We start from the raw sequence: 72,089 nt of genomic DNA on the forward strand, positions 1-72,089 counted from the left end.
TATAGTGTCATATAGTAGCAAACAGTAGGGACAGTTGTACTGTTTCTTGTGTTTTCAATGGAAAGGGAGAAGACTGTGATGTAGAGGGTACTTACATTCTATGTCATGAACAGTTGCCATGTTCTGACTGTGGATAAAAATATAGAAAAATTAAAACTCAGTGAAATAGGAGAAAAAGTTATGGGGAGCAGACACCTGAATGAGGCAAGGAAGACGTATAATGTGCACAACTACTGGTTCCCCCACTTCAAAGAGCACTCAATGCCCTTACCATTACTGCAGAGGTACACAAATATACACAAAGTCTATCATGAAACAGTTTTTCATATCTGTTGCCTGGTCCTGGCTTGATCAAGGTATATTTATATGTCCATTGCTGTCATGCAGATAGAGGCTACAGTTAAGCCGCAAATTATAGTCACTTTTTGCCTAAACAGCATCCTTAGTTAGTCTTCTGAAAAATCTCACTTTTTCTAACAAGGATGTATCTGTTTTTTGGAAGTCTATAACTATCATAATTTTATGAATGCCAACAGCTCATACTTATATATAGGGCATAATGGAAGACATAGATAATCTTATAGCCCTGCCAAGATTGAAACCCAACTTCAATAATTAGAAAGTCTCTAAACTTTGCTATACCACTTTTCTGTACTTTTAGATGGAAATATTTTTAATTACTTTGCATTTAAACAAAATGTCATGTTTACTATATAATAATCAGTTGTATAATATGCAAAGATTTTTATTGCATGATAGTTACTTTGTTAGATATTTCTAAGTTCTTAATTTTTCAGTGTCAATGAACCAATGCAGAATTAAAAAATATAATTAACAAAATAGTAATCTTGCTCATCAGTACATTATTATTATGGTATTAAATATTCACTCTTTCAGCAACACCATGCTTATTCATGGACTACAATTTTTTTTCAGGCTTCTCTTAGCATGAGCTTCTTACTGCTCTTAAGCCTATGACAAAGTAGTTGAAAGAACTGATAGTAAAATTTTCTTTTGACTCATATTTATGTAGGCTTTAGTTCTTGATGACTGAATTGGTGAAATTGTGAAGGACATCATGGTGGTTGAAGTATGACTGAGGGTTCCCCTGCATGCAGAGAGAAAGTGAGATAGAAGGAAGGACAGGGAAGAGAAAAGGATGGGAAAAGAATGAAAGACTGGAACAGAGGGAAGGAGAGGGTAAGAAAAGGGAAGGTGAGAGAGGAGAGCTAAAGAGAGAGAAGAGAGAAAACTTTAAACACTTAGTCACATGTACTTTCTTCAGTTTAGCTCTATTGTACAACATTGCAAGAAACCCTACAAGCAGTGCCATCTTCTGGGAGCAGCCATTCAAACCCAAAGACATGCAAAGGACTTTTCATATTCAGACCAGAAAATTGTGCTTCCCAAGAAAATGGAGGATACATTCTTAAAAAAATAAAAAACAGGGCATGCATAGTATGTTCTCATTAATAAGTGGCTATTACCCCACACCCCAAAAAAAGTTCAGAATACCCAAGATACACTCCACAGAACTCAAAAAGGTCAATAAGCTGAGGACATCTCAGTCCCACTGGGAGGGAGAAGAAAGCAACCACAAGGAAGGAACAGGGAGTGGAAAGGGGGTGGGGGTGGAGACAGAGTGGAACATGATCTGGTACTGGGTGAGGGAAAAGCACTGAAGTTCTAAGAGCCACAGAAAGAATGGAGACAGGCGACCTCAATAGGAAGGAGGTTGGGAGGTCTCTGTAGAATGTACCAAAGACCTGGGAAGTGAGAGACTCTTAGTACTAAAATGGAGGGTTGGGGGGTGGAATGCCCTACAATGGGGATAGGGAACTTGTAGAGCCCATCTCCAGCAAAAATCAGAGAATCAAGTGAAGGATAGGGTTGCTATCTCACAGTCAAAGCTCTGACCCATATTTCTTCCTGTCTGATAGAAATACAGAGAAGGAAATGGAGAAGAACCTGAGGAGAAGAAGGTCCAGTGACAGGCCTAAAGTGGGATCCAGCTCAAGGGGAGGCCCCAAGTCCTGACACCATTACTGAGGCTATGTAACATTTGCAAAAAGAGACCTATCATGACTGCCCTCCATAAGACCCAACAAACAGCTGAGTAAGATGAATATATTTGTACCTGACCAGTGAACTGAAGCTGCTGACCCCTGTGGTTGAATTAGGGAAAAGCTGGAGGAAGCCGAGGAGGAGAGCAACCCTGTAGGAGGACCAGCAGTTTCAATGCACCTGGACCCCCGAGATCTCTCAGACACCAGACCACCGACCAGATACCATAGACCAGCTGAGATGAGGCCTCCAACACATATACAGCAGAGGACTCCCGGGTTTGGATTCAGTCAGGGAAGATGTACCTAACCCTCAAGAGACTAGAGGCTCCAGGAAGTTTAGAAGTCTAGGGGGTTTAGGTGAAGTGAGGACATCCTTGTGGAGACACAGGGGTGGGGAGGACAGTACACAGAGGCCGTATGGGATTTGGAACTGTGGGGCTGGGGGTGGACTGGGAGGGGAATAAAATCTGGACTGTAAATAGAAAAATTAAAAAAAAAACAACAGGAGAACATACAACGAATATGACTACTGGGTACTTCTTTTTGCTCACAAAATGACAAGGTCATAATTTACCAGTATGTTATGATCACAATACAAAGAGTGCTGCAGTTACTTAGATTATCAGAGTTCTCTAGTCATTTGATCCTTCATTTATCAAAAGCAGCAGAGACCTTGTACTTCATATTGCCTAGAGTCTGTTCTACCTTGTTGATTAGATTTATTAATTTGTTTATAAAACGAGCTTTTTTATAACATGTTCCATCTCTTCTACACTCTAAATGGAGCAGAACAACTTTTGTTTCATGTTTGTGACTCATCATCTTTAGACAGAAATTTGTCCTTGGAGAGAGATGAATTTTATATAGTGTGGCTATATTTGGGCCAAGTAAAAACTCTTAGACAAATTAACCTGTCTCATTGGTATTAACCAGATGTCTTACAGATAGGGTCATTGTTTGTTTTTTTGTTAAATTTTTTGGAAATATTAATGTCAAAGTTATGACAGTAATTATGGAGACAGTATAATATGTTGCAAGACAACGGGTGATGAGTGATAACCTTGGGTCTTCTAAACATAAGTTAGTTAAGTTTTCTAAGCAGGCATTTTACTCATAAAAATCTCTCCATGAAGACAAGACTTTTCGAAGTTATATCCGTTTAAAAGTTATTTCTAATACATGGTATTATGATCATAATATGGTATATGCTTACTGTTATATGAAAATATCTGCCTTAAGATTTTGAATGAGAAGGTACAGACAAATTAGTCAAGGGATATTTAGGAAAAGAACATGTTACGATGTAGAAATTCATACTTACTAAGAAAAAGTTTTCTAATATAAAATTGTATCTCATGCAATATGTGTATTGACCTTTGCACTTGGGTGGACAGAAGCTCTCTACCCATGTTAATCTTGGCAGGGCATTCCAAATAGGAAGTGTCTTATTTGTCTCAATGCCTTGAAAATGATATATGTATTCATATGCCAATTAGACAGGAAGTATGAGTTAAGGTATGTTAATTGTGTTATGTCTTATCATTTTAATCTCCAAACATATAGTAGACTGACATCAAGCATATGGGCAATCATAAAGACTTATTAAGGATTATATGTTAACATTTAGGGAAATTTCCCAGATGAAAATGCTTTTCTACCAAGGATGATATATGTTACATATTTATTTATTTATTTATTTATTTATTTATTTTTTTGGCTCTTTTTTTTTTTCGGAGCTGGGGACCGAACCCAGGGCCTTGCGCTTCCTAGGTAAGCGCTCTAACCACTGAGCTAAATCCCCAGCCCCTCATATTTATTTTTTATTAAAATTATTCTTTCATACTTTCATGAATACAGTATATTTAGATCCTATGCACCGTTTGCACACTCCAACCAAATCCTCCCATCACTACATATTTGTCAACTTTTTGTATTATTCAATTGTTTTTCATAATCCAACTCTATATTATGTTATCTCTGTACTTAAAATCTGCACAAGATCAAGCAGTTAACATTCCAGTAGGGAGGAGAATGTTGCTAATAAGGATCACCATCCAGATGAAGAGTCATTTATCACTGACGGACACTGTATGAAAGGACTGTTTGTTTCTTCCCTGGTGTTTCTTACTTTTTTAAATTCTAACCCATGTAATTCTTCTCTTGGGATATTTTGTTTTGAATCACTTCTCTTTAACAAATGACATCATGTAAAACATCTCAATGAGTTCTGTGTATCGTTGTGGGTAATTACCAAACATGAGGCTGGTCATGGACCCATCAACTCCTAAATTCAGAAGTTACCAGTTGTGAAGGCAAATAGTATCTCACCTAAAATTGTAACAAGGAAAACCTTTAGATGAATGACAGTATATCATATCAGGCTAAAATGTTTAGAGTTTATCTTTGATCAGAAAATGTATCCTTGACATTGTTAAAGAGGAAACATAACTTAGATATGACTGTGTTAATGACAACCTTATAGAGTACTCAAGTAATTTTATAATAGGGAGATGGTTATTTCCTATGTCTAAAAGGTATGTCTATTAAATAGTATTTTGATGAAGCATAAGTAAAGTTATTAGAAAACAGCTAATGTTTTGAAAACTTGTTTAAAGGGAGTAAATATTACTAGCTCATATGAAAACAGGTGCAGCAAAAGTTTTAGTTATAGTAATCAAAACAGCATGAATATTTTATCCAGCACTAATTTATTTCACCACTTTCTTTTTTATTCCAATGTGACTTGTATACTTCAACAATGCTTTTGCTCTATATGAAAATTATGGCACCAGGGTATAGAGATAATGTATTACCTATGAGAGAAAAAAACTTAAGGAGGATCATTACAGAGGAAAAGTGTGGCCCTAAGATATATGTTGGGAGTGGTTTGCAGGCAGTCACTTCTGCTATGAGGATTCTTCTTGAAGGCAAAGGGTGATGGTTAAGAGGTAATAATAGTTTGAATTACATATAATGGGTTAAGGAGAAGAAAATTTTATCTCAGTGTATTTTCTGGGTTCAATATTAAATTATTCAGAATTGTAAGTTAAAATCTAACAAATCAAAATAACAGTATTAGTTCATGCCTTCCTGAAGAATGAACAGTAAAGTCTTTCTGCAAAATATATAGCCATGATATACTGTGTGAGTGGGAAGAAAACACTCAGCTTCAGAAAACATTAAAATCCAAATCTAACCACATAATTGTTGGGAAGAAAGAGATTCATATAGCTATGCATATTTTCCTCTCCTGGGATCTATATCTACATTGACACTGAAGTTGTCATTCTCTTCTGTTAGGTAGTAGGTATGATGTACTAATAATATACAACTATTATTTAAATTTACTTTTCAGTTTTCTGGTAGATCATACTACTAGACCAGAAATAGGAATATCATACCGTTTAGGAAAAAAGAAAGAGTACATATTTAGGTTCAGAGCAGTTATATCCTATCAGGCATAGAACTCATGCAGTTATCATTTTCAGTCATAAAATGCAAATACTAAAGTTGTGCATACAAATATAGGGCTCAAAATGGCAGGTTTTTCTTCTACCCTACTGTCAATATATCCTTTGTAAGATCTTTATTTTACAGAAAATAATTCAGAGTTTCATCTGACAGTCTTTTTCCATTGTGGTTTTGAATTAGGAGTTGTCATGACAAGACATGCACACACACATTTATTATTATTCAGTGACAGTTGAGTTGCATTAGCTTTCTAGCAAGCTTTCAGAATAAATAGCGTTTACAGACAGAGATAGATGCTGCAATCATCACATTGATTCTGAGAGCTGCACTGGTTTTCTTCTGAACTATTAAGAATCAAAATTTTCAGGATGTGATGGAGGTATTCACTGTAGGTGTAAATATCTCCAAATTCATTGCTATCACAAAGGCTATGGACTATTAATATGTGCTTTAAGCCCTTCATGTACACAACACATCTATTGAATTATATTTCCTGTGCTGCTGATCATACACAACTGAGAGTCTACCAAATTTTTGTGTGGAGAGCTTTAGCATGAATTAGATCACATAAAATTAGGAGCAGAATATTCTTAAAAATGCACATGAAAAAGAACTGAGAAAGATTTGTTAGTTGTTTGTTAACCAATTTATACAACCTTCCTAGGCAACGACACAACCAAAGCAAATGGTGTCTGCCCACATACAATATAAGGCAAAGTTCTGCAAAGCCTTAAAAAATACATTTATACCATTTTCTCTAAGGATTTTGCAGTATTAGAGAAACATTCAGAAGAGAGAAATGATAGATTGTAAGGGCCAGAATGGTAAAATATAGCCATTATAATCATCAGTTCACAGCAGCTGTGTTTTGAGCAGTACTACTGGCATTGCACAAGAATTAAGCCCACCAACATTAAAGGATAAACAATTTGCTGCTGATAGACTCATGGAGAAGTGTAGTTATTACCTTCAATTCTGTACTCATTAGCTATTCTACAAGGTGCTAAGGAATAGTTCCAATCCAGTGGTCAAACAGATGGCTCTAGTTACATTATGTGGGTCATAAAACAAAGCCAAAAGTTATGGTTATGAGAAAGAGGCTTATAGGTATTGTGTGTATGTGTGTGAGAAGGTATTGGTAGGAACAGGAACAGAATAAAAGAGGGTGTGACAAAGAAAATACTCACAATAAATTATATGACTATGAAATTGCCCAGTAGTAAAATTAGCTAGTATAACCTAAAAAAACATTATGGCATTAACTCCTGACTTGGAGACCAGCCATAATTGATGCAGCTGTTTGCAACATGATTCTTGCATGTAAGCCTTAAGGGATACTATGGAAGAGGAAAAAAAAGAGATGGCCAGAGACCAAAGAGAAGGAAGTCTGCTATGAGATCATGTCTTATATAAATGACAGAGAAGTTACGCCCACAATGCCTCAAAATCATGGATACCTAAATAAAGTTTGAAAAATGACAATAATAAATATACTAAGGTCAAAGAGAGAGATCTAACAGGGTCCCACCCCAGACCAACATAACACTAAATGGACTCAACAAGATGTATTTATGCATCTATGTGCATAAATATATACTTAATAATAACAGTAATAATAACTAGAGGCAACTGAGTGAGGAGAAGATGAAATGGGTTGAAGGAAGGGGAAGGTGAAAGAAGATAGGAAACAAGGAAAGTGATACAAATTTCAATTTAAATTTTTAAATGAAATAAAATTCCATGTTGAAAAATACATTTAATAAATAAAAATTGGTTACATTATTTAGTATAAAAATAAATAGCATAAATATAAATCAGTTTTAAGAGACTTTTGAAACAATTTTGCCATCCATGGAGAAATGAAGATAAATTTTCTAGAATAAATACAAGATAGAGAAATAGCATAGGGAAGGAGTCTGTAGAACAGGTATGAAAATAAGCTAAAAACTATGAAGTTTAGCAATATATTCTGATGCATGAATAGAACAACGTGACTTATGCAAACTAACAATACAAATTTTAGAAATATACATATATGTATATATATATAACTAAATAAATACGTAGATTTATAGGAAGGGATAAATACCTACAGCATATACTTTTCTATATTTTTGAATACATGGATTGATCTAGGTAATTGTACATGATCTGGTATATTACTTAAAATTCAGAAAGTTTACACAAAATAAAAATATGTATGTATGTTTTGTGAAAAATACATTTAGTTTTGAATCAATTATTATAATATTCTTTTCCTTAGAATCATACCTGCTCAAAATGATGAGAATAAGTGACATGTGTTTACAAACTATTCTCTAAGACCTAGAGAGTATGGCGATATAAGGGGTAGAGAGAATGTAAGAGTGGGTGGATGGGGTAGCATGCTCTTGACAGTTGCTACAAGGCATTGCATGACTCCTGCAGTCTTGATCTTACAGGACTGTGTCCATCAACTTTTCATCATGAAACAAAGAGGAGTTCATGAAACTTCTGACATCCCTGAAAATATTTAGGCAGTTAATTTGAATGGTAATTCAAGGTAGTAGGAGATAGAATTTTTCAGTGATGTTGCCACTTGTTTGTAACAATGCTTTCTATAAATGACAAAATCCTGTAGGTGTTCTTAATGAAAATCATTGACTCACACACTAAAAGGAAATTAAAGTGGAAGCAGAATTTCTATTTTTATTTATGTTGATGTGATGAACACCACTGATGGAACTTGGAGAGAAAAAGGTGTTAACTTGGTTTATATATCCTGAGCACATTTCACGATTGAGGAAAGCTGGGGGAAGAAATCAAGCAGGAACAGGGCCTGAAAGCACTGTGCTTCTCTCCACGACATTCTTAGTTTGCTTTCTTTTACACTGCAGGACCACCTTTCCAGAGGTGACATGACAGAATGAGCTTTACTGCATTAATCCTTGACCTAGTAAATGCTTAAAAGACTTGTCCACATGTCTGCCTGACAGGTGCAATTCTTCTACTGGTGTTCCCTCCTCATCATTTGACACAAATTTGGGTCAAAGTGACAAAACTAAGGAGCATGGGGGAACCAGCTAAATCTTAAGAGGAAGGAGATCAGTGGACATGGGAAGGAGGAGAAATGAGTCAAAAGGATGGAAAGCTATCAAAGTACACGCTGCAATAAATAAGGTACTATAAACATAGTGGAGCATATGACTTTATTGTATGTTGGAGCATCTTTTGGGCATATGCCCAGGAGAGGTATATCAGCAAACCACTGAACTGAAAAGAGGACCCCTGTTGGAGGAATTAGAGAAATGACTGAAAGTGCTGAAGGAGTTTTCAGTCCCATAAGAACAACAATGCCAACCAACTAGAGCTTCCAGGGACTAAATCACTACCCAAAGACTATGCATGGACTGACCCAAGCTCCAGCTGCATATGTAGCAGAGGATGGCCTTGTTGGGCACCAATGGAAGGAGAAGCCCTTGATCCTGCCAAAGTTGAATCCCTAGTGTAAGGCAGTGTCATAGGGGCAGGAAGGGGGTGGATGGTGAGGAGAACACCCTTATAGGAGAAGGGAAGGGGGATGGATTAGAGGGTTTATGTCCAGGAAAGCGGGAGAAGGAATAACATTTGAAATGTAAATAAAAATACCTAATAAAAGAAAATGATATACTGAAAGCAATATGTATGCAATTAATATAAGTTAATAAACATCTAATAATAAGGACAGATTATATATATTATACTACATAAGCATTATATCAGAATAATAAGATTATGGTCAGTTTACTATTTCTTCTTATGTACCTCTGAGTTTATATGGAAATTTTCTTCATATATGACAAATTATATCAAATTATATTAGTAAAGTGGTACAAACTTACTTTAATATTCATATTTGTATACAAATTTGTATAATTAGTCTTCATAATTTCCAGATGTACTATCACCCTTACTTTTGAACTGAAAATATTTAACACCTAAATATGACATTTTAATCACTCTAATTAACTAATTTTTATGTTACATTATTTTAAATCCAAAATTCATTTTAAGGCATAAATAGGTCATTTTCTTTTTGCTGTAAAGTTGTTTAGGAGGTATTTTAAATATTCGCCAATATACTTAAAGTGTTTGGTTCAAGCTCTGGCACGTAAAGATTTTAAAATGGTCAGTCCTGTTGTTCAGAGATTTTAAAAAAACACTTTGCATTCTATGAAATTGCTAGCTTGTATTTTATCCACTCAAATATTGAAGTTATAGAGAAAATTGCTACATTAAATCAAGATAGACAGATCAACTTCCGGAGCCATGGTTCAAATCAACTTACCCAAAGTAGAACCTTCTAAAGCAAAATTTTATGAGAATAATCTACTGGTAATTGATGTGCTGTTATTAGCCAAGTGTATTCTCTCTTCAAGGGAAGAAAACCCTAGGGGATGGAGTCTCTGGAGTGCCCTCACTCACTTATGGGTTATACTCATGGGAACTCTAATAGACTCCTACAATAAAGAATCAGAGCTAACCCCTAGGGAAAACACCATTTTTAAATATACCCAGAGATATTTTTTCTTATAATAGTCTGTTCAGAATAAAAGCTATCTCTACTAGAACCTTACTTAAACCCAGGGAAACAAAACCAATCAGCTCCAGTTCCTCTTAGATTTTCTCTGTAACCAAAGAAATAATTTTCAGTGATAAGAAACAATTAGAGACATATGACGAGACTCATAGGTATTCCAACCAAGAGTTGTCATAAAATTATTAAATATCTCCATATTCCATAGCTTGCCTTTATAGCAAGAGGGCTCACAAGCAGTGATAAATAAAAGGACAATAACTCACAGGTCCTATTTAAGGAGTTCTCTAGGGAATTTATATAATAACAAGGGAAACAAGCAAGATACTAGAGAAAATCAGTCTTTGCCAATGATAGTGCAATATTACTCTACTGCTAGATAGATTAACTCTAGGCTGTAGGGACACGTATGAGGTTGTGACTTGATTTATGATTGATGTGAGAAGGCCCAGGTCACTGAGGATGTTGCCATTCCTGGGCAGAAGTCCTGGGCTATATAAGAAAGCAGGCTGAGCAAGCCATGGAAAGCAAAGCCAGTAAGCAATATTCTTCCATGATCTCTATTTCAGTTCCTACCTCCAGGTTTCTGCCTTGAGTTCTTTCTCTCATTTTAATGGATGATGAACAAAAAGCTTCTAGGTGAAATCTAGCTCCTTCTTCAAGTTGCTTTTAGTCAGTTTGTTATCATAGTAATAAAAAACCAAAACTAAAACAGATAAATCATAGCATTTTATTTTTTAAAAATGGGGCAAAGCATAATAAAAGCAAAAACAGGAACCTGAAGAGTAAAAGAACAAGAAGCCCATTGAGCCATTGCACAGATCTAGAGAATGTGTGAAAATTAACTTAGTATGAATGTGATTGTTACATTAATGAATTCCCAAATTGTCACAGTGAAGTTTTGTTCATCCTTAAAAGAGCACTGAAATTAGGTCATTCGCAGGAAAGGAATATGAAATCATTTTATTAAGAAAAACAATTGAGGCTCAGAAATCTTACACTGTGGAATTACACACAAACACATATACACCCATGCATGTATGCATGCATTTGGATGCACACACACAGAAACAAACATCATTTAAAAAAGAACGGAACTATCTGGGAAATAATGGATGGGAGGGAGGACAAAGGCTGAAAACAGAAGCAAACACGTTCTAAATTCAAATCTACTTCAGCAACACAAAGATTATGAAGCTCAAGATATTGTTCAGTTTATAAAGTACTTGTTGCACAAACAAGATTATTTGAGTTCACATTCCTTGCACCTGTGTAAAAGTCAATGTGGAGCAGAGAGCTCCTATAATCTCAGTACTAGGGAGGAGAAAAAGAAGAACCCTCAGGTTTGCTGTCCAGTTAGCCTAATCAGTCTATTCCATATTCAATGAGAGAACTTGTTTGAAAAATAGGGTGACAATGTATTGTTCTTTGGAAAATGATGGCAGGATTCCATTACCAAGGTCTACAACCACACAGCTTAGTGGACATGAAGAAACCTAGTGGATGTCTGCATGAAGCCTTCACCTAATTCATATTGTAGTGTCTTTGGTGCATGAAAGTGCTTTGCAGGGAACAAAACAGAAATATAAACACCAAACCAACCACAAAATATTTGATGTCCAAACTGACCTGCATGCAAGATATGCTAGGGCGACGGAGGTACAGATGTTGAGGAAATAGCCAATAAATGTCTGATTAACTTAAATCCCACTCCACAATATGAGAGCCATACTTAACATTAATTATGTGACAAAGAACCAGAAGCTAGATAGCTCAGAGACCTATGGTATAATCTAACATTACTGTTCTTTAAAAAGTGTTAATCATATTTCTGAGTCCTCATGATATTCCGCTATGCTGATCCCTAAGTGCTATAAGAAGCCACCATCAGAGAACCTTCTTTCTGGAGCAGACAGAAACAAATGTATCACACACACACACACACACACACACACACACACATAGAGGGGGCAAAACAGGGGAGAGAGAGAGAGAGAGAGAGAGAGAGAGAGAGAGAGAGAGAGAGAGAGAGAGAATTTAATTGAATTGAAGACACACTTTTTAATGGGATGTGTCCATCAAATCCCAGCCATCAGAGCTCTGGAAACTCTGAGGAAGAGGAAGCAGAATTGTAAGAGTCAGAAGTGATGGAGAACAGCAGGAGAAAAAGGCCCTGTGAAGCAGCTAAGCAGTTATGGCTAATCATCAAAATATCCAATGAGAATCTACACCTGCTATTTACTATATATCATATATATCATAATTCCTAACAACAATGTGCAAACACTTAACACTTACCCTTATATCCACTGACAACTGTAGTTTTTGCACTATTCAAGTAATCTTTTCTTTTTACTAGATGGAGACCATTACAGAAAATTACAACCAAAGACATGCAAAGTTTTTGAGCTCATTCCCCATAGATAGGGCTAGAAAACATTCTTGTTCATGAGTTTCAGAAAACATTTTTACATTTGAAGGTAAAAAGAATGTAAGAGCTAGGGGACTGTAAACAAGCGCTCTGGAAATCAGTCTGGAGGTTCCTCAGGAAATTGGACATTCAACTCTCGGAGGACCCAGCTATACTTCTCTTGGGCATATACCAAATGATACATACAAAAAAGACATGTTCCACTATGTTCATAGCAGCCGTATTTATAATAGTCAGAAGCTGAAAATAAACCAAATGCCCATCAACAAAGGGATGAATACAAAAAATGTACATCTACACAATGGAGTACTACTCAGCTATCAAGAACAATGACTTCATGAAATTCATAGTCAAATGGAATGAACTAGAAAATATCATCCTGAGTAAGGTAACTCAATCACAGGAAAACATACTTGGTATGTACTCATTGATAAGTGGATATTAGCCGAAAAGCTCGAATTACCCAAGGTACTATCCACAGACCACAAGAAGCTCAAGAAGGATGACCAAAATGCGGATGTTCCCACTCCTTCTTAAAAGGGGAAAAATATCCATAGGAGGGGATATGGAAGCAAAGTTTAGAGTAGCGACTGAAGGAATGGCCATTCAGAGCCTGCCCCATATGTGGCATATATATATTCACCAAAACTGGATAAGATTGATGAAGCTAAAAAGTGCATGGTGAAAGGGACTGAATATAGATCCCCCCTGAGAGACACATCCAGAGCATGTCCAATACAGAGGTCAATGCTAGCAGCAAATCACTGAACTGAGAACAGGACCCGCTTGGGGGAAATTATAGGAAGGATTGAAACAGCTGAAGGAACTTTCAACCCCATAAGAACAACCATGTCAACCAACCAGAGCTTCCAGGGACTAAACTACTACTGAAAAACTATACTCGGACTGACCCAGGGCTCCAACTGCATATGTAGCAGACAATAGCCTTGCTGGGGCACCAGTGGGAGGGGAAGTACTTGGTCCTGCCAAGGTTGGACCCCCAGTGTAGGGGAATGTCGGGGGTGCCGTAAGGGTGTGTGGATGGGGGTAACACCCATATGGGTGAGAGGGAGGGATAGAGGACTTATGGAAAGGAAACCAGAAAAGAGAATAATATTTGAAATGTAAATAAAGTAATATATCCAATAAAAAAGGAAAAGAAAGCATTTGCCTCCGTATTTTTCAGGTTCTGGAGAGCCTCAGAGACAGCTATATCTTGACAGCCTGCTCTGCTCCACTTTCCCAGTAGTGGCTGAGATTTGTGAACAGGAAAGATAGATTCCCATGTGTGGCAGTCTTTAGATGGCTTTCCCTTCAGTCTCTGCTCCACACAAATATCTCTAAATACTCCTCCTGTGAATATTTTATCCCTCATCTAAGAAATACTGAAATATCTACACTTTTGTTTTTCTTCTTGAACTTCACTTGGTCTGTAATTATATCTTGGATATTCTGAGCTTTATGTCTAATAGCCAATTATCATTGAGTGCATACTATGTGTGTTCTTTCGTGATTAGGTTACAGCACTCAGGATGATATTTTCTAGTACCATCCATTTGCTTAAGAATTTTATGAAATCTTTGTTTTTAATAGCAAACTAGTACTCCACTGTGTAAATATTCCATAATTTCTCTATCTGTTCCTCTGTTGAAGGACATCATGGTTCTTTCCATCTTCTGGCTCTTATAAATATGGCTGCTAGGAACATACTGGAACATGTGTCCTTGGTATACACTGGAATAACTTTTGGGTATATGCCATGGAGTGGTGTAGCTCGGTGGTCAGGTAATACTATGTTCAATTCAATTTTGTGAGGAATCATCAGACTGATTTACAGAGTGGTTGTACCAGCTTGCAATTCCACCAACAATAGAAGAGTGTTACTCTTTCTCCATATCATATCTTCACCAGTCTTCTGTCAACAGAGTTTTTGATCTTAGCCATTCTGACTGCTATGAACTGGTATCTCAGGGTTGTTTGGATTTACATTTCCATGATGATAAAGGATGTTGAACCTTTCTTTAGGTCCTTCACAGTCACTCAGTAATCCCCAGTTGAGAATTCTTTATTTAGCTGTGCACCCACATTTTTAATAAGATTATGTGGTTCTCTGGAGTTTAACTTCTTGAGTTCTTTATACATATTAGGTATTAGCCCTCTACCAGATGTAGGATTGATAAAGATATTTTCACATTCGGTTGGTTGCCATTTTTTCTTATTCACAATTTCCTTTGCCTTTCAGAATCTTTGTAATTTTATGAGGGCCCATTTGACAATTATTCATCTAAAATCCATTGTTGTTTTGTCCCAGAAAATTTCCCCTATGCCTATGATTCAAGGTTTTCCCCAATTTCTCTACTATAATTTTCAGCATGTCTGGTTTTATGTGTTCTTGGAATATCTTGGACTTCAGCTTTATACAAGGCAATAAGAGTGGACTGATCTGCCTCTTTTGCCATGCTGACCTCAGTTGTACCAGCACCATTTGTTAAAAGTGCTACCATTTTTGGATGGCTTTAGTTCCTTAGTCAAAGATCAAGTGACTGTAGACTTGTGGGAACATTTCTGCATCTTCACTTTTATTCCAATGATCTATCTGACTCTCTCTGTACCAATAGCATGCAGTTATTATCAAGATTGCTCCGTAATAAAGCTTGAGGTCCGGGGTGGTGATTCCCCCCGAACTTCTTTATTGTTGAGAATAGTTTTAGCTATCCTGGGTTTTTGGTTATTCCAAATGAATTTGCAAATGGCTTTTACTAATTCTATGGACACTTGAGTTGGAATTTTTATGGGGATTGCATTGAATCTGTAGTTGGCTTTAAGCAAGATGCCCATTTTTACTGTATTAATCCTGCCAATCCATGAGCATGGGAGGTCTTTTCATTTTCTGAGATCTTCTTCCGTTTCTCTCTTCAGAGACTTGAAGTTCATGTCATACAGATCTTTCACTTGCTTGGTTAGAGTCACACCAAGGTATTTTATATTATTTGTGACTATTGTAAAGGGTGCTATTTCCCTAATTTTGTTCCCAGCCTGTTTGTCTATTGAGTAGAGGAAGTCTATTAATTTGAGTTAATTTTATATCCAGCCACATCACTGCATTATTTATCAGGTCTAGCTGTTGTCTGGTGGAATTTTTGAGGTCACTTATGTATAGCATCATATCATCTGCAAATAATGATATTTTGACTTCTTCCCTTCCAATTTGTATCCCTTTGACCTCCTTTTGTTGTGTGATTACTCTGGCTAGTCCTTGGAGTACTATATTAAATAAGTAGGGAGAGAGAGGGCAGCCTTGTCCTAGTCCTGATTTTAGTGGGATTGCTTCAAGTTTCTCTCCATTTAGTTTAATGTTAGCTACTGATTGTTTGTATATTGCTTTTACTATGTTTACGTATGGGCCTTGAATTTTTGATCTTTCAAAAGTGTTGAATTTTGTCAGATGCTTTCTCAGAATCTAATGAGATGATCAAGTTTTATTTTTCCTTTGAGTTTGTTTATATAGCTGATTACATTGATATATTTATATATATTGAACCATTCTTGCATCCCTGGGATGAAGCCTAGTTGACCATGGTGGATGATTGTTTTGATGTGTTCTTCGATTCAGTTTGTGAGAATTTTATTGAGTATTTTTGCATTGATATTCATGGGGGAAATTGGTAATAGTTCTCTTTCTTTGTTGGGTCTTCATGTGGTTTAGGTATAAGCCTAACTGTGTTTTTATAGAATGAATTGCATAGTATTCCCTCTGTTTCTATTTTCTGAAATAGTTTGAAGAATATTTTCATTCAGTCTTCTTTGAAGGTCTGATAGAATTCTGCATTAAACCCCTCTGGTCCTGGGCTTTTCATGGTTGGGAGATTTTAATGACTAGTTCTATTCATTTAAAGGTCATGGGCTTGTGTAGATGGTTTATCTGATCTGGATTTAACTTTTGTACCTGTTATCTGTCAAGAAAATTGTTCAGTTCATTCAGATTTTTTTGTTTGGTTGATTATAGTTTTTTGTAGTAGATCTGCTGGATTCTTTTGAAATTCCTCGGTTTCTGTTTTTATGTCTCTCTTCATTTCTGATTTTATTAATTTGAATACTGTCTCTCTGCTCTTTGGTTAGTCTGGCTAAGGGATACTCTATCTTGTTGATTTTCTCAAAGAACCAGCTCCTGGTTTTGTTGATTCTTTGTATTGTTCATTTTGTTTCTACTATGTCGATTTCAGACCTGAGTTTGATTATTTCCTGCCTTCTACTCCTCTTGAGTGTATTTGCTTCCTTTTGACCTAGAGGTTTCAAGCTGCTAGTGTTTGCTCCTTCTTGTTTCTTTAGGAGGCACTCAGAGTTATGAGCTTTGCTCTTTGTATTGCTTTCATTGTGTCCCATATTTTTCACATCAATTTTTCTAGCTCACCACACACACACTCAGTGCTGTTTCGGCTTTTTTTTCTGTCCTGGGTAGTATATCATTGTGGATGTACAATATCTGGGACAATACATTGAGATGACTCAGAAGAATGTGTGTAACACTTCTCCCAACATTCAAAATCATAATCATAAAAGACTTCTATACCAGTAACCAATAGCTTTACTATTAAAAGAATTCTTTTTACATTCAGTGAAGGGTAAAGCAACTATTTATCCTCTACAAACAAATATTGTAGGTCTTAAAAATTTTTTTTATTTTTTTTTAAATTTATTTAATACTTAATAATAATTCTTTGGTTTCCGGGCAAACATCCCCCTCCCCCCTCTCCTTCCTTATGGGTGTTCCCCTCCCAACCCTCCCCCGATTGCCGCCCTCCCCCCAACAGTCTAGTTCACTGGGGGTTCAGTCTTAGCAGGACCCAGGGCTTCCCCTTCCACTGGTGCTCTTACTAGGATATTCATTGCTATCTATGAGGTCAGAGTCCAGGGTCAGTCCATGTATAGTCTTTAGGTAGTGGCTTAGTCCCTGGAAGCTCTGGTTGCTTGGCATTGTTGTACATATGGGGTCTCGAGCCCCTTCAAGCTCTTCCAGTTTTTTCTCTGATTCCTTCAACGGGGGTCCTATTCTCAGTTCAGTGGTTTGCTGCTGGCATTCGCCTCTGTATTTGCTGTATTCTGGCTGTGTCTCTCAGGAGCGATCTACATCCAGCTCCTGTCGGTCTGCACTTCTTTGCTTCATCCATCTTGTCTAATTGGGTGGCTGTATATGTATGGGCCACATGTGGGGCAGGCTCTGAATGGGTGTTCCTTCAGTCTCTGTTTTAATCTTTGCCTCTCTCTTCCCTGCCAAGGGTATTCTTGTTCCCCTTTTAGAGAAGGAGTGAAGCATTCACATTTTGATCATCCATCTTGAGTTTCATTTGTTCTAGGCATCTAGGGTAATTCAAGCATTTGGGCTAAAAGCCACTTATCAATGAGTGCATACCATGTATGTCTTTCTGTGATTGGGTTAGCTCACTCAGGATGATATTTTCCAGTTCCAACCATTTGCCTACGAATTTCATAAAGCTGTTGTTTTTGATAGCTGAGTAATATTCCATTGAGTAGATGTACCACATTTTCTGTATCCATTCCTCTGTTGAAGGGCATCTGGGTTCTTTCCAGCTTCTGGCTATTATAAATAAGGCTGCAATGAACATAGTGGAGCACGTGTCTCTTTTATATGTTGGGGCATCTTTTGGGTATATGTCCAAGAGAGGTATAGCTGGATCCTCAGGCAGTTCAATGTCCAATTTTCTGAGGAACCTCCAGACTGATTTCCAGAATGGTTGTACCAGTCTGCAATCCCACCAACAATGGAGGAGTGTAATAATAATTTTAATAAATATAGTTCTGGGTGAGTTCTGCTACATGTTCTTGGTTATGCTGATTTGGTTTAAGTATATCTTTTCACTAAGACATGTGGTACAAACAAACAATAAGATATTGACAATTTTATAAATCAATGACAAATAAAAGGTGATGTATAAAGTGGTATGTTAGTAGTATTTTTCTACTTCTATTTTTAGTCATTTAATCACTAAAGTAATGGTGCAATCTTTATGTAATGGAGATGGTGTATATAGTGAATACAGTATTGAATAAGAGCTTTAAGGTTTACAAGGTTGTTTTGTGTAGTCGAAGAATCACAATAACTAAAACAGTATAGTTAATGTTTGCATTAAATATTTTAAAGATAACTTAATTACATTATATCTTAAATTACAATTGTTCATGATTAAAACTAGAAAATCATGAATTAGACACAAAACTCATATAATAAAATATCACATACAGAACATTTGCCTGGCCATTTTTACTATTTTTTAAAGATGTATTTATTTATTGTACTTATGTGAATATACTCTGTCTTCAATCATACTAGAAGTAGGCATCAGATCTCATTACAGATGGTTGTAAGCTGCCATGTGGTTGCTGGGAATTAAACTCAGAACCTTTAGAATAACAGTACTCTTAACCACTGAACCCTATGTTAATCCTACCAATCCATGAGCATGATATTTCCAGATTCTGGAAACATAAGTATGTTGTTACTTATGAATCTATGAATCTCTTTACAGGTGTAATAGTGTTTATGTGAAATATTTTAACATTAAAATAAACAGTTGTATTAGTCTTGTTAGGTTACAAATAATTTTTTGTCTTTTCTTTTTCCTGTTTTCTTCTGGATATCTTCTGAGCTGGACAGTGTAATGCTTTGAATGAAAGACTGCGAAGGGGTCTAGAGTGGTGGAGGAGCCTGCTCACAGTGAAATCAAGCGGGGACACAGTGAGGCTGTGTGTGTCAGGCTGAAATCTCACCTAATTTTAAATGAGTTTGTAAGGTGGGGGCCAAGTTTGGATTTAGTAATGAATAAAGTGAAAGCACAATTTAGAGGGATGTTTGTTAAAAGTCCTAAGTACTCTGTAGGCCCCTGGCCTTAATTTTCTTTTCATTTATCCGAAAACAAGTGGATCCATTCCGTGCATAACTGCCTGTAATGTTACTTTTAAAATTCTCTTTAAAGGAGAAAATGTATATTATAGTAATTACAGATCAACATTTCATGGCAAAAGTCCTTGCCCAGCAACTGAATACACTATTCCACATGTAATTTAACCCAATATGTCATTGGAGTCATTAGTGTATTATCAATTGACAATACTTAACTGTCTGTTTAAAAGATAATGTTTTCATTTTCCATGGCAAATGTAATATTTTCATGTATAAACAATAGCATAATCAGGACATCTTTCACTTCTGTTATTTTCCCAATGCAACATATTACACATGTTAATAATATATCCGTTCTTTACTCTCTTTTAAGTGAATACAAAACTCTAATATATGATTCATGAAAATGGCATTCTTAGACTTATATTAAACTCTGAAATGATTAAATTATGGAAATGGTATTACTCAGAATAAGACAAGAATCTTGTTACAGTAAAAATGCTGACTTACTAAAAAAAATGCTAATGTCCAATTGTTAAGAATCTCCTCTGAGAATAACATTCATGTAAAATTAAATGTTCTAACAAGATTTGACATAAATGAAATCTGCAAATTGATGAATAATTTATAGGTAGAGTTTTGAATAGCAGAAGATTCTTGGATAGACTTGGTTACTATAAAATGTTGAGCTATATTTCCTAAAGGAAAATTAACCTTCAAAGCCAATGCAGTCCTTTTAAAAGTCCCTTCTATTTAATATAGGAATTTAATATATTCTCTTTATAGTACCCTTTATAGGACCCAAATTTTTAGAAGGGTATAGGCCATGTTTTAAATTAATGATTTCTTTTCAGTAAGGTTAATAGAGTGGTTGACTACAATTGATTAAAAATGATTAAAAGTGATTTTAAATCGATTAAGAATGTATACTTTCTAAAAGAAAAGTAAATAACCAATGCTTTAAGGGTAACTTCATGATGAATTGCTTAGTGACTCCTTACATAACCTGCAGCTTTATATATTCTTTATGTGTGTTTCATGTATACTTCATGTATGCTTCTTGTATGCTTCATATGTGCTTCATGTATGCTCTGGCTTCTTCTTTTTTACACAAAGAAAGATAATGCCAAAAAGAAATTCTATTAAAAAACACCTTATGCTCAGTGTTTTAATGGAGATTTATTGATACATATTTCAAAACATAGAAAACATAAGTTGATATGTAGTGTTGTCATAAAGCCTTGAGCATAGCTAAGTGAGGAAAACAGAAGAGAGCAACCTGGGACCTATTTTAATATTGTCTTTATTTCTTTGATGGAAAGGAGGCATTCCTAAATGAGACAACTGTTAGTGCAAAGAGGATTTCTATAAACTGATTTGAAGATGGGCATTGATAAAAATTATATAAAATTTGAGTTTTTCATGTGAAAAATCTCTATTTATAGTTGAGGGAAGACTAAAGATCACTTCAGGGAGGCAATTATTAGCGCCTTTGGCCAAACATGGCAAGGAGACCTAGCCATTGGGAGAGAGATACATTCAAGTAACATTAGCAGTGTTCCTCACACTATACCCTAAATTCCAAACATTGTGAAATCCACATTTTTTAAAGTTCAGATGAAGTTAGATTTATTTTAAAAATGTGTTCTTGAAAGACGAAATATTTTACATATAAGATGGCCATCAAAAGGGCAATAGTTACTGCAAAACCACCAGAGACTGCACATTAGTTAAGAGCATTACATATTTATGAATCAATTACAATATTTACATAGGCTGAGCAGATCTCTGTTCATTTAATTATAACTTGATAATTTTGAATAAATAGCAGAAGCAGCAAAACCCAGTTGACTATATTTGCATTTTACAGATGAATTACAAGTTGAGGAATAAAGAATTATTTTTGTGACTGGGGTCATAATCAAATTCCCCTGTACCTGAAGACATATAAGTGGTATTTCTTACCAGCTGTCAAAAACATTGTAAAATTACTACTCTAAGCCATGGATATTATGCTGTCATACACCTAAGCAATTACAGTATTATTTACATGGATACATATTATCTAATTTTTAAAGACTATATTGTGTGTGTTTGTGTGTTTGTGTTTGTGTGTGTGTGTGTGTGTGTGTGTGTGTGTGTGTGTGTGTGTGTGTGTGTGTACTTTAGTAATGGTAGCCAGCGATTCAGATTCAGAAAGTAGCAGATTTCTTAAACATGTTGTTAATCCTGGTTTCTTATGCCTGGACCTAGGTTCTGAGAAAATAACTCAGGTTCTCTGCAACATCAGGAAATACTCTTACCCACAAAGACATCCCTATAGCCCCTTGAAACATTTTAGATATCTAGTAGATACAACGTATAAATTTGGGGTTCCTGTATCTAAATGTTTACATTATAATCTTCAAATATTAACATACTCTGAAATTTTTCAAAAAATGTTTAATCATTTAAAGTCAAGCATTTATGAAGAGAGCAAATATTGACTAGGTTTTTCTGTTTCATAATTTAGATATAATATCTTATAAATTCATAAATTTAAATAAAACATTGTATGTTCTTTTAAAAATGTGTAATTATACAGAATACAAGAATGATATATATATATATATATATATATATATATATATATACTATATGTCATTACTCTACACTGTGTTGAACATGATCTAATCCTGCAGATGCAGTGGTATCTACTGATTTTTAAGTTTTGATTGGGAGATGTGTATATATTCTTTTTTTAAATTTTTATTAGCTATATTTCTTTACTTACATTTCAAATGTTATTCTCCTTCCCAGTTTCCTGTTCATAAGCACCCAATTCCTCCCCTCTCCCTCCCCCATACGGGTACTCCCCCTATACATCCTCCTTACTGCCCCCCATTATTCCCCTCTACTTGGGGTCCAACCTTGGCAGGACCAAGGGCTTTCCCTTCCCTTGGTGCTCCAACAAGGCTATTCTCTGCTACATATGCTGTTGGAGCCCTGCGTCAGTCCATGTAGTCTTTCAGTAGTGGTTTAGTCCCTGGAAGCTCTGGTTGGTTTCATTGTCATTTTTATTGGGTTGCAAGCTCCTTCAATTTTTTTCAACACTTCTTCTAATTCTACCCAAAAGGGGTCCTATTCACAATTCGGTGGTTTGCTGCTAGCATTGACTTCTGTATTGGACATGCTCTGGATGTGTCTTTCAGGAGAGATCTATATGCTATCCCTTTCAGGATGCATTTTCTACCTTCATCAATCTTATCTAGTGTTAGTGGCTGTATATATATGGGCCACATGTGGGTCAGGCTCTGAATGGCCATTCCTTGAGTAGCTGCTCTAAACTTTGCTCTTATGGATAATTCCCCCCTTTTAAGAAGGAGTGGGAGCATCCACATTTTGGTCATCCTTCTTCTTGAGCTTCCTGTAGTCTGTGGATTGAATGTTGGGTAATTCAAGCTTTTTGACTAATATCCATTTATCAATGAGTGACACCAAGTGTGTTTTTCTATGATTGAGTAAACTCACTCTGGATGATATTTTCTAGTACACTCCACTTGCCTATGAATTTCATGAAGTCATTGTTTTTGATAGCTGAGTAGTACTTCACTGTGTAGATGTACCACATTTTTTGGATCTATTCCTCTTTTGAAGGGGATCTGGGTTCTTTCCAGCTTCTGACTATTATAAATAAGGCTCTATGAATATAGTGGAGCATGTGTCTTTGTTGTATGTTGGAGCATCTTTTGTGAATATGCCCAAGAGAGGTATAGCTGGGTCCTCAGGTAGTAGAATGTCTAATTTTCTGAGGAAACTTCAGACTGATTTCCAGAGTGGTTGTACCAGTTTACAATCCCACCAACAATAGAGGAGTGTTTCTCTTTCTCCACATCCTTGCCAGCATCTGTTGTCACCTGAGTTTTTATCTTAGACATTTGGATTCGTGTGAGGTGGAATCTCAGGGTTGTTTTGATTTGCATTTCCCTGATGACTAAGGATGTTGAACATTTCTTTAGGTACTCCTCAGCCATTCGATAGTGTTTTGTTTAGCTCAGTGCCCCCTTTTTTAATAGAGTTATTTGATTCTCTGAAGTCTAACTTCTTGAGTTCTTGGTGTATTTTAGATACCGCCCTCTACCAGATGTAGGATTGTCAAATATCTTTTTCCAAATCTGTTTGTTTGTGTTTTCTCCTTTTCCTTACAGAAGCTTGCAGTTCATAAATGTCATAAAGGTCCCATTTGTCGATTCTTGATCTTAGAACATGAGTCATTGGTGTTTTGTTCAGGCAAATTTCCCCAGTGCCCATATGTTTGAGACTCTTCCCCACTTTTTCTTCTACTAGTGTATCTGGTTTGATGTGGAAGTCCTTGACCCACTTGGACTTAAGCTTTGTACAGGATTATAAGAATGGATCGATTTGCACTCTCCTACATGTTGACTTCCAGTTGACCAGCACCATTTGTTGAAAATACTATCTTTCTTCCACTGGATGGTTTTAGCTCCTTGGTCAAAATTCAAGTGACCATACGTTTGTGGGTTCATTTCTGGGTCTTCAGTTCTATTCCACTGATCTATCTGCATGTCTCTGTACCAATACGCTACAGTTTTTATAACCATTGCTTTGTAATACTGCTTGAGGTCAGGGATGGTGATTCACCCAGAAGTTCTTTTATTGTTGAATATGATTTTTGCTATCCTGGGTTTTTTGTTATTCTTAATTAATTTGCAAATTTCTCTTTCTATCTCTATAAAGAATTAAATATTAATTTTGATGGGGATTGGATTGCATCTGAAGATTGCTTTTGGCAAAATGGCCATTTTTACTATATTAATCCTACCAATCCATGAGCAGGATTTCCATCTTCTGAGAACTTCTTTAATTTCGTTCTTCAGAGACTTGAAGTTCTTGCCATACAGATCTTTTGCTTGCTTGGTAAAAGTCACACCAAGATAGTTCATATTATTTGGGACTATTGTGATGGGAGTCATTTTGATAATTTCTTTCCCGGCCTGTTTATCCTTTGAGTAGAGGAAGGCTACTGATTTGTTTGAGTTATAACCAGACACTTTGCTGAAGTTGTTTATCAGTTTGTGTAGTTCTCTGGTGGAACTTTTGGTATCACTTAAGTATACTATCATATCATCTACAAATATTCGTATTTTGACATCTTCCCTTCCAATTTGTATCCCTTTCATCTCCCTTCATTTTCTGATTGCTCTGGCTAAGACTTCAAGTACTATATTGAATAAGTAGGGAGAGAGTTGGCAGCCTTGTCTAGTCCCTGATTTTAGTGGGATTGCTTCAAGTTTCTCTCCAGTTAGTTTGATGTTAGCTACTGGTTTGCCATATATTGCTTTTACTATGTTTAGGTATAGGCCTTGAATTCCTGATGTTTCCAAGACTTTTATCATGAAGGGGTGTTGAATTTTGTCAAATACTTTCTCAGCATCTAATGAAATGATCATATGGTTCTGTTCTTTCTGTTTGTTTATATGATGGATCACGTTGATGGTTTTCCGTATATTAAACCATCCCTGCATGCCTGGGATGAAGCCTACTTGATCATGGTGGATGATTGTTTTGATGTGTTCTTGGATTTGTGTCAATATTCATAAGGGAAATTTGTTTGAATTTATTTTTCTTTGTTGAGCCTTTGTGTGGTTTAATTATAAGAGAATTTGTGGCTTCATAGAAAGAATTTGGTAGTGCTCCGTCTCTTTCTATTTTCTGGAATATTTTGGAAAGTATTAGTATGAGGTCTTCTATGAAGGTCTGATAGAATTCTGCATTAAACCCATCTGGTCCTGGGTTCTTTTTGGTTGGGAGAATTTCAATAACTGATTCTATTTCTTTAAAAGTTATGGGGTTGTTTAGATGTTTTAATTTTTCCTTATTTAATTTTGTTATCTGGTATCTGTCTACAAAATTGTCCATTTCCTCCAAATTTTCCAGTTTTGTTGAATATAGGCTTTTGTAGTAGGATCTGATGAGTTTTTGAATTTCCTTAGATTCTGTTGTTAGGTCTCCCTTTTGATTTCTGATTTTGTTAATTTGGATACACTCTCTGTGACATCCGTTTAGTCTGGGTAAATGTTTATCTATCTTGTTGATTTTTTCAAAGAACCAGCTCCTGCTTTTGTTGATTCTTTGTATAGTCCTTTTTGTTTCTACTTGGTTGATTTCAGCCCTGAGTTTGATTATTTCCTGCCTTCTACTCCTCTTGTGTATATTTTTCTTTTTATTCTAGAGGTGTTAAGTGTGCTGTCAAGCTGCTGATGTATGCTCTTCTCCTGTTTCCTTTGCAGGCACTCAGAGCTATCAGTTTTCCTCTTAGCACTTCTTTCATTATGTTACATAAGTTTGTGTATATTGTATCTTCATTTTCATTAAATTCTAAGAAGTGTTTAATAGCTTTCTTTGTTTCTTCCTTTACCAAGTTGTTGTTGAATAGAGTGTTGTTCACCTTCCATGTATATGAGGGCTTTCTATCATTATTTTTGTTATTGAAGACCAGTCTTAGTTTGTGGTGATCTGATATGATGCATGGGTTATTTTTATTTTCCTGTATCTCTTGAGGCCTGCTTTATGACCGATTTACCATGACGTGCTGAGAAGAAGTGATATCCTTTTGTTTTAGGATGGTTCTATACATATCTTTTATATCCATTTGGTTCATAGCTTATGTTAGTGTTTCTATGTCTCTGTTTAATTTCTCTCAACCATTGAACTGAGAATCGTATTCCCAGTGGAGGAGTTAGAGAAAAGACTGAGGTAGCTGAGGGGGTTTGCAGCCCCCTAGGAAGAACAACAATATCAACCAACCAGACCCCACAATGCTCCCAGGGACTAAACTACCAACCAAAGTGTACACATGGGCAGACCCACGGCTCCAGCTGCATATGTAGCACAGGATGGACCTTGTATGCCATCAATGGGAAGAGAGGGCCTTGGTTCTGTGAAGGCTTGATGGCCTAGTGTAGAGGAATGCCAGTGTGGGAAGGTGGAAAAGAGTCAGTTGGAGGGTGGGTGTGGTCACCCTCATGAAGGCATGGGTGGGGAAATGGGATGTGGCTGTTCCAGAGGGGAAACTGGGGAGGGGGATAACATTTGAAACATAAATTAAAAAATCTAATAAAATAGGAGAAAAAGGAAAAAGTATAAGAAAACATAGTTTTGCTAATTTTGTTCAATTTAGCACTGAAAATCATACAAAAATTAGACAAAATAAAAATTCATCAAATTGGAAATGATGAAACAAAATAATTTCTGTATGAACATTATGATAATGAAAGTCTGTGTGACTTCATACATAACTCCTTTAATTAAAATGATTCAGAATATTAAATGTATGCTCAAAAATAAATATTTTCTCTTGTAAATAAACAACTCAAACAGGTAAATTTCTGGTCTGGGTTCATTCTGAGAAGATGCATCTAACCCTCAAGAGATTGGAGACCTGGGGAAGTTTAGAGGTCTGGTGTGGTGGTTGGGGTAGTGATAGCCTTATGGAAGGAGGTATGAGATGTAAAACAGTCAGAGGGTGGACCAGTCAGGGAATAAATTCTGGAGTGTAAAAATAGATAGATAGGTAGATAGATAGATAGATAGATAGATAGATAGATAGATAGATAATAAAAGGATGTATGGATAGATGATGGATATTATACATATATATATGTATATATATATAGATAGATAGAGAGAGAGAGGTAGAGAAAGAGAGAAAACCATAAAAATATTTGAATACATTTCCATAATTTGTTACTAAATTTGTAAAATTCCTGACAATATATTTCCCTAAATGATAATTTAAAATTAAAACTACTAAATACTCTTATTTAGTGTCATGCACAAGATACTGGCAAATCGTTCAACATAGATCATGGATATAACCTTGTTCTCATAATGTTATAATAAATCTGTAACCTTCTTCTATAGCATTTGAACACGCATTTTTTAATTTTAGATAATTTCATATACATAGATGGAATTTGATTAAAATCATTTATGTTCCTTGGTATACTGTACAGGCTTGTTGCCTAGGAACAATTAGCTGTAAATTTGAAATTCATAGTGACTACACATACCAGTTAAAGCTTTGGAAGTGTTCATAATGGCATTCACACAGTGACTGATTTTCTGATGTTGCATTGCTCAGAACATATCCCTTTTCTTAAGGGACATGAGACTTTAATATGAATTTCTAATTCCATCACAGTTTCCTTTACAATCTTGTCCTAAAATAAGTAGAGTAATCAAGTGTTGATTGCATGCAATGTGACTATAAATATTTAAAAATATTTCAGAATTTGCTGCCAAAAACATGACCTGATGGGTTCTTACTAGAATTAATTCTGGAATCATGCCTCCTCGATTTAAGTCTTTCCCTCCAAAGTCCTGCTGTTTTAAGCCATCTGCCACAAACAATGGAACACGACTTTTGATGTTGGTCTGCACAGTAGATTAAATATTTAATGTAAGTTCTTAGCATCTCAGACAATTTGGAAGTATGTAATATTTATTTATAACTTTTCAGTCTAGTCCCATGATTTATGTTTGAGTTATGTAAAATATTATGTTGCCCTTACAAATAATGTATGTTAACAGAAGTCAATGGAAATATTCTAGAAATACATTTGTATCTCAAAAACAAACAGAATGCCATTTGGATCTTCTTTTTCTTAATATTTGTTTTGTAGATTTTCTGTATTATCTTGAAAGGGGATCACATCACTTTTAATCTAAATATTTCTGTCACATAATCCACTGACTTCTAAAAAATTTTACTGCAAATTTTTTAGTAATATCTTTATTGGTATGACATATGACACTTGATAATAAGTACATATTTATTTCCTCTTTGAAAATTTTCAGTGTACTTCTAAAAGAAGCCTAAAGTAACATCTCAACACTATCAGGGGTTTAAAGTACTACATTACATCACAATTGAAAATCATATTATATCTATTCATTTGCTTAAGCTTTAGAGAAATGGTTTTCAAACTGTGTGTTGCAACCACTCTGGTAAACACTAACTTCCAAAAATATTTACACTATGAATCATAATAGTAGAAAATTTTAGCTATGAAATAACATCAAAAATAATTTTATAGTTCACATCACCACAATTTGAGGAACTGTAATAAGAGGATGCAGATTACAAAGACTAAGAAACACCACTCTAGCGAAAAATGAAATCGACATTAGATATCCATGGCAAATGTAAATAGCTGGAATACTGGATTTTTATCTAGACTCGTGACATTTTAGAATTTTCCCCTAACAGCCATGCTCTTCTCATAGACCCAGAGTAAAAAGCACCAAATAATTTCCTTCAATTATCTTCAATTATATTTTTCACTGTGGTGAAAACCTTTCATCTCAATGAGATTGGTAGAGATAAAACCAAAAATAGAAAGCTAGAAATACAAGACAAAGATGCCTTTCTGAATGCCTCTATAGGCAAATCAATAAAAAAAGGATAGTATTAGTTTTAAAATGGTATTGAATCTTATAGACTCATATTTTTTTTATTTTTCTTTATAAAAATAGATTATTTTTCAGGTAATACATTAGGATCATTTTTGCCTTCCCTTTTCTAGTTCTTCACCACCAACCTTCTCATCTGGATATATTCTCTTGAAAAAAATCAGCCTTTAGATGTTCATAATATAATATAAAATATAATATGAATTATAATAACTAAAATAATATAGAACAAGACAAACACACCAGCATAGGACCAAAGAAATAACCAGAAGGAAAAGAGGTCAAAAAGGTCATAAGAAACACATATAAATACAGAGAAACATTAATTGGTACATTAAGGAACCCTACAAAATTGGAGGAAATAATACATATACAAAGGACCTGTAAGGTTAATAAAAAAACTAAAACAATAAATGTTAAAAAATAAATTAGAAAATCAAAGAAAGGAAAAGTCTCTTACATGACAATGAACCTCCAAAGAAGCCTTGATGTAATTTTCAGTGAGTCATCTACTCCTGGTCATGCTGCCTAACTTAAGAATTTGAACAATGTGTCTGTATTTGTGCTATCCATGCTATTTTTACTACAATAGCTTTGTAGTATATATGATATGCAGAAGGTTTTACCTCTAGCACTTGTTATCATCTGGCTTTTTTTCTTGTTGTTTTTTGACTTTGGTTTTGGCAGTAGTTGTTGTTATTGTTGTTGTTGCTGATGCTTCTGCTGTTATTATTATTATTATTATTATTAATTTAATCTTCCAAATGAGGCCAAATGTTCCTTACAAGAAATGTGAAGAATTGTAATAGAATTGTGTTGGGGATTGCACTGAAACCATAGTCTGCTTTTGGTAGGAAGCCCATTTCTACACTATTAATCCTCCAATTCATGAATACTAAAGATCTTTGCATCTTCTGATATTGTATTCAAATTCTCTTTTTAATGTACTCAAGATTTTATCATATAAAATTTAATTCATTTATTTGAGGTTACCCAAGATAATTTATCATTTGAGGCTACTTGGAAAAGTGTTATTTCAGTTTTCTTTCAGTCTTTTTGTCATTGGTATATAAAAAGACTACTGATTTTTGTGTGTGGATTCTGAAGTATGACCTTTGTATAATTAATCTCACCAGGACTTTTATCATCAAGGGGTGTTGGATTGTATTATGAGCATTTTCTACATCCAGTTAGATAACCATGTGGTTTTTTGTCAGTCTGTTAATATAGTGGGTTACATTTGTCAATTTATATAAGTTGAATAATTCCTTAATCTCTGAGATAAAGCCTACTTGATCATGTGGATAATCATTTTTGTTGTGTTTTTGGATTCTGTCTCCAAGTCTTATTGAGAATTTTTGGATGTAAATTCATATGAGAAATTGCCTTGAAATCTCATTTTTATTAAATATTCATGTATCAGGTTTTAGGATACATGTGGCCTTATAAAACAAACTGGAAAATGTTCCTTCTCTTTCTTTTTCGTGAAATAATTTGAGGAGTATGGGAATTTATACTTCTTTGAATATCTTGGTTGAATCTGTATCAAAACCATCTGGTTCTATGCTCCTTTTGATTGGTAGACTTAATTACAACTGTCGTAATACTTTTTGTTGAATATGAGCTACATTTCAATAACAAATTAGAACAAAATAATGAACAAGTACAAATAAAAAGGCCATAAAATCACCTAGTACTTATTTATGGCTTTTTCCACAGAATTTACAGCACCATTTTTAGATGCTATATCAGGTATCATAAATTGTGATATTAAATAATAACATTTCCTTTTAATATAATAATATTGCTTTGATAATTAAAATAATAAGTTACAAGCTTGCTTTCTTTCAATATCAGTTATATTTCAAATGCATATATTAAAACACAAGTCACAAACCTTGAGCAAGGTGAAATTTATTTTGATTAACACTATGAGAGTGATGTCTATCATGTTCCTGTAGCATTCACAATAGCTAATGGTCACATTTTATCTGCAGTTACAGAAGCAGAGAAAGAACTGTTCAGTTTCTGATTCATAGATCTCTCCACTATACCTTAGGAGCAACATAGTTGCATGAATATGTTTGTTGCTTTCCGATTACATTAATGGGTTAATTTTATTTGTTATATCCACTGGAAAAATGTCATAGAATTTTAACACCATTGTAAAATTTATAGGTATTCCTATTTCTCAAGAATTTTTAATGCCAGTGTTCTACAATAAATATTAGAAAAAACAAAGTGGTATTGAATTAAAACAAATGTGTGTGTGTGTGTCTGTGTGTGTGTTTTATAAAACTTAGAAACAAGCAAATGGGACAGAACAAACAAAATTCCTATGCAAATGTTATTCAAATAATATATAGTTCATCTTTTTAGAGGTGGACAATAGAATATGCCATCTAGGTGTAACCTACAAATAACATTTTACACTACAGAGAGCAGATAAAACAAAACAAAACCAATGAGATTGTGATAAAAAATATCTGAGAACTACTTTGTTAGCCTAATGTTCAAGGTTAATTCCCATGAGGTGGCCTTTTAAATATATGTATATTATGACATTTACATCTTAAAGTGTACTCGTGAATATGTAGCCATACATATGATTGGGAATCTATAATAAACTTGACTATCATTTGTTGTTGCTTAAAATGTCACATGTTTTGTCCTTTCTTGTTACATATTTATTACATAATTAACATGAAAATGAGTCAGAATATGCTGCATCAAATGTAACATGAACATGCATGTTTACATGCTGATAATCTGGTTAAATTGCTGTAGTTTTAACAATGATACCTAAAAATAAATAGTAAACTAATATTTAACAATAATGCAAATGGAGAAAATATAAACTATTTATGAATTAAAAGAAACAAAAATAAGAAAAAAAGAAATGTAGAGACAAGTGAATACAAACATACCTTAAAAGAGTATTTTTGTCTAACCAATAGAAACAATAACTAAGACACTAGAACATAGTATAAATTGAACATAATAAATGTTCTTATAAAAATCTCAGTTCAAATCACAACATCAATACACCAAAAAATGACTCAATCAAAAAATAGAAACTACTATTTGGCACAATATAAAGATAATATGTGAGCATATTTATCAAAGAAACACTGTAATATAGGATTTGTGGGACAAAAGATGAAAGTTAATAAGCTAAGCATTCATCTTAGAAGACAGGTAAAGAACTATAAATGCAATGATATGGAAAGAAATCCAAATATCTATGTAATTGAGAATACAAGAAAAAAATTTTTGTTTTTGAAAAAAATCTATTAAATAAAGACTGATATAAATCAAGAAGTCATAAATGCAATGAATTATGTCATTAAATAATAGACCTTACCCCATATCAAAGAAGTATCTTCTTGCAGTAGATAGAGACCGTTTCATAAAGCTACAAATTGTTGAGGACCAGATAGTATTTGCTTACTTTCTCGGGCACAAAAAGTGTTGGAGATGTGGAGTTGGAGAAAGATACAGGTAAGCCATAAAAATCAAAGTATGCATATATTTTAAGTTAAAAATACCAGTCAAATAGATAATTGAGGAAGAAACAATTCAATAAAAGGGGTCAAAATCATTTTTTCAAGCTGTGCTTGCAATGCTTCCTTTAGTAGCTTGTTAATATATAAACATGTTGGACAACATAAAAATTGTTCATTCCTAAAGTGAGCCCAAAGTTTGTGTCTCTATCGAGCCTCCTCTCTAGGTCTCTATGTTGCCCGTGGCTTCTCTGTCTGAGGCAACAACTAGTCAAAATAGAGAGAACAACTGACTGTGGGCTGAATAGATGAAGTGCTTTATCTACTACATAACTTCCACATCTAAGTTTAAGGGAATCATGTAAAGAAAGGGCAGAAGTATTATAAGATCTAGAAGCAGAGAAATTCTGTGATGTGTCTTCCAGTTATGACAGTGATTACACACATGAATCTCACAGCATGGTTTTCTAAATAAGGCCTGAATAATTTCAACAACTGATGTGTAAACATGGATGGGGAAAATCTCATAGAGTTACATGTCGTAAATGAAGAGCTACAACCAGCTGACAACTGCTGTGAAAATAGCCTCTCCTCAGGGATGAGATGCTTGATTAGTTATTTTATACTGTGTGGTCAGGCACAGCAGTGGAAGAGGATAGATATGGAATATAGAAGGAAGAGATGAAAAGCAGAGATGATCTATTTACATTTTAATTAAATAAAAAGTGTCTTCTCTTTAAAAATAGCATATGAAGATTCACTGATCAACAGTAACATATAGATAAAAAATATTATATAACTACTCAGATACTAAATAATGCTAAATCTAAATTATTTAGATAATAAAACATTTAGAAGAGAAATAATAGCAGGTTTTAAACACTGATGTTATATCTGTCCATCCCTTCATGCCGGCTGGTTGTGATATCAATTGACAAGCTCACTGCTTCTGATCTTCATGCTCACATATGGTGTACCTTTTGCTCCCACTCACCTTGATTTCTTTTCTGATTTTACCCTTGACTACCATAAGAATTTCCTTGCAGGATTTGTCAGTGTTAAAATCAACATCTTCTCATCTCAACCCTACTTGTCCTTTCCTCTGGGACTTTCCTGTCAGCATATATCTGTCTCAGGCTCCCTCGGTCTGCACAAGATTGGATTCAGAAGTCTGAAGGCTTAAAACCTTAGGGAAAATGCTCAAGGATGAGAGGTTGGTGGTCTAAAGGAGTGGATTAGATGTTTTTGCTTCTGTTCCCTGTCATTTACACATAACATTGTGACAAACATGTGGATGGTTTTCCCAAGTTCAAAAGGAACCCACTACTGTCTCCCAGACCAGTGATCTTGTAAAAATAAATAAATAAATAAATAAAACTCATATTTTTCATCTCCTTCTTCTTTCCTGTATAAAATCATGTAATTGTAGATATGTAGGCAATAAAAGAATTGAGAAGTTTTCCTTCATTTTCTAATAAATATTAAAATTGTACATTAGGTCCTCAGGAAAAGGAGTTTTGAAACTCTGCTACTGAAGAGAAAATATCTATATGTAATACATGGAAAATAATTAACAACGATTCTTCGTGACAGCATCCTTGGAAATTGAATTATATTTCACTTTATACTTTATCTTTGAAAAGATTAAGTCCAAGTAGATCAAAGAAAAATCAGATACACTGAAAATAATAGAAGAGAAAGTGTGGAAGAGCCTCAAACACAAAGTCACAGGGGAAAAAATTCCTGAACAGAACAACAATGGCTTATGCTCTAAGATCAAGAATGGATAAATGGGATGCCACAAAATTGCAAAGCTTCTGTAAGGCAACGGGCAATGTCAGTAGGAAAAACGGCAACCAACAGATTGGGAAACATCTTTACCAATGCTACATCCAATAGAGAGCTAATAGCTAAAAATACAAAGAACTAAAGAAGTTAGACTCCAGAGAACCAAGTAATCCTTTTAAAAATGGGGTACAGAGCTAAACAAAGAATTCTCATCCGAGGAGTATCTAATATCCGAGAAGCAAGTAAAGAAATGTTCAACATCCTTAGTCATTAGGGAAATGCAAAGCAAAAGGACCCCAAGATTCCATTTCACACCATTCAGAATGGCTAAAATCAAAAACTCAGGTGACAGCAGATACTGGCTACGGTATGGCCAAAGAGGAATTCTCCTCCATTGTTGGTGGGATTACAAGCTGGTACAACCACTCTGGAAATCAGTCTGGCAGTTCCTTGGAAAATTGTACATAGTGCTACCTGAGGACCCAGCTGTACTACTCCTGGGCATACACCCAAAAGATGCTCCGACATATAACAAGGACACATACTCCACTATATTCATAGCAGCTTTACTTATAATAGCCAGAGGCTGGAAAGATACTAGAAATCCTTCAACAGATGAATGGAGACAGAAAATGTGGTACATTTAAAGTGGAGTACTACCTAGTCATTAAAAACAATGGCTTCATGAAATTCTTAGGCAAATAGATGGATCTAGAAAATATTCTGAGTGAGGTAACAAAAAATACACGGTACACATTCAAGGATAAGTGGCTATTACCCCCCGCCAAAGATACAATTCACAAACCATATGAAGCTCAAGAATAAGGAAGACCAAAATGTGGATGCTTCAGTCCTTGGAGGGGGAACAAAATACTCATGGGAGGAAATACAGGGATAATGAGTGGAGCAGAAACTGAAAGGAAGGCCTTCCAGCGACTGCCCCATCTGGTGATTAGATGCAGCCACCACATGCAGTCACTATTGCTGATTCCAAGAAGTTCTTGCTTACAGGATCCTGATATGGATATCTGCTGAGATGCTCTTCCAGAGCTTTACTGATATAGATTAAGATAATTGTAGCTAACTGTCAGACGGAACATGGGAAATCCAATGCAGGAGTTAGAGAAAGGACTGAAGATGAAGTGGTTTGCAACCCCATAGGAAGAACATCAATATCAACAAACCAGACACCTCAGAACACCCAGGAACTAAACCCCCAACTAAAGACTACACATGGGGGAATCCATGGCTCCATTGCATATGAAGCAGAGGATAGCATTATCTGGCATCGATAGGCGGAGAAGCCCTTGGTGAAGGCTTGTTTCTCCAGTGTTTGGGAATGACAGGGTGTTGAGGAGTGGGTGTGTGGGAGGGGGAGCATCCTCATAAAAGCATGGGAAGAAGGGACGGGAGGGGGGGAACAGTGAAGGGGGATAACATTTGAAATGAAAATGCATGAACTATCCAATAAAAAAAATTAAAAATATGGCTTTGTCAGAGGAAGTGCGGCTTCAGAAGCCGAAGGTAGGGCTAGTGCCTCCTCTGTTCCTTGCAGATGGATGTAAAACTCTCAGTTTCTCCAGCACCATGTCTTCCCACGTGCTGCCATGCTCCCAGGCAAGGATGAGAATGAACTAAACCTAAGCAAGCCCTGGATTAATGTTTTGTTTTAGAAGAGTTGCTTTGGTCATTGAATCTCTTCATTGGAATAGAAGAGTGACTAAAACACAGACCTAACACTTCCTGTATTTTAGAGGAAGAAAAGCTGTCACAATCATACATGCAGGACATAAGAAAATGGGGAATATTCTTAGATACTGTGTTCCGGATATTCAGATATCAAGGGAACAGCTTTTGAATGAACTAACAGAACAAAGTACTTGAGAAATACAAACTATAACAATGAAGATGGATGGTTAATGAGGTTAATACCCAATGGAACATGATTTAGTGGCTGGAGGAAGTTATGAAGAAATGGGAGTACATATCATACTTTATAATAAATTTCTTGATATTTACCATGTCTGTAATAATAATATCTGATTACTATAAGGAAACTGTATTTTTTCTTACCCGCTACCTTGTTCAAAAATCCAAAATAGGACTGGAAGATGAGTGAGAGGACACTAAGCACAGTGTGGGAATTATATGTTGTCACTATTGTGGTTCAGGTATATGATCAAGGCAGATCAGAAAATACAGTTTTTAATTAACTGTTTTTGTCACGGTTCCTATTCCTGCACAAACATCATAACCAAGATGCAAGTTGGAGAGGAAAGGGTTTATTCAGCTTATATTTCCCCATTGCTGTTCATCACCAAAGGAAGTCACGATTGGAAATCAAGCAGGACAGGAAACAAGAGCTGATTCAGAGGCCATGAACAGATGTTGCTGGCTTGCTTTCTCTGGTTTGCTCAGTTTGCTCTCTTATAGAACTCAAGAATATCAGCCCAGGGACAGCACACCAACAATGGGCTGGGCCTCCCCCCTTGATCACTAGTTGAGAAAATGCCTTGAGCTGGGTCTCATGGCGGTATTTCCTCAACTGAGGCTCCTTTCTCTGTGATAACTCCAGCTTGTGTCAAGTTGACGCACAAAACTAGCCAGTACATTAACTAACCTGCTTTTAGTGTTGTATCTTTTTGTTATGTAATACTAAATTTTGAACCAATATTTTTACTGCTTTAGTAATCTGATCTTACAGCAAATGTATCTCAGATGGCATTTGTCAGTAGGTATGCCCAAGGGAACAACATAAAGTAGAGCAATCATCTTTTATAATCTATAAATTACTAAACTTCAAAGCCCATTAGCAGTGGGTATAGTGAGGTATTCTAATTTTAGTAATTTCTCATTTGACTACACTTGAAGTATCAATTCTATTTCCATTAGTTTATCAAATAATTTTAGACAATAGATATCTGCTAGTATTTTAGAGTGACACATTTTATTGCCACGAAACTTAGTTGTTGCAATATCAGGTATGTTGGTATTATTGCTTTCAATTTTGGTTAAAAGTAGACATCAAAAAAAATCAGTGGCCATTTGAAGGGAAATGGTAGAAAGTTCTTGAGTAGCAGCCTTTTTAACTTACAATTTCATTTATAATCTGCAAAAAATAATTAAAAATTTATTATACATTATCTGTTATTAATATTAAATTCATGGGACATGCTCTATGGATCTTGATCTTAGTTTTAATATCTTAAAACCACTTTAGGTGATATATATTGTATATAATATTTTATATATAAACAAACTATATAGAATACATGTTGAATAAGTATATATAATTATATAGTATTATGTATACATAGCATTAAATAAACTCTGATATAATATAAAACATACTATAATATATTTATTATATAAAATATATGTAGTTTATAATTTTCTTTTAAAGCATAACATAGAAATTAAAAGAAAAGAAAGGAAAAGTTTTTAGCTTCTAATTGTAATATTTGGCAATATATTTTGTGTTCACTGTTAAAGGAGGGTTCTAAACCCAATTGTTAAAATGGAAGTTTGTTTACTCATTTTCTGAAATTATAAAAGTCTTTTTTTATTTAGATCTTTGATCTTGTCTTTGTCTTGGCTGCACATGTTGATCACCAATCATATTGTCCTTGGCTACTTCATTTTCAGTCTCTTAAATATTGATGACATATCTCAAATATCACTTACCTATGCATGGTCACAAAACAGTTGTCAAATGAATTCCTGGATGACACATTTGAAATTGATTATTCTATATTTGCAAGCAAGGCATGATTTGATTTATAAATGAATATAACTTCACCCTAATTGAAAGATCTATGTCTGTCTGAAGACCTTGCCATATTGTTGTTTTTACTTAGCCTACAGAATATTTAAAGTAAATGAACTACTTATGTTGTATCAAAGCATTTACCTGAATCAAACCAACTTGTCAAATGTGCTTAAGTTTACTTACATTTATTGCATATTCTAAGACACTTATTTGTCCTCCTTTCAGGTTTGTTTTCATCGAGGGTTATCTTTCATATGTAATGTGTGGGGTGTACATTTGAATAGGTGTGTTCAGAGGTGTGTTAATGCATCTGTGTGTTCAGATCCACTTGCATGTATATCAGCAAGCTTGTGGAAAATTTATGCTTAAGTTCAAGTGTCCCTTCTTTGAATCCAGAGCTAGGAATATGAATAGTTTTCCAAGCAGGTTTGCTCTATGGATTTCCTAATTTCTGTTCAAACCTCTAGAGTTAAAAGCTGTTCCAAGAAGCCTAGTCAGAATTTGTCCAGCTTCGAGAGATCTAAACTGCCAGATTGAAAACTGTGTGGCCAGTGCTTTATCCACTGAGCCGCCTCACCTTTCCCTAGCACTGCTTTTAATTCTTAAAATATTCTTTAACATTTTAATTGTTTAAATGTTTAAAAAATTAAAACATTTTACTTGTTTATTGAATTAAAATAGGCACAGAGAGTTCACTGATGTCCCTAAACTCAGGTATTGCCAAAAGACTCAGAGACATTGCAGTGTAGACTCTAGGATCTATATTCTTAGAACCAAGTTTTCTGTTTCTATATTCTAAAATTACAGTACTGTTTCATCTTTTTTTTTTCCGGAGCTGGGGACCGAACCCAGGGCCTTGCGCTTGCTAGGCAAGCGCTCAACCACTGAGCTGAATCCCCAACCCCGTACTGTTTTATCCTAACCTCAGATGTTTCTCAGAATTTAATTATAATTAGCCTCTCTTGACAGGAAGACTGCTTTATTACTTTCTGCTTCTTGGTACTTATTCTCAACTCTTAATTGTTCTCTTCACAAAGGGAGCAGGTAGCAGGCGGGATGGTACTTTCCTGTAATGCCAGTGTGCACGAGCTTCCTCAAGACACTTACTTGCCAGTTCAATGCCAGACTCTGCAACATAGACAAACCTTGTTTCACAAAGCCAATGAAATAACCAATTAAGAACTGGCTGAGAAATTAATGGGGAAAGGCAAGAGACAAATATAATAGTGCTGGTTATATCAAATGTTATAAAACAAAATATGAAACACATTAAGAACAAGATGAAAAAGGAAGTTTTCAAATTATAATTATTTTCAAGTTTGCTTGTGTTACTGACAAAACATGAAATCCATATTCTAGTTTTTGTTTTATGTTATGTTTTTGATATTTTCTTTATTTACCTTTCAAGTGTTGTCCCCCTTTCTGTTTCCCCTCCAGAAATCCCGTATCCCATTTGTCGTCTCCATGCTTCTATGAGGGTACTCCCATACCCACCCACTCCCTCCCACCTACCTGTCCTGACATTCTCTTAAACTGAGACATCCAGCCTTTAGAGGACCAAGGGCCTCTCCTTCCATTGATGCCCAAAGATGCCTTCCTCTGCTACATATGTGTCTGGAACCATGGGTCCCTCCATGTGTACTCTTGGGTTGGTAGTTTAGTCTCTGGAAAAACAGGGTTGTCTGGTTGGTTGGTATAGTTGTTCTTTCTTAGGAGTGGGAAACTCCTTCAGCTACTTTATTCTTTTCTCTAACTCCTCCATTGGGGACCCTGTTCTCAGGCAAATGGTTGGCTACAAGCATCCACCTATGCATTTGTTAAGCTCTGGCAGAGCCTCTGGGAGACAGTTATATCAGGCTGCTCTTAGCATGCACTTCTTGGCATACACAGTAGTGTCTGGGATTGGTGATTCTATGTCTGATAGATCCCTAGGTGTGGCAGTCTATGGATAGCCTTTTCTTCAGTGTCTGCTCTACACTTTGTCTCAGAATTTCCTCCTGTGTGTATTTTGTCCCCCCTTCTAAGAAGTACTGAAGCATCCACACTTTGGTCTTCCTTTTTCTTGAGCTTCATGTGATTTGTAAATTGTATCTTGGGTACGCCAAGGTTTTGGGCAAAAAGCTACTTATCTGTGAGTGCATATCATGAGAGTTCTTTTGGGATTGGGTTAAGGCACTCAGGATGATATTTTCTAGGTCCATCCATTTCTTAAGAATTTTATGAAGTCGTTATTAATAGCTCAGTGGTATTCCATTGTGTAAATTTACCATATTTTATGAATCCATTCCTCTGTTGAAGGACATCTGGGTTTTTTCCAGCTACTGGGTATTATAAATAAGGCTGCTATGAACATAGTGGAGTATGTGTCCTTGTTGTATGTTGGAGCATCTTTTGGGTATATGCCCAGGAGAGGTATAGCTGGGTCCTCAGGTAGTTCAATGTCCAATGTTCTGAGGACCCTCCAGACTGATTTCCAGAATGGTTGTACCCACCAACAATGGAGGAGTGTTCCTCTTTGTCCATATTCTTGCCAGTATCTCCTGTTGCCTAAGTTTTTGATTTTAGCCATTCTGCCTGGTATGAGGTAGATTCGAAACAAGCAAATGAAAGATCTGTATAACAAGAACTTCAAGTCTCTGAAGAAATAAATCAAAGAAAATCTCAAAAGATGGAAAGATCTCCCATCTCATGGATTGGCAGAATTAATATAGTAAAGTGCCCATCTTACCAAAAGCAATCTATATACTCAGTGCAATCCTGATCAAAATTCCAATTCAATTTTTCATAGAATTAGAAAGAGAAATTTGTAAATTCATTTGGAATAAAAAGAAACCCAGGATAGCAAACACTATTCTCAACAATAAAAGAAATTCTGGGGGAATCACTATCCCTGAACTCAAGCAGTATTATAGAGCAATAGTGATAAAAACTGCATGGTATTGGAACAGAGACAGGAAGTTAGATGAATGAAATAGAGTTGAGGACCCAGAAATGAACCCACACACCTATGGTCACTTGATATTTGACAAAGGAGCTAAAACCATCCAGTGGAAAAAAGATAGCATTTTCAGCAAATGGTGCTAGTTCAACTGGAGGTCAGCATGTAGAAGAATGCAGATCGATCCATGCTTATCACCCTGTACAAAGCTTAAGTCCAAGTGGATCAAGGACCACCACATATAACCAGATACACTAAAACTAATAGAGGAGAAATTGGAGAAGAGCCTTGAAAACATGGGCGCAGGGGAATTTTTCCTGAACAAAACACCAATAGCTTATGCTCTAAGATCAACAATAGACAAATGAGGCATCATAAAGTTGCAGAGTTTCTGTAAGGCAAAGGATACTGTCATTAGGACAAAATGGCAATCAACAGATTAGGGAAAGATCTTTACCAATACTACATCTGATAAAGGGCTAATGTCCAATAATTACAAATAATTCAAGAAGTTAGACCCCAGAGAATCAAATAACCATATTATAAATGGGGTAAAGAGCTAAACAAAGAGTTCTCACCTGAGGAATTACAAAATGCCAAGAAGCACGTAAAGAAATGTGCAACATCCTTAGTCATCAAGGAAATGTAAATAAGACACAGACAGAATGGCTAAGATTTTATTCTATTTTTTATTCTATGATATGACTGATTTAAAACGTTTGCACTCTTTGGATTGTTAAATCAACCTATTTAATGCACTGAAAGTTCCTTACTTCTAATAAGGCAGGTCAAGTTTAGGACTCAAGATAGAAAAAAGCTTTGAATACACACAATACATCTCACATACCATAAGAAGCTCAAGAAGAAGGAAGAACAAAGCATGAATGCTTCAGTCAGTCCTATTTAGAAGGGGAGAACAAACTAATCAGGGAATGTAGAGTATGGGAGGGACTTGGGAGCAAGAGAGTAGGAAGAGGGAAAAAGTGAACATGATCAAGTGTGGGAAGAGATGGGGAGATGTTCAGAAGTTCAGGAAATTGAACAGAAGTATGTAGTAATGGGGAATGCAAAACTGGAGGTAGCAAAAAAAAAAGTCCCCAGATGCCAGAAAAACAAGAGGCTCCCTGGACCCAACAGAGATGACTTTAGTCAAAATACTCAACAATGGAGAGAGAGAACCTGTAGAGATCATATCAAGAGGTTAGGCATGGCCCCCAGTTGAGGGATGGAGCCACTCACCAATATTAATAGTTTTAACCCAGATTTTCTCCTGTTTAAAAGAAATACAGAGACAAAGAGTGAAGCAGAGACTGAAAGAAAGGGCATCCAGGGACTGCCCCACATGGGGATCCATCCTGTATACAGACATCAAAGCAAACACTACTTTGGATGTGAAGAAGTGCTTGCTAACAGGAGCTTGATATATCTCTCTCCGGGACTTTACCAAACAAATTTTAGATCCTAAAAATATGAAAGCACTACTTGTATTTGTTTTCATTTATTTTGGTATCTGATTTTTGAGTCTTTGTATGCTAGTCAAATTTGTTTTCTCTCCCTTCATTTCTCTTAGTACCCCCTGACACTCCTTCAAGCTCCCCTCATCTGTTTCCCTTCTGAAGAAAAGGAGGCATCCCAGGGATAGCCACTGAACAGGGCATAACAAGATGCAATAAGATTTGGTTCAAATTCTCATATCAAGGTTGGATGAGGAAAACCCAGTAGGAGGAAAAATGTCCCAAGAAAAGAAGAGTCAGAGCAACCTCATTCCCACTGTAAGGTGTCCCACAAAACCCCATGCAAAATATCTACAACATATAAAAGAACCTATTATAGACCCCTGCACCCTGACTGCAGCTTTAGTCTTTGTGAGCCCCTATGAGCCTTCCTTAGTTGATTCTATGGGAATAGTTTTCTTTTTCTTTTTTTATATTAAATTTTCATGCCTTTTACTCTGACAACCTTCACATAATGTCTAAATAAAATATGGACACACAAGTTTACATGATTTAGTCACAGATACATAAAATATTAAAAGCAGTAATTCACTTTAAAACAATAGTTGTTTGTAGAATTGTCATTTAAAAGACTTAAACATTGGGGTTGGGGATTTAGCTCAGTGGTAGAGCGCTTGCCTAGGAAGCGCAAGGCCCTGGGTTCGGTCCCCAGCTCCGAAAAAAAAGAACAAAAAAAAAAAAAAAGACTTAAACATTAACAGATCCCTAAATTAACCTTGACTTTCTACAGACTCAGTTTTCTAAGTAGTCAAACATCTGACCTAGTCAGAAGAAAATGTACAAGACTTGTCTTAGTAAAACAGTTTGTCTTCGAAGCCATTTTTTGTAAAGGTTATTGAGATCTGAGAAGATTTAAAAGGAAGCTTTTTTCCTTTAGACACATAGAATTTGATTCTAGCTCTGCTTTGCAGATTAGTGTCTTCAAACACATTACCTCGAACATTTCTTCTTCATACTCTTCCACAGGATTTCCAAAGCTCTAAGGGAGAGACCCAATCTAGGTCTCCAATTTGTGCTCTCTCCATCTAGCTAAGAACAATAAATGTTATGAAAAATATTTAGGATTATAACTAACTACAACTTCAAAGGGAAGGCACCTATAGTTTGGGTATTTTTGAGTATATTAATATTGCTCCAACTGAATTGCTGAATCATTACAAAGAGGATACACACACACACACACACACACACACACACACACACACACACACATAAACATTTTTTATTTCACCTAGAACTGTTTCTTCTTAATTAATTTGTCAGTATGATATAAGGCTTTTATTTATTCTCTGAGGCATTCATATGTGTAAATTATGTATTTCAATCACTCATTTTATTTTTTCTTTTTATTGTAATTTTATTATTTAAATAAGTTTTAAATTGGAATATATTTTATTCATATGCTTCCCTTTTCACAAGTTTTTACAGATCCTCTCCCCTTCTCACTCATCCGACATTAAGTTCTGTTTCAAAAACTCAAAAATCCAATAACAACCGTCCCAACCAAGAAAACAATGTAAAAACACCCCCCCATGGAGAGAAACACACACACACACACACACACACACACACAAACACACACATACACAAATCTGTAAACCATTAAATGTACCCAAGGAAACTGAAGTCCATTATATGTTTGTTGACTACTCCTGAATTTGAAACCTGCTTCACAATAGTTGATATACTCAATGTTACTCCTTTGGAGAAAACTGAGTTTCTGTCTCCCAGAAAGTATAAATGAGAGTTATTCCCTAAGACTTAATTTATTGTCATTGAAGAGATGTCTTAGAGGCAGAGAGCAAATGTCTCAACGGCACTTGCACAAATATACATATGAATAACTATAGAACAATTATATTTTCAAATTATTCGTTTATGTTAATTTTTTACCTTTGTGCATATAGGTTTCTGCGTGGGGTTTTGTATATTTATGAATGCAGATGCCAGGAAAGTCCAAAGTGAATATCTGCTTTACTGGCGCCATATTTTTCTGGAACTGGGTAACTGTGAGCTACCTAAGAAGAGTGCTGTGTCCTCAGTAGACTGTAGTGTTTGACTCATATGTATATATTTATTTGTACATTATATTTACATTTAATATCTAGATACAAATACTGACACAGGACAAGGTTTTCAAGAGTGATAACCAAAAGGAAACAGTTAAAAGTCTAGCATATAAATAATTTTCAGGTACTCTGGGCCATTACAACAGAGGACAAAATTGCAAGATTGAAGTAACTACAAGAAGGACAGAAGGGTGTGGGTATAGTTGCTGAAAAAAGACTAGATTTATATAATATCTATCCTTGATAAGCATGTTTGAGAGACTGAAATAGTCTAAGGAAGTGTGTGACATTATATGACCTGTTTTTAACACGAATTTTGTGATACTTAGTTGGAGAATTAACTAGAGAATGTAAAAGAAAACAGAAATACACTTATTAGTGCTTGTTGTTATAAATCATTTATAGGAACATATGGTTTCTACAAAACCTTTATTATAACTGAGAGATATTTCTTGATGACTTCTAACAAAAACTTTCAAAAGCATACAATTAATCTAATTTTCATAAGGCTTCAGATTATTTTAAGAGAAAGTAACATTTCTGATATCAATAATGAAAATTATTCATCAAATTAAATTAATAACAGTATCCAAAATTTGCTGGAGTCATTCAAATAATGCTTATGAAAATACACATATATCTAAATACAATATTTGCAACTTAGAAGTTTTACATACTGAATATTAATAAATGTATTCATAATATTAATGTATATATTTATCAGTAAAATGAACACAGTTTTCTTTCCTTCAAGCAAAAGTTGATATTCCTTATGGCCCTGCTCGCTATGATTACAAACACTCTTGTGCATGACCAGAAGTTATTCATGGTTTTCAGCTTCAGTTTCTATTTTTGTGGACATTTGAAATACACAAATAAAGAATTGAATTAAAATGCATTAGCCACCTTTCATGGTATTTAGTGGTATACTTCATGTGACATAAGAAAATTTTAACTTTTATGTAACAGTAAATATGAAAATAGTTACTGTTTTAAGTTATTTTTAATATTAAACATTAGTTATTGTTGGATCTATTTAAATAAAAATCCAAAGGTAATTTAAAGTTATGATGATTTTCAAATCTAAATCAATTAAAATAAATGAAAAACACACAAAAATTATTATTTCAGGATATTCGCATTGTGTAGAGAGACAATTTCTTTTGGATAAGGTAGTTTAGAATTTAAAGTTGTGTTTCTTCAAATACTAAATATGTAGATATAAACACTCATTTATTTTGTAATTCTTAGTATCTCTGCTTATGGGAAACAGGAAGAGAAATAGGAGAGCAGAAAAAAGTTGGGAGATAAGGGAGGAGGAAGAAGAGATTCAGTATATATCATGGTCAAAAGAACAATAGCAATGAGAGGACTATAGGTCTATTTAGACAGTGTTCTAAACCTACTTAGTGCTCTGACTTTCCATTTTCAAAGGTAATTATCAGGGTCAGAATTATTATATTTGGCTCTCACAAGAGAGATATAACATTGGACAACTGAGTAATAATTTATATTACCATTTAAATCCAAGCACTCACATAGATTATTCAGAAGCATCTTTTCTTTTTTTTTTTCATTTCTTTTCTTTTTTTTTTTTTTATTAACTTGAGTATTTCTTATATACATTTCGAGTGTTATTCCCTTTCCCGGTTTCCGGGCAAACATCCCCCTCCCCCCTCCCCTTCCGTATGGGTGTTCCCCTCCCAACCCTCCCCCCATTGCCGCCCTCCCCCCATAGACTAGTTCACTGGGGGTTCAGTCTTAGCAGGACCCAGGGCTTCCCCTTCCACTGGTGCTCTTACTAGGATATTCATTGCTACCTATGGGGTCAGAGTCCAGGGTCAGTCCATGTATAGTCTTTAGGTAGTGGCTTAGTCCCTGGAAGCTCTGGTTGCTTGGCATTGTTGTACTTTTGGGGTCTTGAGCCCCTTCAAGCTCTTCCAGTTCTTTCTCTGATTCCTTCAACGGGGGTCCTATTCTCAGTTCAGTGGTTTGCTGCTGGCATTCGCCTCTATATTTGCTGTATTCTGGCTGTGTCTCTCAGGAGCGATCTACATCTGGCTCCTGTCGGTCTGCACTTCTTTGCTTCATCCATCTTGTCTAATTGGGTGGCTGTATATGTATGGGCCACATGTGGGGCAGGCTCTGAATGGGTGTTCCTTCAGTCTCTGTTTTAATCTTTGCCTCTCCCTTCCCTGCCAAGGGTATTCTTTTTCCTCATTTAAAGAAGGAGTGAAGCATTCACATTTTGATCATCCGTCTTGAGTTTCGTTTGTTCTAGGGATCTAGGGTAATTCAAGCATTTGGGCTAATAGCCACTTATCAATGAGTGCATACCATGCATGTCTTTCTGTGATTGGGTTAGCTCACTCAGGATGATATTTTCCAGTTCCAACCATTTGCCTACGAATTTCATAAACTCGTTGTTTTTGATAGCTGAGTAATATTCCATTGTGTAGATGTACCACATTTTCTGTATCCATTCCTCTGTTGAAGGGCATCTGGGTTCTTTCCATTTTCTGGCTATTATAAATAAGGCTGCGATGAACATAGTGGAGCACGTGTCTCTTTTATATGTTGAGGCATCTTTTGGGTATATGCCCAAGAGAGGTATAGCTGGATCCTCAGGCAGTTCAATGTCCAATTTTCTGAGGAACCTCCAGACTGATTTCCAGAATGGTTTTACCAGTCTGCAATCCCACCAACAATGGAGGAGTGTTCCTCTTTCTCCACATCCTCGCCAGCATCTGCTGTCACCTGAGTTTTTGATCTTAGCCAATCGCACTGGTGTGAGGTGAAATCTCAGGGTTGTTTTGATTTGCATTTCCCTTATGACTAAAGATGTTGAACTTTTCTTTAGGTGTTTCTCAGCCATTCGGCATTCCTCAGCTGTGAATTCTTTGTTTAGCTCTGAACCCCATTTTTTAATAGGGTTATTTGTTTCCCTGCGGTCTACCTTCTTGAGTTCTTTGTATATTTTGGATACAAGGCCTCTATCTGTTATAGGATTGGTAAAGATCTTTTCCCAATCTGTTGGTTGCCGTTTTGTCCTAACCACAGTTTCCTTTGCCTTACAGAAGCTTTGCAGTTTTATGAGATCCCATTTGTCGATTCTTGATCTTAGAGCATAAGCCATTGGTGTTTTGTTCAGGAAATTTTTTCCAGAGCCCATGTGTTCCAGATGTTTCCCTAGTTTTTCTTCTATTAGTTTGAGTGTGTCTGGTTTGATGTGGAGGTCCTTGATCCACTTGGACTTAAGCTTTGTACAGGGTGATAAGCATGGATCGATCTGCATTCTTCTACATGTTGCCCTCCAGTTGAACCAGCACCATTTGCTGAAAATGCTATCTTTTTTCCATTGGATGGTTTTGGCTCCTTTGTCAAAAATCAAGTGACCATAGGTGTGTGGGTTCATTTCTGGGTCTTCAATTCTATTCCATTGGTCTATCTGTCTGTCTCTGTACCAATACCATGCAGTTTTTATCACTATTGCTCTGTAATACTGCTTGAGTTCAGGGATAGTGATTCCCCCTGAAGTCCTTTTATTGTTGAGGATAGCTTTAGCTATCCTGGGTTTTTTGTTATTCCAGATGAATTTGCAAATTGTTCTGTCTAACTCTTTGAAGAATTGGATTGGTATTTTGATGGGGATTGCATTGAATCTGTAGATTGCTTTTGGTAAAATGGCCATTTTTACTATATTAATCCTGCCAATCCATGAGCATGGGAGATCTTTCCATCTTCTGAGGTCTTCTTCAATTTCTTTCCTCAGTGTCTTGAAGTTCTTATTGTACAGATCTTTTACTTGCTTGGTTAAAGTCACACCGAGGTACTTTATATTATTTGGGTCTATTATGAAGGGTGTCGTTTCCCTAATTTCTTTCTCGGCTTGTTTCTCTTTTGTATAGAGGAAGGCAACTGATTTATTTGAGTTAATTTTATACCCAGCCACTTTGCTGAAGTTGTTTATCAGCTTTAGTAGTTCTCTGGTGGAACTTTTGGGATCACTTAAATATACTATCATGTCATCTGCAAATAGTGGTATTTTGACCTCTTCTTTTCCGATCTGTATCCATTTGTTCTCCTTTTGTTGTCTGATTGCTCTGGCTAGAACTTCAAGAACTATATTGAATAAGTAGGGAGAGAGTGGGCAGCCTTGTCTAGTCCCTGATTTTAGTGGGATTGCTTCAAGTTTCTCTCCATTTAGTTTAATGTTAGCAACTGGTTTGCTGTATATGGCTTTTACCATGTTTAGGTATGGGCCTTGAATTCCTATTCTTTCCAGGACTTTTATCATGAAGGGGTGTTGAATTTTGTCAAATGCTTTCTCAGCATCTAATGAAACGATCATGTGCTTCTGTTCTTTCAGTTTGTTTATATAATGGATCACGTTGATGGTTTTCCGTATATTAAACCATCCCTGCATGCCTGGGATGAAGCCTACTTGATCATGGTGGATGATTGTTTTGATGTGCTCTTGAATTCGGTTTGCCAGAATTTTATTGAGTATTTTTGCGTCGATATTCATAAGGGAAATTGGTCTGAAGTTCTCTTTCTTTTTTGTGTCTTTGTGTGGTTTAGGTATAAGAGTAATTGTGACTTCGTAGAAGGAATTCAGTAGGGCTCCATCTGTTTCAATTTTGTGGAATAGTTTGGATAATATTGGTATGAGGTCTTCTATGAAGGTTTGATAGAATTCTGCACTAAACCCGTCTGGACCTGGGCTCTTTTTGTTTGGGAGACCTTTAATGACTGCTACTATTTCCTTAGGAGTTATGGGGATGTTTAACTGGTTTATCTGTTCCTGATTTAACTTCGATACCTGGTATCTGTCTAGGAAATTGTCCATTTCCTGAAGATTTTCAAATTTTGTTGAATATAGGTTTTTATAGTAAGATCTGATGATTTTTTGAATTTCCTCTGAATCTGTAGTTATGTCTCCCTTTTCATTTCTGATTTTGTTAATTTAGACACACTCTCAGTGTCCTCTCGTTAGTCTGGCTAAGGGTTTATCTATCTCGTTGATTTTCTCAAAGAACCAACTTTTGGTTCAGTTGATTCTTTCTATGGTCCTTTTTGTTTCTACTTGGTTGATTTCAGCTCTGAGTTTGATTATTTCCTGCCTTCTACTCCTCCTGGGTGTATTTGCTTCTTTTTGTTCTAGAGCTTTTAGGTGTGCTGTCAAGCTGCTGACATATGCTCTTTCCTGTTTCTTTCTGCAGGCACTCAGCGCTATGAGTTTTCCTCTTAGCACAGCTTTCATTGTGTCCCATAAGTTTGAGTATTTTGTATCTTCATTTTCATTAAATTCTAAAAAGTTTTTAATTTCTTTCTTTATTTCTTCCTTGACCAGGTTATCATTGAGTAGAGCATTGTTCAATTTCCACGTATATGTGGGCACTCTTCCCTTATTGTTATTGAAGACCAGTTTTAGGCCGTGGTGGTCCGATAGCACGCATGGGATTATTTCTATCTTTCTGTACCTGTTGAGGCCCGTTTTTTGACCAATTATATGGTCAATTTTGGAGAAAGTACCATGAGGAGCTGAGAAGAAGGTATATCCTTTTGCTTTAGGATAGAATGTTCTATAAATATCCGTTAAGTCCATTTGGCTCATGACTTCTCTTAGTCTGTCGACATCACTGTTAAATTTCTGTTTCCATGATCTGTCCATTGATGAGAGTGGGGTTTTGAAATCTCCCACTATTTTTGTGTGAGGTGCTATGTGTGTTTTGAGCTTTAGTAAGGTTTCTTTTACGTATGTAGGTCCCCTTGTATTTGGGGCATAGATATTTAGGATTGAGAGTTCATCTTGGTGGATTTTTCCTTTGATGAATATGAAGTGTCCTTTCTTATCTTTTTTGATGACTTTTAGTTGGAAATTGATTTTATTTGATATTAGAATGGCTACTCCAGCTTGCTTCTTCTGACCATTTGCTTGGAAATTTGTTTTCCAGCCTTTCACTCTGAGGTAGTGTCTGTCTTTGTCACTGAGGTGTGTTTCCTGTAGGCAGCAGAATGCAGGGTCCTCGTTGCGTATCCAGTTTGTTAATCTATGTCTTTTTATTGGGGAGTTGAGGCCATTGATATTGAGAGATATTAAGGAATAGTGATTATTGTTTCCCTTTATATTCATATTTGGATGTGAGGTTATGTTTGTTTGCTTTCATTCTCTTTGTTTTGTTGCCAAGACGATTAGTTTCTTGCTTCTTCTAGGGTATAGCTTGCCTCCTTATGTTGGGCTTTACCATTTATTATCCTTTGTAGTGCTGGATTTGTAGAAAGATATTGTGTAAATTTGGTTTTGTCATGGAATATCTTGGTTTCTCCATCAATGTTAACTGAGAGTTTTGCTGGATACAGTAACCTGGGCTGGCATTTGTGTTCTCTTAGGGTCTGTATGACATCAGTCCAGGATCTTCCGGCCTTCATAGTTTCTGGCGAGAAGTCTGGTGTGATTCTGATAGGTCTCCCTTTATATGTTACTTGACCTTTTTCCCTTACTGCTTTTAATATTCTTTCTTTATTTTGTGCGTTTGGTGTTTTGACAATTATGTGACTGGAGGTGTTTCTTTTCTGGTCCAATCTATTTGGAGTTCTGTAGGCTTCTTGTATGTCTATGGGTGTCTCTTTTTTTAGGTTAGGGAAGTTTTCTTCTATGATTTTGTTGAAGATATTTACTGGTCCTTTGAGCTGGGAGTCTTCACTCTCTTCTATACCTATTATCCTTAGGTTTGATCTTCTCATTGAGTCCTGGATTTCCTGTATGTTTTGGACCAGTAGCTTTTTCCGCTTTACATTATCTTTGACAGTTGAGTCAATGATTTCTATGGAATCTTCTGGTCCTGAGATTCTCTCTTCCATCTCTTGTATTCTGTTGGTGATGCTTGTATCTACAGCTCCTTGTCTCTTCTTTTGGTTTTCTATATCCAGGCTTGTTTCTATGTGTTCTTTCTTGATTGCTTCTATTTCCATTTTTAATTCCTTCAACTGTTTGATTGTGTTTTCCTGGAATTCTTTCAGGGATTTTTGCGATTCCTCTCTGTAGGCTTCCACTTGTTTATTAATGTTTTCCTGTGTTTCCCTAAGTGTGTTCATGTCTTTCTTGAAGTCCTCCAGCATCATGATCAAATATGATTTTGAAACTAGATCTTGCTTTTCTGGTGTGTTTGGATATTTCATGTTTGTTTTGGAGGGAGAATTGGGCTCCGATGATGGCATGTAGTCTTGGTTTCTGTTGCTTGGGTTCCTGCGCTTGCCTCTCGCCATCAGATTATCTCTAGTGTTACTTTGTTCTGCTATTTCTGACAGTGGCTAGACTGTCCTATAAGCCTGTGTGTCAGGAGTGCTGTAGACCTGTTTTCCTCTCTTTCAGTCAGTTATGGGGACAGAGTGTTCTGCTTTCGGGCGTGTAGTTTTTCCTCTCTACAGTTCTTCAGCTGTTCCTGTGGGCCTGTGTCTTGAGTTCACCAGGCAGCTTTCTTGCAGCAGAAAATTTGGTCTTACCTGTGGTCCTGAGGCTCAAGTTCGCTCGTGGAGTGCTGCCCAGGGGCTCTCTGCAGCGGCAGCAACCAGGAAGACCTGTGCCGCCCCTTCCGGGAGCTTCAGTGCACCAGGGTTCCAGATGGTCTTTGGCTTTTTCCTCTGGCGTCCCAGATGTGTGTGCAGGGAGCAGTCTCTTCTGGTTTCCCAGGCTTGTCTGCCTCTCTGAAAGTTTAGCTCTCCCTCCCATGGGATTTGGGTGCAGAGAACTGTTTATCCGGTCTGTTTCTTTCAGGTTCCGGGGGTGTCTCAGGCAGGTGTCCTGCCGCTCCTGGGCCGTCCCCCACGGGAGCCCAGAGGCCTTATACAGTTTCCTCTTGGGCCAGGGATGTGGGCAGGGGTGAGCAGTGTTGGTAGTCTCTTCTGCTCTGCAGCCTCAGGAGTGCCCACCTGACCAGGCGGTTGGGTCTCTCTCTCACGGGGTCTGGGAGCAGAGAGCTGCTGCGGGCCGGGATCCGCGGGTGTGGGACTTCCGGTAAACACAGAAAGTGCCCGGTCCTAGAGAAATTCTGCTTCGGTGTGTCCCAAGCTCACCAGGCAGCTTTCTTGCAGCAGAAAATTTGGTCTTGCCTGTGGTCCCGAGGCTCAGGTTCGCTCGTGGGGTGCTGCCCAGGGGCTCTCTGCAGCAGCAGCAACCAGGAAGACCTGTGCCGCCCCTTCCGGGAGCTTCAGTGCACCAGGGTTCCAGATGGTCTTTGGCTTCTTCCTCTGGCGTCCGAGATGTGTGTGCAGGGAGCAGTCTCTTCTGGTTTCCCAGGCTTGTCTGCCTCTCTGAAAGTTTAGCTCTCCCTCCCATGGGATTTGGGTGCAGAGAACTGTTTATCCGGTCTGTTTCTTTCAGGTTCCGGGGGTGTCTCAGGCAGGTGTCCTGCCGCTCCTGGGCCCTCCCCCACGGGAGCCCAGAGGCCTTATACAGTTTCCTCTTGGGCCAGGGATGTGGGCAGGGGTGAGCAGTGTTGGTGGTCTCTTCTGCTCTGCAGCCTCAGGAGTGCCCACCTGACCAGGCGGTTGGGTCTCTCTCTACCAGGTCTGGGAGCAGAGAGCTGCTGCATTTTTTTTTTTTTTTTAACTTGAGTATTTCTTATATACATTTCGAGTGTTATTCCCTTTCCCCGTATCCGGGCAAACATCCCCCTCCCCCCTCCCCTTCCTTATGGGTGTTCCCCTCCCGACCCTCCCCCCATTGCCGCCCTCCCCCCACCAGTCTAGTTCACTGGGGGTTCAGTCTTAGCAGGACCCAGGGCTTCCCCTTCCACTGGTGCTCTTACTAGGATATTCATTGCTACCTATGAGGTCAGAGTCCAGGGTCAGTCCATGTATAGTCTTTAGGTAGTGGCTTAGTCCCTGGAAGCTCTGGTTGCTTGGCATTGTTGTACTTTTGGGGTCTCGAGCCCCTTCAAGCTCTTCCAGGTCTTTCTCTGATTCCTTCAACGGGGGTCCTATTCTCAGTTCAGTGGTTTGCTGCTGGCATTCACCTCTGTATTTGCTGTATTCTGGCTGTGTCTCTTAGGAGCGATCTACATCTGGCTCCTGTTGGTCTGCACTTCTTTGCTTCATCCATCTTGTCTATTTGGGTGGCTGTATATGTATGGGCCACATGTGGGGCAGGCTCTGAATGGGTGTTCCTTCAGTCTCTGTTTTAATCTTTGCCTCTCTCTTCCCTGCCAAGGGTATTCTTGTTCCCCTTTTAAAGAAGGAGTGAAGCATTCACATTTTGATCATCCGTCTTGAGTTTCATTTGTTCTAGGCATCTAGGGTAATTCAAGCATTTGGTCTAATAGCCACTTATCAATGAGTGCATACCATGTATGTCTTTCTGTGATTGGGTTAGCTCACTCAGGATGATGTTTTCCAGTTCCAACCATTTGCCTACGAATTTCATAAACTCGTTGTTTTTGATAGCTGAGTAATATTCCATTGTGTAGATGTACCACATTTTCTGTATCCATTCCTTTGTTGAAGGGCATCTGGGTTCTTTCCAGCTTCTGGCTATTATAAATAAGGCTGCAATGAACATAGTGGAGCATGTGTCTTTTTTATATGTTGGGGCATCTTTTGGGTATATGCCCAAGAGAGGTATAGCTGGATCCTCAGGCAGTTCAATGTCCAATTTTCTGAGGATCTTCCAGACTGATTTCCAGAATGGTTGTACCAGTTTGCAATCCCACCAATAATGGAGGAGTGTTCCTCTTTCTCCACATCCTCGCCAGCATCTGTTGTCCCCTGAGTTTTTGATCTTAGCCATTCTCACTGGTGTGAGGTGAAATCTCAGGGTTGTTTTGATTTGCATTTCCCTTATGACTAAAGATGTTGAACATTTCTTTAGGTGTTTCTCAGCCATTCGGCATTCCTCAGCTGTGAATTCTTTGCAGAAGCATCTTTTCAAAGCAAGCACTTTTTGTCAAGGACAACTGTCCAGTACAAGCAGATATTATGAACTTGAAGAAAGCTTAGCAGTAAAGAGCCAACTTATTGCTCTTTCTGAAGAGGTTTGGTTTTCTTGGTCACAATCATCTGTAACACTATCTCCGGAAGACCAGGTATCCTCTTCTGGCATCTGTGAGGACTCCACATTCATACAAAGTTGCATGAAAATAAATTATACTTAAGGTACAAAGTAAAAACAGTAAATTTATATACATGTACATGTCTAAAGGAAAGGATTCTACAAAATATCTGTGTGTTTATATAAAGCATTATGGTTTTGATTTCCTATATTAAATATTAGTACTATTTGGACACAGAAGACAATCATGGACTAGGGTACTATGGTTTATAATTAGAGTTTTTATATGCAAGATACAAGTTTATCTTTAAGTTATTTCATGCTTAAATAGCATAGTTAATTGATAAGACAAGGTTTTTATATCAACAAAAAGTGTTTTTATATTACATTGTATGTGTACCTGAAAACATATATATGAAAAATTGGTTTGAGTACCAAATGATATTTCCTAAGATAGCTATCATGGTAGTGTTAAAATGAAACTCCTATGAATAACAAGTATATTGGTTTTTCTGTACTCAAAAGCACTTTACATCTCAAAATCATGTCTTTCTAACAAGAGATCAGAAATATCTCTACCTTTCTCCCACATATGTTCATTTTTATAAACTTCTTACATATAAGCCTATATACTTGTTTTCCTCCAGTACTAAGTTATGCTTTTCCAAAAATTGCTTTATTTAGTGATGAAATAAATTGCTCTGATATATTCAGTCTTCTTCTCTACACAAAAGTGACTTGTATGAGTTATAAACCAAATATAGGCTATCTCAAAGAATTGTGCACATTTGAAGGGGCTACATGTGTTCACGATGAAACTTTACCTAACAAGGCTTCTGTCTACTATGAACTTTTTTATACCCAGTTTAACTTATTCAAATAAGTATGCCCTTATAAAGAGAGCAATTCAGTCTCCGCAAATCACAGCAGTCAAATATTACCTAATTTCATGCTCAAACCCTGTCCATATAAGGCAATTGTTTTGCCACATAAAACATATAGAAACTAACTGTACTCAGTCAAGATGACTCTGCATTTAAATTCATTTAAAAATAGGACCATGCATATATGAATCATGATTGCTTTATAGTGCATGCCCACTCTCTTTCATTTTTTTTGTTTTAGCAAGCTTTACTAAATTTAACCAGACGTTGGTATTTATTTTTTTTGTACAGAATATATTTATAATATACATTCAACTGCTACACTGCACAGCAAGCTTGTATCATAATGACATGCAGACCACTAAAAGCCTTGGGGTATTTTCAAATAGAAAGCCATCACCTGGCGAAAAAGATTGCTGTGATGATGGAAGACAAATAGAACAAAAATGATAAAACATGGAAGAAATTTTATTCATATTTATTTGTCGCAGAGCATTGTCTTTACTTTTAATATTTCATTTCTAAGAGTCTCTAAGACGCTTTACCTTTCTATCACTTTCCATAAGAACATTTATGCAATTCGGAACTAACTTCCATTCTTAAAGAAAAGTGGCTAAGAAGGGATCACAGCTCTGAACTACGTGAATGAAACATACTTTGTTTATTTTTATTAATGTGAACATATTTAAAATATTTATAATTTGGTACTAAATTTGAACTTTATTACATAACAGTAATAACTGGATCTTATTTAGGCCTTGATAATGTTTTCAAAGGACAATCTTCTTGTACTTTACCAGGGTAAAGAATATATTTCGTTGAATTATTTTTTTAATTTGTGTGGTTTTCCTTTCCATTTTTTTCCCTTGGGAAAGCTTATGTAGCACAGGTTGGCCCTGAAATCTGTGTGTTGCCAAGGATGACCTTGAACTTTTAATCCTTTCTCTTCTACCTTTCAGGAACTGTAATAAAATGTGTGTGCCAAGGTACTCAGTTTAAGTAGTATTAAGGAAAGAACCCTGGACGTCAGGCATGTTAAGCAAGTGTTCTACCTAAATGTAGATAAATTTTAATCCAGCAAGATGGCTTCTCTGGCAAAACATTATATCCAAACATGATTCAGCCAGAATGCAGACATCTCCTAGATTACAGTATGGTGTATCTGGAATGGAATAGAGTACACACCTTTATTTCCTAACAGGAGTGAAAGGTTAGTTTGTAGAAGGAAGCAGCCATGTTTGAAAGTGACAACTAATTGAAGGTTAGAGTAATCAGAGAAAGGTATGCCAGAATGAGTCAGAATTAAGCCCAACTCACATGAGAAAAGATATTAAAAGCAAAATACATAAGAACAGTGAAAAAATGGTGGTATTTGGTGGTGGTAGAGAGCTTTAGCTGGGCTGTTTTACAGAGACAAGTTACAAAAAGACACAGGTGACAACAGAGCTAGGCAGAGAATGAGAAGGAGCCAGAAGACTAGAACACATTGATAAAGTTTGTGTGAAGCAAGGCAGAGCAATTCTGCCAGAAGCTGAGAAAAGCTGGGTTGAATCACTAAGCTTAGAAAATAATATGTTATATATGAAAAACTCCCTAAGGGGGTTCAGTCATACCCTGCAAGATGCTGAGCATTTCTTGTCAGGGTTCTAAGGAGAAACTACAGAGAACTAAATTAGGTATTAGAACTCTCAGGCATGCTACAGAAGACAACAGTGCTCTTGACTTAACCATAAGTAGCACATTTGTCAAGGGCAGAGCATATTCATTTAATAGAAAAAGAATTCTGTAATCTTTAAGAAAGTTAACTGAAAAGCCTATGTGGTAGAGCAATGGGCTTTAAATGAAGGAAAATTATAGGCACTTTATCAGGTGGGACAAGTGCAGCTGGAAATTCAACGTATAAAACAGTTACAAGTGCTTAGAATTCTCCTGCATTTGTTATTAAAAAGAAATCTGGAAATTGGAGGATGCTGCATGTTCCAAGGGCTATAAATAACAGGATCCAACCTATGGGTTCATTACAAACTGGAGTCCTCTTACATTCTCTATTAATAAGAGGATGGGAAATAACAACAATTAACTTAAAAGGCTGATTCTTAACTATTGGTCTACAAAAGCAAGATACAGAAAGTTTTGCTCTTGCAGAAATATATATGTGGAAAGTTTTTCAGAATATATAAGTGGACAGACTAGATGTTAAACTTGACTGTATTCTGATTATCTTGTCCTATATTCATTGTGTAGCAAGAAGACAATTTTATAGAGTGGATCTTCTTAGCATATACACAAGATAATAAACTATAAATTACATTGAAAAGTTTTCTGATCTGGTTGTACAAGGAAGGACTAAGACTTTGTAAGTTATTAGGAACATCCATAGCCCAAAGCTTTCAGGCCAGGGAATAGTTTGAACAAAGATGATAATAAACTGTTCTTAGCCCAAGACATGTACTTGCATAGCTTAGGTAGGGCTCTTATCTCATCACTTAATCTGACGAAACAAAAACATTGACTATTAGATTCTGATATATACTTTTCTACATTTTATTTATATTTCAAGGAATTCATATGTATACAAAGAAATATGCTTCCATCTACCTCACATTATCCCCTCTTCAACTGCCTTGAATCCCTCTTAAAATATCTTCCCAATTACATGCAGCTTCATGTTTTTTATTTGATATGTCTTTTAACAACTCACTGATCTAATATTGTAGCTCACACATGTATAAGTGTGGAGTCATCCTCTCTGACATACCTACCTAGCAGTGTAATAACTCTAGGAAAGAATGATTCTCAAAGAAGAATCCTCTTCCACTACCTGCTCAGTTAAGAACGGGAGTCTCAAAAACTCTTCTTCCCCCTATTGTGCTTGACGTTATCTCAGTTTTATGCAGATTTATGAAGATGTCCACAGTTCTTGTGAGTTCATGAGTCCAAAAACCCAAAATAAAGTATTTCACGGGATTTGCTTTTAATCTAGGACCTTTTTTTCTTTCTGTTTCCTTAACCAAGATGTTTCATGAATGAGGGTTTCTATTGTTCTGATGAAAAGCAATGACCCAAAAAATGTTGTAGAGGAAAGAGTTTATTTTGCTGACACTTCCACATCATAGCCCTTCATTGAAGGAAGTTAGTGCAGGAACTCAAGCAGAACTTGAATTGGAGACAGAAGCTAATGCAGAAGCCACAAAAAAAATGCTCAACTTCCTTTCTCTGGAGAGGTTTTGGGGCTGACTTGTATGTAGTAATTTGGCAGAAATTTGACTTTGGGCTATGACTCAGGAAGTAGGTTCAGATAAGAATATTTACAATTGGGCTAATACAAAGCTCAAGGTAAACCCAGTCAAGGAATGTGTGACATTCTTTTTATTTGGTCATCCTGATAAACCCCTAAAAACAGTGGTCACAGAACTTTGATTATTGCCTTGTTTCTTCCTTGACCTAGTACTGACCTTATTCTTTGCATGTATTTAGAATCGTATAAAAGCAGGCTGGAGAAAAATAAACCCCACTTCAGCCTCCGCACTGGCTGGAGTCATGTTATAGTTTTGTCTACTTGCCTTCTTCTTTTTAATCCTCACTCCCTTCCTTGAGACCCTATTGAATTACTAAGCTGCCTTGGTTATTTTCTTAATCAGTACCAACATCTCAGGAATGGAACCACTCACAATGATCTGAGTTCTACCACATCAATTAATAATAGAAATGCCTGCAAATTAATCTCCAGCCAGATCTTATGTAGGCGTCTTCTTAATTGAGTTTCTCTTCTCTCAGATGACTTTTGTTTATACCAAGTTGACCTAAAAAATAAACACAGCCGTAATAATCTTTTTGAGCATTGACTGTGAACACTTATTTATTCTCCACACTTTAACTACATTATATATTGACTGACAGTGGCTCTCTTCTCTTACCCCTATGATAGTCATACTAGTTTTGCACCAGTGCTTGACAGGTTGATATTGTTGCTGGCAGTCTCAAGTGCTTCATAACAGAAATTATGTGTTTTTTCTTTGCTATTACCCTATACAGTTTCTTCCAGCCCTATGAAAGCTAGCAAGCAGGGGACAATTTCCAGGTGAGATTGAAATTGACTGTTGTATGTCATGCGACCAGTTTGTAATATATCCATCAATAGAACAGTTATCCATTGTTACAGCTAAACACGGTCATAAACATGAACTACATCAACATAAGTAAACTAAAATTCAAGTAGCCTGAAACAACTATGATTGGATTATTTGAGGAGGGAAGACCCACTTTAACTTACATTTAGGCCTTACTGTCTGGTGGCAGTTCACATAAAAGGACATAAATGCAGAAACTTTGAGTTTGTCAATTTTTTCTTGCTATAATTTCAAAGTGTTTTTAGCTTGTTGCTAATCCTGATTAGCAACTGTCTGACAATACACCCCAACCATAGTCCCTCCTCCCTCTACCATCCCTAGTTGCCCCTACTTACTCTACACCACAGATATACTCCCTCTCCATTTCTGTTCCAGAAAAGAGCAGCCCTCCAAAAGATGACAGACAAATAGTTCAAAACGAGACACAATAATACGAGATAAAAGTTCTCATATCAAGGCTGGACAAGGCAACCCAATAGTAGACAAAGAATCTCAAGAGCAGGCAGAAGACTCAGCAATGCATTCTCCCCTGTGGTTAGGACTCCCACAAAACACCAAGTTAACAGCTACAATATCTATGCTTATGACCTTGTACAGACCAATTCATGCTCTCTGCTTGCTGTTTCAGTATGTAAATTCATGCTTAGCTGGTTCAGTGGGTCGTATTTTTCTGGTGTTATCCATTTCTTTTGACTCCTACAGTCTTTCCTGTCCTCCTTAAGCATGCTTATCCTATCTCCAAGTGGAGGAAAGTGATGGAGACTACCAATTTAGACGTTCTGCATAATGCTTGTTGTTGGTCTTTCCTCTGCTCTCACCTGCTATGTCAAGAAGCTTCTAATGAAATGACAAGGCCTTAATCGATAAACATAGCAGAATATCGTTAGGAATTAATTCATTGTTTTGTTTTGTTTTTGTTTCTTGAGGCAGGGTTTCTCTTTGTAGCCTACGTTGTCCTGGGTTATTCTGTGGATTAGTTGCCCTCAAACTTAGAGATCTGCCTGCCTCTGCCTCTAGAGTGTTGGGATTAAAGTGTGTATGCCACCTTCTCTCAACCTCATTAATTTTTATTTTTTAAAGTATAGTCATGTTTGGTTCTACCGTTGGACTCTGGTCTATCCAATCTTGAGTTTCTGGACATTTGTAAACTCTACTATCAACAAGCTGTGTGAATGTTGTCTTGGACAATAGGGCCTCATTGTCTCTTTTCATAGAAAGAACTTCTTGACTAGCATAAGGTTGGGTTATTTAGAGATCTACATGAAACCTCCTTTGCCAAATTTAAAATTTTATCTGAGGTCATGATTTAAATGTAGTTTTAATGATTTCTAAGTTTAAGAACAATAAAAACTTTGAGAATGAAGACTCTAAAATGCATTAATTTCTGTAGAATTGCAGAAACATTGTAGAACGTAAAGTGAATTAGAAAAAAATGTTTGGTCTAGACAGTAGATTTACACATCAACCTGAATGTCTTGAAAGAACTATGGGAAGTGTAAAAATATCTCAGAGAGATAATACATTGTTCATTTGAAGAGAAAAATGGTTCTTAATCTTTCATATATTTTAATATTTAATTCATCACCTTGAACAAGCTTATCAAATAATTTTTATTTCTAAAATCTTCTCATATATTACATAAAATTTATCTAGTTTCCTAGTTATGTATAGTAATGGATATAAATGTATAATAAATTGCTATTTATCAATTTACATTTAATTTTTTCCATGATATTGAGCATTTTTGTATGAGTAAAATTCAATATGCCTATTTACCCACAGTAGCTTAATTTTTTATTTATTCTGCTTTTCTAAAATATTTCCATTATTTCAGAAAGATATAATAGAAATTATCTACATTTCGATATTTAATAAATATATGATGATACTTAGTGTATTTAATTTAATTTTAAGGCAAAGTAAGCCTCAAGATCATTTCTAAATGTTTCAGGGCGTATAATAATTGTGCCGGATCAATAAATAGTGAACCAACTTACTCAGAACGAATAGAATAAATTCAAGCATAGTGACACTGCTGTCATGGTAGCACTAGGAGATAAAGCCAGGAAGATTGATAGTACTACACCAATCTGGACTACAAAGTGAGATCTTGATTCAAAAATAATTACTAAAAAAATAATGCACTACAAGCCATTATTATTACTTTAAATTAAGGGAAATTATGTACGAATGTGAATCTACAACAGAGTACAGTTTATACATTGCTAATTACTGAATATTTTATCTTTACAATAAAATGGTCTTAATTTTCATCTCCCAAAGTCATTTCAGAAGATTAATTAGGTCTTCCTTAATAAATAATTAAGCATTTTATCTCTCTATTGCCTGAAAGCAGTAGTAAATTACACCTTGACTCTGCTGTTAATTTGGTGTCCAGCACATAGTTCGCCTGTGGAATTTTTTTGCAAATCAAGCTTATAATCTATTGTCTGTAATCGCCTTCCTTTCCAGTTCTTCTTAGTTATTGATAATGCAGATCAAGCCACTTGTGTGATAGATAACCTGTCAGAAGATTCTGCTCTGGAAAACCACAGGCACATTAATATCCACTGTCCAGAGGTGTGATGTGGAACATTTCTCTTTATAATTAAGAAGACAAACGTGGCAACAATATGCTGCCTCATCAAGTTTTTCCCATGTAACATTTCTGAAACTAACTTTAATAATACCCAGAATTCTACCAGAAAAGAATGAAATATACTGCAAAGCGTTATAACCCCTCATTATAGCCATATCTGCGCACAAATAACATTTGAAAACAAACAAACAAACAAAAATGCACTTAATTATACACACTATAAAGTCAGGGAATGAAACTCAAGCCAGAATTATAGAAGTCCATAGGACTTTATTAAGATGATTGATGACACAATTACTTGAGACTATGGTACACAGCTCTGGACATCTTTCTGAAAGGCCCAGTACTCTGTCAGAAACTGTGGAAAATTATATATAAAGGAAGCTTCATTGCCTAGTAACTCAATATTATCCAGTAATGCATTCCTGTATTCCATCATACGTATTTATTTCATGAAAGGTGTTTAAATAGTTTATTGTGAATTTTTAAATGCAGTTGATTCTTCACTCAACTCTTCACTTTTGAACTATGCTATCAAACCTGGAACATATTCAGTAAAAATTGAATAATAAGTAATTGAATAGTCATAAGAAGTCTTATAAATGGCTTTATTTAAACACTTTCTCAATTGTTTCAAGTGATTCACTGCTTTAAAGAAAAATAAAAGAAACAAATCTTCTTGAAATGTTGATGTCCAGAAAATAGAAATATGCAGAAAAAAGCAAAGATAAAGCAAAGTGGAAAAATTCACTAAAAAGATCCATTTAAGAACTCTGGGTGCAGAGTAGACAATACAGGTAAAAAAACTCTTGTCATACTTTGGTTAAAGACAGCCCAACTACTAATATTGAGTGCAAATGTAACATTAGGAAGCTTTAAACGTAGAATGTTAGTTGTCTCATTCTGCATTGTCCCCTAAAGTTACTTGAACACATACACACACACATACACACACACACACTCACACACACACACAGTCACACACACATACACACACACACTCACACACACACAGTCACACACACAGACACACACACACTCACACACACACAGTCACACACACAGACACACAGACACACAGACACACACACTCACACACACAGACACACACACACACTTAAGCTTTTACTTCCAAAAAGCTATTGTAAGCAACTATACATCAATATAATATTCTGTATTATCCCGCTCTTACTTTGGTATCATATAGCATGTCATAGACTATTCCTACATGTCATACAACTGTGTGTACCTTCCAGATTTATTTCATAGTTGTCTCATCACTTGATACCAAAGTACGCTGATCCTTATTCTCTTTTTCAAAGCTTTATTTTGCCTAGAAGAAGCACTTTCAGTATGTGAGGTACTTTAAAATGTCAAATGACTTTAATTACATATATACAGAAGACTATTAAAAACAAAATCATATGGTTTTTGGAGAAGAATTTGATGGTTCAAATGATCCTTCATGCAATTCAAATATTCTGCATTCAGACATTGGTGTAATTTGCCTTTTTCCATGCCTACCAAGTCGAGTTCAGACTCTGGATCTCTAAAGACAGAAATTATGTTTTACAGAAGGAACAATTCACAAGACAGTTTATTGCTTTTGTGAATTATATCTGAATAGCTATCTTGCACATACTTGGCTGAGGGGAAAATGAATGTCCTATGATGAAGCAAATGGATCTGAGATGATTGACAGTGAGAAGTAGACTAATGACGGACTCACAACACACCCACAGCCATTCCTACATTTACTACCTGAAAGGCATCATAGGATAGAAACAACTGATAAAATGATTGTTTCTGACATTTCCTTAGTGCATGCCCTGCCAAGTTTTAAGGTTTTTATATTAGATCCCATTACTCCTGAATCTTTAATTGCCTTTCAGATGTATTTTCTTATAGAAGCTGCCACCGTGATTTCAGGAAACATGACATTTGACAGAAGACTGAACTATGTAACTGGAACTAATGAATAGCTTCCATTTCCTTCCTGAAATTAGCAAAGCATGTTTATGCTACTTCCCAGAGTGTGCATGATACTGCATACAAGAAACACCACCCATAAAATAGAAATAATAAAGTCTCCATTTTTGCCTCAAAACAAGAAAATAGAAATGTTTACACAAATATTCTGAAAATTTCAATACACCAGCATAGTCAGAGAAAGTACTTGTGGTTCTCATGCTGTTCTAATGTGATTGGGGCTTATACAAGTTTCTGGTTTAATCACAATCAACTAGCAGATGAGAGTTTCCAAATGCTATGTTTCTCAGGTGGGACATAACATGATGACAAAGATGACGATGTCATTGCTCAATAACAAAAATAATTATTCACCATTTAAAATATAAATGAATCATACCAAAATGTTCATATATATTTTTCTCATTTGTTTTATTTTCCCACAGAAAAATGTTTTATTGCTGTAGGATTATGGTTTCTTATTTCACAACGAATGCTTATGCCTCAAACTAAGTTATGACAATTCAATTTTTAATATCATTAGTCATATTGTGATTTTATTATTTTGTCCACCAATATGAGATTTATATCCGTAATGACTATTTCACATGCCATGTTGCTAGATTTAATGATTTTATAATATTTAATAATGCATTACTCTACTTATTAATATGTATTTATTTAATGAAATGTGTTTAAATGTACTGTTGTGAATTTACCAGCAACATACTTCCTTACGTTAAAACAAGTAAAATTTTCTACCAGTTTAAACGGGGATTTTCATTTTTTTTCTTAATTTTTGACAAATATTACTGTTGTCTGCTTGCATAAAATGCTTATTTCTCTAGGCAGCCTTTTGTAAATGGAAATATCACCTTTATTTCCTCAAATGAAGGAGTGAAATGGGAGCATTACCCAAGCTTGAGCCTTGGACTTGGTCTGTGTCTATCTATCTACCTCAGGGCTGGGAACTTCTAGCTCGTAAACAATCTTCTGCAAGTCCAGTCCTTGAAGGCTTCAGCTTCGAGCTTCTGTCTGCTAACATAGGCCTATTGTGTTTCTGCATCTGAGTCTGACTGCTGAATAAATTCACCCTTTGTAGCTCTTTCTGAACTCTGGCTGGCTGACAGAACTCACCTATATGTCTCGTCTCAAACTAGTTTCCAAACTGACTGATTCAAATTGGCTTCTCTGAGCTTTGGACTGAATTGTTCTACTTAGAGTGACAGCCTCTGAACTCCTTGAACTGAAACTGAAATGAAACTGCCTTGAACTCAACTGTTCTGCTCTGAAATGAGTTTAACTGCACTCAACTGAACTGAACCAAACTGAACTCTCCCTCACTGCTCTTAAATAGCTTTCTATTCTTGTCTGTTCTCATGAGGTTTGGGTGTACCTTAACTCTGATTCATTCTGTCAAGTCATTTTTCTGATTCTCCACTTTGTCTGACCCTCAACTAGATGTCAATGTGTTATAGTTTGGGAATAAAGGTATGTCCTAAAGTTGTGTGTGTATTTCAGCCAAGGGATTAAATGTGTGTAGCAAGGGCATATCTGTATTCCATCCAGTCATATCTTTGGATATGATCCTTTACCAGAGCAGCCATGATTCTAGATTAAAATTCCTCTAGACCTTTTAAGTGTTTTATTACCTCAGCATTTATGCAGTGACATTTCAATAAAAGTCTCTGTGCTTTGATTAGTCCAAGGTTGTGTTGTGAAGTATACTCTAGGCAGAAATAGATCTCTTCATGCACATGCTTGTGACTATTATAAGGCCTTTGAGGTAGGATGATGGATGATGTTGATATATATATATATATATATATATATATATATATATATATATATATATATCCCAGTTTTCTTAATGCTAGGTTCAGTCTTATGGTGTCCAAACTTATTTATGTAGCTCACTTTTCACTCTTACACTCAAGTGGGTCATCATATCAATTATCACATAGCCATTGATTTTGTCCCCCAGGGTATATTTCTCCAATTTCTTTTGACTGTTTAGTTCCCATTATTTCACACAAACCTGAAATATACATTAGTTTCTTAAATCTCTCCTACGTTTTACTGTGAGAAACAGATGTAGTCAAATACCTTGGAAAAACTTAATATCTTAATCATGAGAAGCGAGTTGGGGAGAAAAAGATTTATTCAGCTTATACTTCCACATTGCTGTCCATCATCAAAGGAAGTCAGGACTAGAACTCATGCAGGTCAGGAAGCAGGAGTTGATGCAGAGGCCATGGAGGGATGTTAGTTATTGGCTTGCTTCCCCTGGCTTGCTCTGCTTGTGTTCTTATAGAACCCTGGACTACCAGCTGAGGGATGGCACCACCCACAATAGGCCCTCCCACCTTTGATCACTAATTGAGGAAATACCTTACAGCTAGATCTCAGGGAGACATTTACTCAAGGGATGCTACTTTCTCTATGATAACTCCAGCTCGTGTCAAGTTGACTCACAAAACCAGCCAGTAGAACATCTTCCTCTTAATAATAATTGTGAAAATTATTTTATGTGTATCAGTGTTTTGTCTGCATGTATGTATGTGCACCATGTGTATGATTAGTGCTGAAGAAAGTCAGAAGAGGGTATTGAATCATTTTTGATGGAAACTGTTGTGAGCCACCATGTGGGTGCTAGGAATCATATCCCGGTCCTCTGCAAGAATAAAAGTGCTCTTAACCCCGAGTTAGCTCTCCAGCACAATATTTTCTAATTGAAGTCATAATGCTTTGTAAATCAATAATTCTTGATCCCCCCAAATATAGGATTACTAGAAAAGTTTAAATATACTCACTATAATTGGGATCCAGTTCAAGTGGACCTGAGAGGCTATGGTATGCTTATCAATAGGAGCCTAGCATGGCTGCCCTCCAAGAGGTCCAACAAGCCGATGAAAGAGTCAGATGCTGATACACCCAACCAATGTACAGAAGCTGGTGATCCTTGTGGTTAAATTAGGGAAATGCCGGAAGAAACTGAGATGAGGGTGACCCCATAGGAAGCCCAGCATTCTCAACTAACCTGGACCACCGAGCTCCCTCAGACACTGAGCCACCACATATACTAACTGATATGAGGTCCCTGATATATATCACAGAGGACTACCTCGGCTGGCCTCAGTGAGAGAAGACACACCTAACCCTCAAGAGACTTGAGGCCTCAGGGAGTCTGCTGGTTTGGTGGGATGGGGGATGAGGGTGGGCACATCCTCTTAGAGAGGGGGGAGGAAGTATAGGATGAGGAAACAGCCAGAGAACAGACCAGGAAGGGGATTAAAAAATGCACTGTTAAAAAAAAATGAAAAGATAAATAAACGAAATAAATAAAATAAATGAAAAAATAAATAAATAAAATAAAAAAGAGGAATTCATTATCTGAAACTCAAGCTGAACTGATTATCATATGTTTACATTTAATAAATACTCAGAGTTAATTTTAAAATTATCTCCTGAGCCTGTCCTATGTGACAGCCTCTACTGTCAAGGTCTGTAACTACTGTGTGCTCTTGTGCTCAAGTGTTTGTGCTTTAAAGCAACCATGAAATGTCAGATTTATTGGGGGTCAGAAGGAAGCTATGTTCTCTTGATCTGCATGATATTTAATACAGTTATTTTTCCAGTACTAGTCCTACAATTTCTTCCCAGTAATCAACCGAGAAACTGAATCCACTTGATATCACTACACCGAAACTCTTTAATCACCAGACATGAACATGCATATGCTGTTATAGTGGACCTCATCACTGGCATTTTAGTTCAGTGGTAATGTCTTATGGGCTATCAGTGTGAGCTTGGACATAGATTCTGAACCATGATTTTTCACATTATTGCAGTCATTTAGATAAATAGATATGTAGATAGAACAGATAAATCCACCAGAGCTCCTCAATTATTGTTAATTTTTATGTTTTTCAAGACATAATTATGTGAGGTTTAGAAATGATAAGTAATTTACTCTTGGAATTTTTCTATAAAATTCAAGATGAATTTAATCAAGACCTAGTTAGTTATTTGACATATAGAAGAGAACTTTATCATTTTCTTGACCTGAACCAGGAACTCTAGAGGAGGATATGAATGTCATTACTATTTCACCTGCAAAGCTCGAGCTTCATACATACCACTTGTCTTTTTCACAACTTTCAACTGGTGCAAATGTGTTTGCGAATATTCAAGATAGCACACTAAAATGACTCAGGATGGCCTCAAACTTAGTACCTTGAGTATCTTTTGCTTCCATTTTCTGAGCACTGGGTTAACTTTTATACATCTCTACCTCAGGCTTATGTTTTCTTTCTGTTAATTTTTCAACACTGATTTTTTTATCCCAATTGCTTCCTCCCTATGCCCCTCACAGAATCATTCCTCCATCCTCTCTCTTCTCCACAGAGAGGATGGGCCCCACATTGGTATCCCCCCCAACCCTGGCACATTCTCTCCCACTAAGCCAGACAAGGCAGCCATGGAGATTGAGCTGCACATTTTTTGTATATGTGCCTGGAAGCCGCGGTCCAGACAGTATATGTTCTGTGGTCGGCAGCTTGGTCTCTGGGAGCTCTCAAGGGTACAGATTAGTTGACACTGTTGATGTTCCTGTGGAGTTCCTATGACTTTCACACAGAATAGGGAATAAAATATTCATAAGAAGCAAAAGGACAGAGGAAACTGAGTAGAAGTGGAAAGAGGGAGCAGAATGTGGGGTTCAGGATCAGGTGCGAGGAGAGTCATGAGAGAGGGGCAGAGGGCCAGGAGAATAAGTGGAAATATGCAGCTGTAGGTGGGTGGTGGAGGTTGGGTGATGGAAGGAATCTCTAGGAAGTCCCAGAGACCTCTTATGGGGTAGGCAATGTGGGTGACTCTGTGATATTGAACCTGAAGAGGACACTTTCTGTAGCCAGACAGAACCCCCTGTAGAGAGATGAGCACACCAGCGCATACGTTTAAAGTAAATTTTTAAAAATCTTTTGTATGCAAGTAACTGATAGAGGATCTTTTTTTCTTCCTTTCTTTTTCTTCCTTCCTTCCTTCCTTCCTTCCTTCCTTCCTTTCTTCCTTTCTTTCTTTCTTTTTTTCTTTTTTTCTTCCTTCCTTTCTGCCTAATTTCTAAATGTAAATTTAAATAAATTAAATAAAAAGACTTTATGGAGTGAGAAGTGGTGGCGCAATGGGTACCAATATCCTGTGAACTTCCAGAGAACTCCAGGGGTTCTGGAACTCAGATATAAAGGCTTACAATGTTCCTTAACTCCAGGACCAGGGGATTCACCTTCCTCTTCTGGCTTCCATATGTACTCAACATGCATACATATACAGCCACCCAATTAGATAAGATGGATGAAGCAAAGAAGTGTAGGCTGACAGGAACCGGATGTAGATCTCTCCTGAGAGACACAGCCAGAATACAGCAAATACATAGGAGAATGCCTGAAGCAAACCACTGAACTGAGAACGGGACCCCCATTGAAGGAATCAGAGAAAGAACTGGAAGAGTTTGAAGGGTCTCGAGACCCCATATGAACAACAATACCAACCAACCAGAGCTTCCAGGACTAAGTCACTACCCAAAGACTATACATGGACTGACCCTGGACTCTGACCTCATAGGTAGCAATGAATAGCCTAGTAAGAGCACCAGTGGAAGGGGAAGCCCTTGGCTCTGCCAACACTGAACCCCCAGTGAACGTGATTCTTTGGGGGAGGGCGTAATGGGGGGATGAAGAGGAGGGGAACACCCATAGAGAAGGGAAGGGTGAGGGGTTAGGGGGATGTTGGCCCTGATAAAGATGGGAAAATTTTTTTTAAATGTGAAAAATGACTTGTTGCATAATATGCAATCCCTAAACTTCTTTATTGCTAATACATATATTTACCTTTTAAATCACATTATAGAATCTGGTGTACAATGTTTATTTAAAGTGGTACAATACATAAAATGTTCTACTTTTTATGTGGACACAATTTTGTTGAATTAAATAGTGGGCAATATTACTCATATATTTACAATGTCCGTAAGTTTTATGAAATTGTTAGAAAGACAATTTTTATTACCCTAAACTAATCTTGGATGCATTATAATTTCTAGGGATCTTTGTGGAACACTATTCGTTTTCTATAGCCAGTAATTTAAAGTTCTGAAGATGAGAACTAGTTATAATTACAAATTACACGAACTTTTTAATATCTAATCTGTCATAGCATAGTTGCACAAATTTAAGTGTATGTGTTTGCCTAAGTGTGTAGGTCTGAAACAGGGATTCCGGGTATTTCTATACCATTTCTGACAGCTAACTTTACTGCACTTCGCCAACTGTGCCTGTTACCATCTGTCACTTGGAGAATGTGTCTGTCAATTAGCACTTCTACAACACTATCTGTCGACTGAGAAAAGTTAACAGAAAAATAATGAAAGCTACTGTCAGGATGAAATTGGACGAGGTATGAGGTTCTTCGGAAGAACATTAAATTTACAGCATCTGCATGTCAATGGTGATAAATGCCCTTTAACTGGGTGAGAAAGTGATTTTTGTCTCCTGAAGAACCTTATATAAAGGAGGTTATGTACTTAGCCATGCCAAGTTTTCACATTTTTATATGTTTTCATTTATTCATACACAATTTTAAAATACACCCCATATCCCAGAATGATAAGAAATAGATTTAAAAGATAATTGTGCCTAAATTTAGATGTATTTTAAAAAAATAGTTACATTTCAGTTCTACATCAATCTGACTTGTAGTGATTTTACGTTCATTTGTTCAGTGTGAATATAATTTCCAAATAGTTTTCTTTGTTCCATGAGTAGATGTTTTCTAAAGATCGTTTTAGAGGACTGTCTATATAATTCATACTAGCACCAGATCTATTAATAACAAGAATCAATCCCTACAGAAACCTGAGTATTTTTGTGAAGATACAGGTCAAAAGTCTTACATAGCCCATTGTTTTTCTCCCTTTGCTTTAATTATACATTTTTTTGAGTTTGAAAATAAAATGTCCTGAGTTTTATAAATAAGTTTAAGTATACAATTTTTGAATGTTAAATGAACACATGTAGCTGTGCTATATGTGTACTAATTTATGCAAATATATACAAACATATAACTATGTGCACCTTTCTGAGTACTTGTGTGTGTGTGTGTGTGTGTGTGTGTGTGTGTGTGTGTGTGTGAATTGCTGTATAATCATTCTTGCACAGTAATCTATACTCTAATAGGACAGAAAGCTAGGTAGTTATAAATTGGGTTAATTTACTCTGCTAGCACAATAGAGTCCATTTAGTGTTATGGTTCCAGGAAGGCTTGTTAATGTGTGGACATTTGAAATTAAACAATAGCACAGATACAACACGTAATTCAGTAACAAACCCTTTTATTGCTGTTTTTGATTTTTTGATTTGTAGGAGTTTTTGTCTTTTAGATTTACTTATCTATAAAATAGGAATAAAAACATTTAAACAACTATTCAAAAGGAAAATACCAATGTGTCCAGGTCAAAAATGGCATGTGGTATGTAATAATAGCTCAAATAGAAAAAAATTTACATCCTATCACATTTTAAAAGCATTACTGTCTTGTAACAGTAAGATGTATCAATAATAGTACAATGTCTTCTGTATCTTACATATTAACTTTTATTTTTCTAAATTAATTAAATTCTTCTTCTTAGAGAAATAACTTCATTCAGCACCGTATGGCTTAAATCTCAAAGATTGATGTCTCTTCCTCCACAGTGCTTAGATCATAGGCACACTCACCATGTCTGTCTGCTTCATATTGCATACAATGAGAAGAACTAGCAGAGCATACCATTTGTTCTAACATTAGGAGAATGGAACCTCTAAAATCCTTGATAAAGGAAAACAAACAGGTAAAGTCGACCTATGATTACGTGATGTTACTTGGAGAGAACAAATTTGCGAAACTATTTAATTACACAGAGCATCAA

Source organism: Rattus norvegicus, chromosome 6 (assembly GCF_021556685.1).
Source record: "Rattus norvegicus strain SHRSP/BbbUtx chromosome 6, alternate assembly SHRSP_T2T, whole genome shotgun sequence".
NCBI classification, from domain to species: domain Eukaryota; kingdom Metazoa; phylum Chordata; class Mammalia; order Rodentia; family Muridae; genus Rattus; species Rattus norvegicus.